The sequence below is a fragment of the Oncorhynchus keta genome, unplaced genomic scaffold, assembly GCF_023373465.1.
Source record: "Oncorhynchus keta strain PuntledgeMale-10-30-2019 unplaced genomic scaffold, Oket_V2 Un_contig_4700_pilon_pilon, whole genome shotgun sequence".
Lineage (NCBI taxonomy): Eukaryota > Metazoa > Chordata > Actinopteri > Salmoniformes > Salmonidae > Oncorhynchus > Oncorhynchus keta.
In genome coordinates, this window is record NW_026287905.1 from 215 (window position 1) to 72,303 (window position 72,089).

The 72,089-nt window shown below is 45.5% G+C and overlaps 1 protein-coding gene and 1 long non-coding RNA gene across 3 annotated transcripts in view; both read left to right on the plus strand.

Moving 5' to 3' along the window:
- Positions 1-1,120: 1,120 nt before the first annotated feature.
- Positions 1,121-37,444, plus strand: LOC127924874 (uncharacterized). 2 transcript variants are annotated; one of them, XR_008119109.1, is made up of 4 exons: positions 1,121-1,618; positions 23,687-23,744; positions 33,806-33,863; positions 37,106-37,444. It is a non-coding gene; the product is annotated as an uncharacterized LOC127924874 (long non-coding RNA). The 2 variants fall into 2 exon arrangements; XR_008119110.1 differs by lacking the exon at positions 33,806-33,863.
- A 20,346-nt stretch (positions 37,445-57,790) lies between these two features.
- Positions 57,791-72,089, plus strand: part of LOC118371946 (paired mesoderm homeobox protein 1-like) — an 18,854-nt gene continuing 4,555 nt past the window's right edge. The window contains exons 1-2 of the mRNA XM_052509549.1: positions 57,791-58,074; positions 63,519-63,688. Coding sequence (XP_052365509.1) covers positions 57,826-58,074; positions 63,519-63,688 — 419 coding nt within the window. The 5' untranslated portion in view covers positions 57,791-57,825. The remainder of the gene's footprint in view (positions 58,075-63,518; positions 63,689-72,089) is intronic.

A 72,089-nucleotide genomic window follows, 5' to 3' on the forward strand; every position in this document is an offset into this window, starting at 1 on the left:
TGCCGACCACTGATCAGAAATACACTAACCGGCTAGTTGAGGTTTAGGGTTTTCAATGTGCCGACCACTGATCAGAAATACACTAACCGGCTAGTTGAGGTTTAGGGTTTTCAATGTGCCGACCACTGATCAGAAATACACTAACCGGCTAGTTGAGGTTTAGGGTTTTCAATGTGCCGACCACTGATCAGAAATACACTAACCGGCTAGTTGAGGTTTAGGGTTTTCAATGTGCCGACCACTGATCAGAAATACACTAACCGGCTAGTTGAGGTTTAGGGTTTTCAATGTGCCGACCACTGATCAGAAATACACTAACCGGCTAGTTGAGGTTTAGGGTTTTCAATGATCAGAAATACACGACCACTGATCACTGAAATACACTAACCGGCTAGTTGAGGTTTAGGGTTTTCAATGTGCCGACCACTGATCAGAAATACACTAACCGGCTAGTTGAGGTTTAGGGTTTTCAATGTGCCGACCACTGATCAGAAATACACTAACCGGCTAGTTGAGGTTTAGGGTTTTCAATGTGCCGACCACTGATCAGAAATACACTAACCGGCTAGTTGAGGTTTAGGGTTTTCAATGTGCCGACCACTGATCAGAAATACACTAACCGGCTAGTTGAGGTTTAGGGTTTTCAATGTGCCGACCACTGATCAGAAATACACTAACCGGCTAGTTGAGGTTTAGGGTTTTCAATGTGCCGACCACTGATCAGAAATACACTAACCGGCTAGTTGAGGTTTAGGGTTTTCAATGTGCCGACCACTGATCAGAAATACACTAACCGGCTAGTTGAGGTTTAGGGTTTTCAATGTGCCGACCACTGATCAGAAATACACTAACCGGCTAGTTGAGGTTTAGGGTTTTCAATGTGCCGACCACTGATCAGAAATACACTAACCGGCTAGTTGAGGTTTAGGGTTTTCAATGTGCCGACCACTGATCAGAAATACACTAACCGGCTAGTTGAGGTTTAGGGTTTTCAATGTGCCGACCACTGATCAGAAATACACTAACCGGCTAGTTGAGGTTTAGGGTTTTCAATGTGCCGACCACTGATCAGAAATACACTAACCGGCTAGTTGAGGTTTAGGGTTTTCAATGTGCCGACCACTGATCAGAAATACACTAACCGGCTAGTTGAGGTTTAGGGTTTTCAATGTGCCGACCACTGATCAGAAATACACTAACCGGCTAGTTGAGGTTTAGGGTTTTCAATGTGCCGACCACTGATCAGAAATACACTCACCGGCTAGTTGAGGTTTAGGGTTTTCAATGTGCCGACCACTGATCAGAAATACACTAACCGGCTAGTTGAGGTTTAGGGTTTTCAATGTGCCGACCACTGATCAGAAATACACTAACCGGCTAGTTGAGGTTTAGGGTTTTCAATGTGCCGACCACTGATCAGAAATACACTAACCGGCTAGTTGAGGTTTAGGGTTTTCAATGTGCCGACCACTGATCAGAAATACACTGACCGGCTAGTTGAGGTTTAGGGTTTTCAATGTGCCGACCACTGATCAGAAATACACTAACCGGCTAGTTGAGGTTTAGGGTTTTCAATGTGCCGACCACTGATCAGAAATACACTGACCGGCTAGTTGAGGTTTAGGGTTTTTTCAATGTAACCGGCTAGTTGAGGTTTAGGGTTTTCGACCACTGATCAGAAATACACTAACCGGCTAGTTGAGGTTTAGGGTTTTCAATGTGCCGACCACTGATCAGAAATACACTAACCGGCTAGTTGAGGTTTAGGGTTTTCAATGTGCCGACCACTGATCAGAAATACACTAACCGGCTAGTTGAGGTTTAGGGTTTTCAATGTGCCGACCACTGATCAGAAATACACTAACCGGCTAGTTGAGGTTTAGGGTTTTCAATGTGCCGACCACTGATCAGAAATACACTAACCGGCTAGTTGAGGTTTAGGGTTTTCAATGTGCCGACCACTGATCAGAAATACACTAACCGGCTAGTTGAGGTTTAGGGTTTTCAATGTGCCGACCACTGATCAGAAATACACTAACCGGCTAGTTGAGGTTTAGGGTTTTCAATGTGCCGACCACTGATCAGAAATACACTAACCGGCTAGTTGAGGTTTAGGGTTTTCAATGTGCCGACCACTGATCAGAAATACACTAACCGGCTAGTTGAGGTTTAGGGTTTTCAATGTGCCGACCACTGATCAGAAATACACTAACCGGCTAGTTGAGGTTTAGGGTTTTCAATGTGCCGACCACTGATCAGAAATACACTAACCGGCTAGTTGAGGTTTAGGGTTTTCAATGTGCCGACCACTGATCAGAAATACACTAACCGGCTAGTTGAGGTTTAGGGTTTTCAATGTGCCGACCACTGATCAGAAATACACTAACCGGCTAGTTGAGGTTTAGGGTTTTCAATGTGCCGACCACTGATCAGAAATACACTAACCGGCTAGTTGAGGTTTAGGGTTTTCAATGTGCCGACCACTGATCAGAAATACACTAACCGGCTAGTTGAGGTTTAGGGTTTTCAATGTGCCGACCACTGATCAGAAATACACTAACCGGCTAGTTGAGGTTTAGGGTTTTCAATGTGCCGACCACTGATCAGAAATACACTAACCGGCTAGTTGAGGTTTAGGGTTTTCAATGTGCCGACCACTGATCAGAAATACACTAACCGGCTAGTTGAGGTTTAGGGTTTTCAATGTGCCGACCACTGATCAGAAATACACTAACCGGCTAGTTGAGGTTTAGGGTTTTCAATGTGCCGACCACTGATCAGAAATACACTAACCGGCTAGTTGAGGTTTAGGGTTTTCAATGTGCCGACCACTGATCAGAAATACACTAACCGGCTAGTTGAGGTTTAGGGTTTTCAATGTGCCGACCACTGATCAGAAATACACTAACCGGCTAGTTGAGGTTTAGGGTTTTCAATGTGCCGACCACTGATCAGAAATACACTAACCGGCTAGTTGAGGTTTAGGGTTTTCAATGTGCCGACCACTGATCAGAAATACACTAACCGGCTAGTTGAGGTTTAGGGTTTTCAATGTGCCGACCACTGATCAGAAATACACTAACCGGCTAGTTGAGGTTTAGGGTTTTCAATGTGCCGACCACTGATCAGAAATACACTAACCGGCTAGTTGAGGTTTAGGGTTTTCAATGTGCCGACCACTGATCAGAAATACACTAACCGGCTAGTTGAGGTTTAGGGTTTTCAATGTGCCGACCACTGATCAGAAATACACTAACCGGCTAGTTGAGGTTTAGGGTTTTCAATGTGCCGACCACTGATCAGAAATACACTAACCGGCTAGTTGAGGTTTAGGGTTTTCAATGTGCCGACCACTGATCAGAAATACACTAACCGGCTAGTTGAGGTTTAGGGTTTTCAATGTGCCGACCACTGATCAGAAATACACTAACCGGCTAGTTGAGGTTTAGGGTTTTCAATGTGCAATCCACTGATCAGAAATACACTAACCGGCTAGTTGAGGTTTAGGGTTTTCAATGTGCCGACCACTGATCAGAAATACACTAACCGGCTAGTTGAGGTTTAGGGTTTTCAATGTGCCGACCACTGATCAGAAATACACTAACCGGCTAGTTGAGGTTTAGGGTTTTCAATGTGCCGACCACTGATCAGAAATACACTAACCGGCTAGTTGAGGTTTAGGGTTTTCAATGTGCCGACCACTGATCAGAAATACACTAACCGGCTAGTTGAGGTTTAGGGTTTTCAATGTGCCGACCACTGATCAGAAATACACTAACCGGCTAGTTGAGGTTTAGGGTTTTCAATGTGCCGACCACTGATCAGAAATACACTAACCGGCTAGTTGAGGTTTAGGGTTTTCAATGTGCCGACCACTGATCAGAAATACACTAACCGGCTAGTTGAGGTTTAGGGTTTTCAATGTGCCGACCACTGATCAGAAATACACTAACCGGCTAGTTGAGGTTTAGGGTTTTCAATGTGCCGACCACTGATCAGAAATACACTAACCGGCTAGTTGAGGTTTAGGGTTTTCAATGTGCCGACCACTGATCAGAAATACACTAACCGGCTAGTTGAGGTTTAGGGTTTTCAATGTGCCGACCACTGATCAGAAATACACTAACCGGCTAGTTGAGGTTTAGGGTTTTCAATGTGCCGACCACTGATCAGAAATACACTAACCGGCTAGTTGAGGTTTAGGGTTTTCAATGTGCCGACCACTGATCAGAAATACACTAACCGGCTAGTTGAGGTTTAGGGTTTTCAATGTGCCGACCACTGATCAGAAATACACTAACCGGCTAGTTGAGGTTTAGGGTTTTCAATGTGCCGACCACTGATCAGAAATACACTAACCGGCTAGTTGAGGTTTAGGGTTTTCAATGTGCCGACCACTGATCAGAAATACACTAACCGGCTAGTTGAGGTTTAGGGTTTTCAATGTGCCGACCACTGATCAGAAATACACTAACCGGCTAGTTGAGGTTTAGGGTTTTCAATGTGCCGACCACTGATCAGAAATACACTAACCGGCTAGTTGAGGTTTAGGGTTTTCAATGTGCCGACCACTGATCAGAAATACACTAACCGGCTAGTTGAGGTTTAGGGTTTTCAATGTGCCGACCACTGATCAGAAATACACTAACCGGCTAGTTGAGGTTTAGGGTTTTCAATGTGCCGACCACTGATCAGAAATACACTAACCGGCTAGTTGAGGTTTAGGGTTTTCAATGTGCCGACCACTGATCAGAAATACACTAACCGGCTAGTTGAGGTTTAGGGTTTTCAATGTGCCGACCACTGATCAGAAATACACTAACCGGCTAGTTGAGGTTTAGGGTTTTCAATGTGCCGACCACTGATCAGAAATACACTAACCGGCTAGTTGAGGTTTAGGGTTTTCAATGTGCCGACCACTGATCAGAAATACACTAACCGGCTAGTTGAGGTTTAGGGTTTTCAATGTGCCGACCACTGATCAGAAATACACTAACCGGCTAGTTGAGGTTTAGGGTTTTCAATGTGCCGACCACTGATCAGAAATACACTAACCGGCTAGTTGAGGTTTAGGGTTTTCAATGTGCCGACCACTGATCAGAAATACACTAACCGGCTAGTTGAGGTTTAGGGTTTTCAATGTGCCGACCACTGATCAGAAATACACTAACCGGCTAGTTGAGGTTTAGGGTTTTCAATGTGCCGACCACTGATCAGAAATACACTAACCGGCTAGTTGAGGTTTAGGGTTTTCAATGTGCCGACCACTGATCAGAAATACACTAACCGGCTAGTTGAGGTTTAGGGTTTTCAATGTGCCGACCACTGATCAGAAATACACTAACCGGCTAGTTGAGGTTTAGGGTTTTCAATGTGCCGACCACTGATCAGAAATACACTAACCGGCTAGTTGAGGTTTAGGGTTTTCAATGTGCCGACCACTGATCAGAAATACACTAACCGGCTAGTTGAGGTTTAGGGTTTTCAATGTGCCGACCACTGATCAGAAATACACTAACCGGCTAGTTGAGGTTTAGGGTTTTCAATGTGCCGACCACTGATCAGAAATACACTAACCGGCTAGTTGAGGTTTAGGGTTTTCAATGTGCCGACCACTGATCAGAAATACACTAACCGGCTAGTTGAGGTTTAGGGTTTTCAATGTGCCGACCACTGATCAGAAATACACTAACCGGCTAGTTGAGGTTTAGGGTTTTCAATGTGCCGACCACTGATCAGAAATACACTAACCGGCTAGTTGAGGTTTAGGGTTTTCAATGTGCCGACCACTGATCAGAAATACACTAACCGGCTAGTTGAGGTTTAGGGTTTTCAATGTGCCGACCACTGATCAGAAATACACTAACCGGCTAGTTGAGGTTTAGGGTTTTCAATGTGCCGACCACTGATCAGAAATACACTAACCGGCTAGTTGAGGTTTAGGGTTTTCAATGTGCCTGACCACTGATCAGAAATACACTAACCGGCTAGTTGAGGTTTAGGGTTTTCAATGTGCCGACCACTGATCAGAAATACACTAACCGGCTAGTTGAGGTTTAGGGTTTTCAATGTGCCGACCACTGATCAGAAATACACTAACCGGCTAGTTGAGGTTTAGGGTTTTCAATGTGCCGACCACTGATCAGAAATACACTAACCGGCTAGTTGAGGTTTAGGGTTTTCAATGTGCCGACCACTGATCAGAAATACACTAACCGGCTAGTTGAGGTTTAGGGTTTTCAATGTGCCGACCACTGATCAGAAATACACTAACCGGCTAGTTGAGGTTTAGGGTTTTCAATGTGCCGACCACTGATCAGAAATACACTAACCGGCTAGTTGAGGTTTAGGGTTTTCAATGTGCCGACCACTGATCAGAAATACACTAACCGGCTAGTTGAGGTTTAGGGTTTTCAATGTGCCGACCACTGATCAGAAATACACTAACCGGCTAGTTGAGGTTTAGGGTTTTCAATGTGCCGACCACTGATCAGAAATACACTAACCGGCTAGTTGAGGTTTAGGGTTTTCAATGTGCCGACCACTGATCAGAAATACACTAACCGGCTAGTTGAGGTTTAGGGTTTTCAATGTGCCGACCACTGATCAGAAATACACTAACCGGCTAGTTGAGGTTTAGGGTTTTCAATGTGCCGACCACTGATCAGAAATACACTAACCGGCTAGTTGAGGTTTAGGGTTTTCAATGTGCCGACCACTGATCAGAAATACACTAACCGGCTAGTTGAGGTTTAGGGTTTTCAATGTGCCGACCACTGATCAGAAATACACTAACCGGCTAGTTGAGGTTTAGGGTTTTCAATGTGCCGACCACTGATCAGAAATACACTAACCGGCTAGTTGAGGTTTAGGGTTTTCAATGTGCCGACCACTGATCAGAAATACACTAACCGGCTAGTTGAGGTTTAGGGTTTTCAATGTGCCGACCACTGATCAGAAATACACTAACCGGCTAGTTGAGGTTTAGGGTTTTCAATGTGCCGACCACTGATCAGAAATACACTAACCGGCTAGTTGAGGTTTAGGGTTTTCAATGTGCCGACCACTGATCAGAAATACACTAACCGGCTAGTTGAGGTTTAGGGTTTTCAATGTGCCGACCACTGATCAGAAATACACTAACCGGCTAGTTGAGGTTTAGGGTTTTCAATGTGCCGACCACTGATCAGAAATACACTAACCGGCTAGTTGAGGTTTAGGGTTTTCAATGTGCCGACCACTGATCAGAAATACACTAACCGGCTAGTTGAGGTTTAGGGTTTTCAATGTGCCGACCACTGATCAGAAATACACTAACCGGCTAGTTGAGGTTTAGGGTTTTCAATGTGCCGACCACTGATCAGAAATACACTAACCGGCTAGTTGAGGTTTAGGGTTTTCAATGTGCCGACCACTGATCAGAAATACACTAACCGGCTAGTTGAGGTTTAGGGTTTTCAATGTGCCGACCACTGATCAGAAATACACTAACCGGCTAGTTGAGGTTTAGGGTTTTCAATGTGCCGACCACTGATCAGAAATACACTAACCGGCTAGTTGAGGTTTAGGGTGCCGACCACTTTTCGGCTAGTTGAGGTTTAGGGTTTTCAATGTGCCGACCACTGATCAGAAATACACTAACCGGCTAGTTGAGGTTTAGGGTTTTCAATGTGCCGACCACTGATCAGAAATACACTAACCGGCTAGTTGAGGTTTAGGGTTTTCAATGTGCCGACCACTGATCAGAAATACACTAACCGGCTAGTTGAGGTTTAGGGTTTTCAATGTGCCGACCACTGATCAGAAATACACTAACCGGCTAGTTGAGGTTTAGGGTTTTCAATGTGCCGACCACTGATCAGAAATACACTAACCGGCTATACACTAACCGGCTAGTTGAGGTTTAGGGTTTTCAATGTGCCGACCACTGATCAGAAATACACTAACCGGCTAGTTGAGGTTTAGGGTTTTCAATGTGCCGACCACTGATCAGAAATACACTAACCGGCTAGTTGAGGTTTAGGGTTTTCAATGTGCCGACCACTGATCAGAAATACACTAACCGGCTAGTTGAGGTTTAGGGTTTTCAATGTGCCGACCACTGATCAGAAATACACTAACCGGCTAGTTGAGGTTTAGGGTTTTCAATGTGCCGACCACTGATCAGAAATACACTAACCGGCTAGTTGAGGTTTAGGGTTTTCAATGTGCCGACCACTGATCAGAAATACACTAACCGGCTAGTTGAGGTTTAGGGTTTTCAATGTGCCGACCACTGATCAGAAATACACTAACCGGCTAGTTGAGGTTTAGGGTTTTCAATGTGCCGACCACTGATCAGAAATACACTAACCGGCTAGTTGAGGTTTAGGGTTTTCAATGTGCCGACCACTGATCAGAAATACACTAACCGGCTAGTTGAGGTTTAGGGTTTTCAATGTGCCGACCACTGATCAGAAATACACTAACCGGCTAGTTGAGGTTTAGGGTTTTCAATGTGCCGACCACTGATCAGAAATACACTAACCGGCTAGTTGAGGTTTAGGGTTTTCAATGTGCCGACCACTGATCAGAAATACACTAACCGGCTAGTTGAGGTTTAGGGTTTTCAATGTGCCGACCACTGATCAGAAATACACTAACCGGCTAGTTGAGGTTTAGGGTTTTCAATGTGCCGACCACTGATCAGAAATACACTAACCGGCTAGTTGAGGTTTAGGGTTTTCAATGTGCCGACCACTGATCAGAAATACACTAACCGGCTAGTTGAGGTTTAGGGTTTTCAATGTGCCGACCACTGATCAGAAATACACTAACCGGCTAGTTGAGGTTTAGGGTTTTCAATGTGCCGACCACTGATCAGAAATACACTAACCGGCTAGTTGAGGTTTAGGGTTAATGTGCCGACCACTGATCAGAAATACACTAACCGGCTAGTTGAGGTTTAGGGTTTTCAATGTGCCGACCACTGATCAGAAATACACTAACCGGCTAGTTGAGGTTTAGGGTTTTCAATGTGCCGACCACTGATCAGAAATACACTAACCGGCTAGTTGAGGTTTAGGGTTTTCAATGTGCCGACCACTGATCAGAAATACACTAACCGGCTAGTTGAGGTTTAGGGTTTTCAATGTGCCGACCACTGATCAGAAATACACTAACCGGCTAGTTGAGGTTTAGGGTTTTCAATGTGCCGACCACTGATCAGAAATACACTAACCGGCTAGTTGAGGTTTAGGGTTTTCAATGTGCCGACCACTGATCAGAAATACACTAACCGGCTAGTTGAGGTTTAGGGTTTTAAATTTGCCACCACTGATCAGAAATACACTAACCGGCTAGTTGAGGTTTAGGGTTTTCAATGTGCCGACCACTGATCAGAAATACACTAACCGGCTAGTTGAGGTTTAGGGTTTTCAATGTGACCACCGACCACTGATCAGAAATACACTAACCGGCTAGTTGAGGTTTAGGGTTTTCAATGTGCCGACCACTGATCAGAAATACACTAACCGGCTAGTTGAGGTTTAGGGTTTTCAATGTGCCGACCACTGATCAGAAATACACTAACCGGCTAGTTGAGGTTTAGGGTTTTCAATGTGCCGACCACTGATCAGAAATACACTAACCGGCTAGTTGAGGTTTAGGGTTTTCAATGTGCCGACCACTGATCAGAAATACACTAACCGGCTAGTTGAGGTTTAGGGTTTTCAATGTGCCGACCACTGATCAGAAATACACTAACCGGCTAGTTGAGGTTTAGGGTTTTCAATGTGCCGACCACTGATCAGAAATACACTAACCGGCTAGTTGAGGTTTAGGGTTTTCAATGTGCCGACCACTGATCAGAAATACACTAACCGGCTAGTTGAGGTTTAGGGTTTTCAATGTGCCGACCACTGATCAGAAATACACTAACCGGCTAGTTGAGGTTTAGGGTTTTCAATGTGCCGACCACTGATCAGAAATACACTAACCGGCTAGTTGAGGTTTAGGGTTTTCAATGTGCCGACCACTGATCAGAAATACACTAACCGGCTAGTTGAGGTTTAGGGTTTTCAATGTGCCGACCACTGATCAGAAATACACTAACCGGCTAGTTGAGGTTTAGGGTTTTCAATGTGCCGACCACTGATCAGAAATACACTAACCGGCTAGTTGAGGTTTAGGGTTTTCAATGTGCCGACCACTGATCAGAAATACACTAACCGGCTAGTTGAGGTTTAGGGTTTTCAATGTGCCGACCACTGATCAGAAATACACTAACCGGCTAGTTGAGGTTTAGGGTTTTCAATGTGCCGACCACTGATCAGAAATACACTAACCGGCTAGTTGAGGTTTAGGGTTTTCAATGTGCCGACCACTGATCAGAAATACACTAACCGGCTAGTTGAGGTTTAGGGTTTTCAATGTGCCGACCACTGATCAGAAATACACTAACCGGCTAGTTGAGGTTTAGGGTTTTCAATGTGCCGACCACTGATCAGAAATACACTAACCGGCTAGTTGAGGTTTAGGGTTTTCAATGTGCCGACCACTGATCAGAAATACACTAACCGGCTAGTTGAGGTTTAGGGTTTTCACCACTGATCAGAAATACACTAACCGGCTAGTTGAGGTTTAGGGTTTTCAATGTGCCGACCACTGATCAGAAATACACTAACCGGCTAGTTGAGGTTTAGGGTTTTCAATGTGCCGACCACTGATCAGAAATACACTAACCGGCTAGTTGAGGTTTAGGGTTTTCAATGTGCCGACCACTGATCAGAAATACACTAACCGGCTAGTTGAGGTTTAGGGTTTTCAATGTGCCGACCACTGATCAGAAATACACTAACCGGCTAGTTGAGGTTTAGGGTTTTCAATGTGCCGACCACTGATCAGAAATACACTAACCGGCTAGTTGAGGTTTAGGGTTTTCAATGTGCCGACCACTGATCAGAAATACACTAACCGGCTAGTTGAGGTTTAGGGTTTTCAAGGGTTTTCAATGCCGACCACTGATCAGAAATACACTAACCGGCTAGTTGAGGTTTAGGGTTTTCAATGTGCCGACCACTGATCAGAAATACACTAACCGGCTAGTTGAGGTTTAGGGTTTTCAATGTGCCGACCACTGATCAGAAATACACTAACCGGCTAGTTGAGGTTTAGGGTTTTCAATGTGCCGACCACTGATCAGAAATACACTAACCGGCTAGTTGAGGTTTAGGGTTTTCAATGTGCCGACCACTGATCAGAAATACACTAACCGGCTAGTTGAGGTTTAGGGTTTTCAATGTGCCGACCACTGATCAGAAATACACTAACCGGCTAGTTGAGGTTTAGGGTTTTCAATGTGCCGACCACTGATCAGAAATACACTAACCGGCTAGTTGAGGTTTAGGGTTTTCAATGTGCCGACCACTGATCAGAAATACACTAACCTGGCTAGTTGAGGTTTAGGGTTTTCAATGTGCCGACCACTGATCAGAAATACACTAACCGGCTAGTTGAGGTTTAGGGTTTTCAATGTGCCGACCACTGATCAGAAATACACTAACCGGCTAGTTGAGGTTTAGGGTTTTCAATGTGCCGACCACTGATCAGAAATACACTAACCGGCTAGTTGAGGTTTAGGGTTTTCAATGTGCCGACCACTGATCAGAAATACACTAACCGGCTAGTTGAGGTTTAGGGTTTTCAATGTGCCGACCACTGATCAGAAATACACTAACCGGCTAGTTGAGGTTTAGGGTTTTCAATGTGCCGACCACTGATCAGAAATACACTAACCGGCTAGTTGAGGTTTAGGGTTTTCAATGTGCCGACCACTGATCAGAAATACACTCACCGGCTAGTTGAGGTTTAGGGTTTTTTCAATGTGCCGACCACTGATCAGAAATACACTAAACGGCTAGTTGAGGTTCAGGGTTTTCAATGTGCCGACCACTGATCAGAAATACACTAACCGGCTAGTTGAGGTTTAGGGTTTTCAATGTGCCGACCACTGATCAGAAATACACTAACCGGCTAGTTGAGGTTTAGGGTTTTCAATGTGCCGACCACTGATCAGAAATACACTAACCGGCTAGTTGAGGTTTAGGGTTTTCAATGTGCCGACCACTGATCAGAAATACACTAACCGGCTAGTTGAGGTTTAGGGTTTTCAATGTGCCGACCACTGATCAGAAATACACTAACCGGCTAGTTGAGGTTTAGGGTTTTCAATGTGCCGACCACTGAAATACATCTAGTTGAGGTTTAGAAATGCCGACCACTGACTAACCGGCTAGTTGAGGTTTAGGGTTTTCAATGTGCCGACCACTGATCAGAAATACACTAACCGGCTAGTTGAGGTTTAGGGTTTTCAATGTGCCGACCACTGATCAGAAATACACTAACCGGCTAGTTGAGGTTTAGGGTTTTCAATGTGCCGACCACTGATCAGAAATACACTAACCGGCTAGTTGAGGTTTAGGGTTTTCAATGTGCCGACCACTGATCAGAAATACACTAACCGGCTAGTTGAGGTTTAGGGTTTTCAATGTGCCGACCACTGATCAGAAATACACTAACCGGCTAGTTGAGGTTTAGGGTTTTCAATGTGCCGACCACTGATCAGAAATACACTAACCGGCTAGTTGAGGTTTAGGGTTTTCAATGTGCCGACCACTGATCAGAAATACACTAACCGGCTAGTTGAGGTTTAGGGTTTTCAATGTGCCGACCACTGATCAGAAATACACTAACCGGCTAGTTGAGGTTTAGGGTTTTCAATGTGCCGACCACTGATCAGAAATACACTAACCGGCTAGTTGAGGTTTAGGGTTTTCAATGTGCCGACCACTGATCAGAAATACACTAACCGGCTAGTTGAGGTTTAGGGTTTTCAATGTGCCGACCACTGATCAGAAATACACTAACCGGCTAGTTGAGGTTTAGGGTTTTCAATGTGCCGACCACTGATCAGAAATACACTAACCGGCTAGTTGAGGTTTAGGTTTTCAATGTGCCGACCACTGATCAGAAATACACTAACCGGCTAGTTGAGGTTTAGGGTTTTCAATGTGCCGACCACTGATCAGAAATACACTAACCGGCTAGTTGAGGTTTAGGGTTTTCAATGTGCCGACCACTGATCAGAAATACACTAACCGGCTAGTTGAGGTTTAGGGTTTTCAATGTGCCGACCACTGATCAGAAATACACTAACCGGCTAGTTGAGGTTTAGGGTTTTCAATGTGCCGACCACTGATCAGAAATACACTAACCGGCTAGTTGAGGTTTAGGGTTTTCAATGTGCCGACCACTGATCAGAAATACACTAACCGGCTAGTTGAGGTTTAGGGTTTTCAATGTGCCGACCACTGATCAGAAATACACTAACCGGCTAGTTGAGGTTTAGGGTTTTCAATGTGCCGACCACTGATCAGAAATACACTAACCGGCTAGTTGAGGTTTAGGGTTTTCAATGTGCCGACCACTGATCAGAAATACACTAACCGGCTAGTTGAGGTTTAGGGTTTTCAATGTGCCGACCACTGATCAGAAATACACTAACCGGCTAGTTGAGGTTTAGGGTTTTCAATGTGCCGACCACTGATCAGAAATACACTAACCGGCTAGTTGAGGTTTAGTTGAGGTTGAGGTTTAGGGTTTTCAATGTGCCGACCACTGATCAGAAATACACTAACCGGCTAGTTGAGGTTTAGGGTTTTCAATGTGCCGACCACTGATCAGAAATACACTAACCGGCTAGTTGAGGTTTAGGGTTTTCAATGTGCCGACCACTGATCAGAAATACACTAACCGGCTAGTTGAGGTTTAGGGTTTTCAAACCACTGATCAGAAATACACTAACCGGCTAGTTGAGGTTTAGGGTTTTCAATGTGCCGACCACTGATCAGAAATACACTAACCGGCTAGTTGAGGTTTAGGGTTTTCAATGTGCCGACCACTGATCAGAAATACACTAACCGGCTAGTTGAGGTTTAGGGTTTTCAATGTGCCGACCACTGATCAGAAATACACTAACCGGCTAGTTGAGGTTTAGGGTTTTCAATGTGCCGACCACTGATCAGAAATACACTAACCGGCTAGTTGAGGTTTAGGGTTTTCAATGTGCCGACCACTGATCAGAAATACACTAACCGGCTAGTTGAGGTTTAGGGTTTTCAATGTGCCGACCACTGATCAGAAATACACTAACCGGCTAGTTGAGGTTTAGGGTTTTCAATGTGCCGACCACTGATCAGAAATACACTAACCGGCTAGTTGAGGTTTAGGGTTTTCAATGTGCCGACCACTGATCAGAAATACACTAACCGGCTAGTTGAGGTTTAGGGTTTTCAATGTGCCGACCACTGATCAGAAATACACTAACCGGCTAGTTGAGGTTTAGGGTTTTCAATGTGCCGACCACTGATCAGAAATACACTAACCGGCTAGTTGAGGTTTAGGGTTTTCAATGTGACCACCGACCACTGATCAGAAATACACTAACCGGCTAGTTGAGGTTTAGGGTTTTCAATGTGCCGACCACTGATCAGAAATACACTAACCGGCTAGTTGAGGTTTAGGGTTTTCAATGTGCCGACCACTGATCAGAAATACACTAACCGGCTAGTTGAGGTTTAGGGTTTTCAATGTGCCGACCACTGATCAGAAATACACTAACCGGCTAGTTGAGGTTTAGGGTTTTCAATGTGCCGACCACTGATCAGAAATACACTAACCGGCTAGTTGAGGTTTAGGGTTTTCAATGTGCCGACCACTGATCAGAAATACACTAACCGGCTAGTTGAGGTTTAGGGTTTTCAATGTGCCGACCACTGATCAGAAATACACTAACCGGCTAGTTGAGGTTTAGGGTTTTCAATGTGCCGACCACTGATCAGAAATACACTAACCGGCTAGTTGAGGTTTAGGGTTTTCAATGTGCCGACCACTGATCAGAAATACACTAACCGGCTAGTTGAGGTTTAGGGTTTTCAATGTGCCGACCACTGATCAGAAATACACTAACCGGCTAGTTGAGGTTTAGGGTTTTCAATGTGCCGACCACTGATCAGAAATACACTAACCGGCTAGTTGAGGTTTAGGGTTTTCAATGTGCCGACCACTGATCAGAAATACACTAACCGGCTAGTTGAGGTTTAGGGTTTTCAATGTGCCGACCACTGATCAGAAATACACTAACCGGCTAGTTGAGGTTTAGGGTTTTCAATGTGCCGACCACTGATCAGAAATACACTAACCGGCTAGTTGAGGTTTAGGGTTTTCAATGTGCCGACCACTGATCAGAAATACACTAACCGGCTAGTTGAGGTTTAGGGTTTTCAATGTGCCGACCACTGATCAGAAATACACTAACCGGCTAGTTGAGGTTTAGGGTTTTCAATGTGCCGACCACTGATCAGAAATACACTAACCGGCTAGTTGAGGTTTAGGGTTTTCAATGTGCCGACCACTGATCAGAAATACACTAACCGGCTAGTTGAGGTTTAGGGTTTTCAATGTGCCGACCACTGATCAGAAATACACTAACCGGCTAGTTGAGGTTTAGGGTTTTCAATGTGCCGACCACTGATCAGAAATACACTAACCGGCTAGTTGAGGTTTAGGGTTTTCAATGTGCCGACCACTGATCAGAAATACACTAACCGGCTAGTTGAGGTTTAGGGTTTTCAATGTGCCGACCACTGATCAGAAATACACTAACCGGCTAGTTGAGGTTTAGGGTTTTCAATGTGCCGACCACTGATCAGAAATACACTAACCGGCTAGTTGAGGTTTAGGGTTTTCAATGTGCCGACCACTGATCAGAAATACACTAACCGGCTAGTTGAGGTTTAGGGTTTTCAATGTGCCGACCACTGATCAGAAATACACTAACCGGCTAGTTGAGGTTTAGGGTTTTCAATGTGCCGACCACTGATCAGAAATACACTAACCGGCTAGTTGAGGTTTAGGGTTTTCAATGTGCCGACCACTGATCAGAAATACACTAACCGGCTAGTTGAGGTTTAGGGTTTTCAATGTGCCGACCACTGATCAGAAATACACTAACCGGCTAGTTGAGGTTTAGGGTTTTCAATGTGCCGACCACTGATCAGAAATACACTAACCGGCTAGTTGAGGTTTAGGGTTTTCAATGTGCCGACCACTGATCAGAAATACACTAACCGGCTAGTTGAGGTTTAGGGTTTTCAATGTGCCGACCACTGATCAGAAATACACTAACCGGCTAGTTGAGGTTTAGGGTTTTCAATGTGCCGACCACTGATCAGAAATACACTAACCGGCTAGTTGAGGTTTAGGGTTTTCAATGTGCCGACCACTGATCAGAAATACACTAACCGGCTAGTTGAGGTTTAGGGTTTTCAATGTGCCGACCACTGATCAGAAATACACTAACCGGCTAGTTGAGGTTTAGGGTTTTCAATGTGCCGACCACTGATCAGAAATACACTAACCGGCTAGTTGAGGTTTAGGGTTTTCAATGTGCCGACCACTGATCAGAAATACACTAACCGGCTAGTTGAGGTTTAGGGTTTTCAATGTGCCGACCACTGATCAGAAATACACTAACCGGCTAGTTGAGGTTTAGGGTTTTCAATGTGCCGACCACTGATCAGAAATACACTAACCGGCTAGTTGAGGTTTAGGGTTTTCAATGTGCCGACCACTGATCAGAAATACACTAACCGGCTAGTTGAGGTTTAGTTGGGTTTTCAATGTGCCGACCACTGATCAGAAATACACTAACCGGCTAGTTGAGGTTTAGGGTTTTCAATGTGCCGACCACTGATCAGAAATACACTAACCGGCTAGTTGAGGTTTAGGGTTTTCAATGTGCCGACCACTGATCAGAAATACACTAACCGGCTAGTTGAGGTTTAGGGTTTTCAATGTGCCGACCACTGATCAGAAATACACTAACCGGCTAGTTGAGGTTTAGGGTTTTCAATGTGCCGACCACTGATCAGAAATACACTAACCGGCTAGTTGAGGTTTAGGGTTTTCAATGTGCCGACCACTGATCAGAAATACACTAACCGGCTAGTTGAGGTTTAGGGTTTTCAATGTGCCGACCACTGATCAGAAATACACTAACCGGCTAGTTGAGGTTTAGGGTTTTCAATGTGCCGACCACTGATCAGAAATACACTAACCGGCTAGTTGAGGTTTAGGGTTTTCAATGTGCCGACCACTGATCAGAAATACACTAACCGGCTAGTTGAGGTTTAGGGTTTTCAATGTGCCGACCACTGATCAGAAATACACTAACCGGCTAGTTGAGGTTTAGGGTTTTCAATGTGCCGACCACTGATCAGAAATACACTAACCGGCTAGTTGAGGTTTAGGGTTTTCAATGTGCCGACCACTGATCAGAAATACACTAACCGGCTAGTTGAGGTTTAGGGTTTTCAATGTGCCGACCACTGATCAGAAATACACTAACCGGCTAGTTGAGGTTTAGGGTTTTCAATGTGCCGACCACTGATCAGAAATACACTAACCGGCTAGTTGAGGTTTAGGGTTTTCAATGTGCCGACCACTGATCAGAAATACACTAACCGGCTAGTTGAGGTTTAGGGTTTTCAATGTGCCGACCACTGATCAGAAATACACTAACCGGCTAGTTGAGGTTTAGGGTTTTCAATGTGCCGACCACTGATCAGAAATACACTAACCGGCTAGTTGAGGTTTAGGGTTTTCAATGTGCCGACCACTGATCAGAAATACACTAACCGGCTAGTTGAGGTTTAGGGTTTTCAATGTGCCGACCACTGATCAGAAATACACTAACCGGCTAGTTGAGGTTTAGGGTTTTCAATGTGCCGACCACTGATCAGAAATACACTAACCGGCTAGTTGAGGTTTAGGGTTTTCAATGTGCCGACCACTGATCAGAAATACACTAACCGGCTAGTTGAGGTTTAGGGTTTTCAATGTGCCGACCACTGATCAGAAATACACTAACCGGCTAGTTGAGGTTTAGGGTTTTCAATGTGCCGACCACTGATCAGAAATACACTAACCGGCTAGTTGAGGTTTAGGGTTTTCAATGTGCCGACCACTGATCAGAAATACACTAACCGGCTAGTTGAGGTTTAGGGTTTTCAATGTGCCGACCACTGATCAGAAATACACTAACCGGCTAGTTGAGGTTTAGGGTTTTCAATGTGCCGACCACTGATCAGAAATACACTAACCGGCTAGTTGAGGTTTAGGGTTTTCAATGTGCCGACCACTGATCAGAAATACACTAACCGGCGAGTTGAGGTTTAGGGTTTTCAATGTGCCGACCACTGATCAGAAATACACTAACCGGCGAGTTGAGGTTTAGGGTTTTCAATGTGCCGACCACTGATCAGAAATACACTAACCGGCGAGTTGAGGTTTAGGGTTTTCAATGTGCCGACCACTGATCAGAAATACACTAACCGGCGAGTTGAGGTTTAGGGTTTTCAATGTGCCGACCACTGATCAGAAATACACTAACCGGCTAGTTGAGGTTTTCAATGTGCCGACCACTGATTTAGGGTTTTCAATGTGCCGACCACTGATCAGAAATACACTAACCGGCTAGTTGAGGTTTAGGGTTTTCAATGTGCCGACCACTGATCAGAAATACACTAACCGGCTAGTTGAGGTTTAGGGTTTTCAATGTGCCGACCACTGATCAGAAATACACTAACCGGCTAGTTGAGGTTTAGGGTTTTCAATGTGCCGACCACTGATCAGAAATACACTAACCGGCTAGTTGAGGTTTAGGGTTTTCAATGTGCCGACCACTGATCAGAAATACACTAACCGGCTAGTTGAGGTTTAGGGTTTTCAATGTGCCGACCACTGATCAGAAATACACTAACCGGCTAGTTGAGGTTTAGGGTTTTCAATGTGCCGACCACTGATCAGAAATACACTAACCGGCTAGTTGAGGTTTAGGGTTTTCAATGTGCCGACCACTGATCAGAAATACACTAACCGGCTAGTTGAGGTTTAGGGTTTTCAATGTGCCGACCACTGATCAGAAATACACTAACCGGCTAGTTGAGGTTTAGGGTTTTCAATGTGCCGACCACTGATCAGAAATACACTAACCGGCTAGTTGAGGTTTAGGGTTTTCAATGTGCCGACCACTGATCAGAAATACACTAACCGGCTAGTTGAGGTTTAGGGTTTTCAATGTGCCGACCACTGATCAGAAATACACTAACCGGCTAGTTGAGGTTTAGGGTTTTCAATGTGCCGACCACTGATCAGAAATACACTAACCGGCTAGTTGAGGTTTAGGGTTTTCAATGTGCCGACCACTGATCAGAAATACACTAACCGGCTAGTTGAGGTTTAGGGTTTTCAATGTGCCGACCACTGATCAGAAATACACTAACCGGCTAGTTGAGGTTTAGGGTTTTCAATGTGCCGACCACTGATCAGAAATACACTAACCGGCTAGTTGAGGTTTAGGGTTTTCAATGTGCCGACCACTGATCAGAAATACACTAACCGGCTAGTTGAGGTTTAGGGTTTTCAATGTGCCGACCACTGATCAGAAATACACTAACCGGCTAGTTGAGGTTTAGGGTTTTCAATGTGCCGACCACTGATCAGAAATACACTAACCGGCTAGTTGAGGTTTAGGGTTTTCAATGTGCCGACCACTGATCAGAAATACACTAACCGGCTAGTTGAGGTTTAGGGTTTTCAATGTGCCGACCACTGATCAGAAATACACTAACCGGCTAGTTGAGGTTTAGGGTTTTCAATGTGCCGACCACTGATCGGAAATACACTAACCGGCTAGTTGAGGTTTAGGGTTTTCAATGTGCCGACCACTGATCGGAAATACACTAACCGGCTAGTTGAGGTTTAGGGTTTTCAATGTGCCGACCACTGATCGGAAATACACTAACCGGCTAGTTGAGGTTTAGGGTTTTCAATGTGCCGACCACTGATCGGAAATACACTAACCGGCTAGTTGAGGTTTAGGGTTTTCAATGTGCCGACCACTGATCAGAAATACACTAACCGGCTAGTTGAGGTTTAGGGTTTTCAATGTGCCGACCACTGATCAGAAATACACTAACCGGCTAGTTGAGGTTTAGGGTTTTCAATGTGCCGACCACTGATCAGAAATACACTAACCGGCTAGTTGAGGTTTAGGGTTTTCAATGTGCCGACCACTGATCAGAAATACACTAACCGGCTAGTTGAGGTTTAGGGTTTTCAATGTGCCGACCACTGATCAGAAATACACTAACCGGCTAGTTGAGGTTTAGGGTTTTCAATGTGCCGACCACTGATCAGAAATACACTAACCGGCTAGTTGAGGTTTAGGGTTTTCAATGTGCCGACCACTGATCAGAAATACACTAACCGGCTAGTTGAGGTTTAGGGTTTTCAATGTGCCGACCACTGATCAGAAATACACTAACCGGCTAGTTGAGGTTTAGGGTTTTCAATGTGCCGACCACTGATCAGAAATACACTAACCGGCTAGTTGAGGTTTAGGGTTTTCAATGTGCCGACCACTGATCAGAAATACACTAACCGGCTAGTTGAGGTTTAGGGTTTTCAATGTGCCGACCACTGATCAGAAATACACTAACCGGCTAGTTGAGGTTTAGGGTTTTCAATGTGCCGACCACTGATCAGAAATACACTAACCGGCTAGTTGAGGTTTAGGGTTTTCAATGTGCCGACCACTGATCAGAAATACACTAACCGGCTAGTTGAGGTTTAGGGTTTTCAATGTGCCGACCACTGATCAGAAATACACTAACCGGCTAGTTGAGGTTTAGGGTTTTCAATGTGCCGACCACTGATCAGAAATACACTAACCGGCTAGTTGAGGTTTAGGGTTTTCAATGTGCCGACCACTGATCAGAAATACACTAACCGGCTAGTTGAGGTTTAGGGTTTTCAATGTGCCGACCACTGATCAGAAATACACTAACCGGCTAGTTGAGGTTTAGGGTTTTCAATGTGCCGACCACTGATCAGAAATACACTAACCGGCTAGTTGAGGTTTAGGGTTTTCAATGTGCCGACCACTGATCAGAAATACACTAACCGGCTAGTTGAGGTTTAGGGTTTTCAATGTGCCGACCACTGATCAGAAATACACTAACCGGCTAGTTGAGGTTTAGGGTTTTCAATGTGCCGACCACTGATCAGAAATACACTAACCGGCTAGTTGAGGTTTAGGGTTTTCAATGTGCCGACCACTGATCAGAAATACACTAACCGGCTAGTTGAGGTTTAGGGTTTTCAATGTGCCGACCACTGATCAGAAATACACTAACCGGCTAGTTGAGGTTTAGGGTTTTCAATGTGCCGACCACTGATCAGAAATACACTAACCGGCTAGTTGAGGTTTAGGGTTTTCAATGTGCCGACCACTGATCAGAAATACACTAACCGGCTAGTTGAGGTTTAGGGTTTTCAATGTGCCGACCACTGATCAGAAATACACTAACCGGCTAGTTGAGGTTTAGGGTTTTCAATGTGCCGACCACTGATCAGAAATACACTAACCGGCTAGTTGAGGTTTAGGGTTTTCAATGTGCCGACCACTGATCAGAAATACACTAACCGGCTAGTTGAGGTTTAGGGTTTTCAATGTGCCGACCACTGATCAGAAATACACTAACCGGCTAGTTGAGGTTTAGGGTTTTCAATGTGCCGACCACTGATCAGAAATACACTAACCGGCTAGTTGAGGTTTAGGGTTTTCAATGTGCCGACCACTGATCAGAAATACACTAACCGGCTAGTTGAGGTTTAGGGTTTTCAATGTGCCGACCACTGATCAGAAATACACTAACCGGCTAGTTGAGGTTTAGGGTTTTCAATGTGCCGACCACTGATCAGAAATACACTAACCGGCTAGTTGAGGTTTAGGGTTTTCAATGTGCCGACCACTGATCAGAAATACACTAACCGGCTAGTTGAGGTTTAGGGTTTTCAATGTGCCGACCACTGATCAGAAATACACTAACCGGCTAGTTGAGGTTTAGGGTTTTCAATGTGCCGACCACTGATCAGAAATACACTAACCGGCTAGTTGAGGTTTAGGGTTTTCAATGTGCCGACCACTGATCAGAAATACACTAACCGGCTAGTTGAGGTTTAGGGTTTTCAATGTGCCGACCACTGATCGGAAATACACTAACCGGCTAGTTGAGGTTTAGGGTTTTCAATGTGCCGACCACTGATCGGAAATACACTAACCGGCTAGTTGAGGTTTAGGGTTTTCAATGTGCCGACCACTGATCGGAAATACACTAACCGGCTAGTTGAGGTTTAGGGTTTTCAATGTGCCGACCACTGATCGGAAATACACTAACCGGCTAGTTGAGGTTTAGGGTTTTCAATGTGCCGACCACTGATCGGAAATACACTAACCGGCTAGTTGAGGTTTAGGGTTTTCAATGTGCCGACCACTGATCGGAAATACACTAACCGGCTAGTTGAGGTTTAGGGTTTTCAATGTGCCGACCACTGATCAGAAATACACTAACCGGCTAGTTGAGGTTTAGGGTTTTCAATGTGCCGACCACTGATCAGAAATACACTAACCGGCTAGTTGAGGTTTAGGGTTTTCAATGTGCCGACCACTGATCAGAAATACACTAACCGGCTAGTTGAGGTTTAGGGTTTTCAATGTGCCGACCACTGATCAGAAATACACTAACCGGCTAGTTGAGGTTTAGGGTTTTCAATGTGCCGACCACTGATCAGAAATACACTAACCGGCTAGTTGAGGTTTAGGGTTTTCAATGTGCCGACCACTGATCAGAAATACACTAACCGGCTAGTTGAGGTTTAGGGTTTTCAATGTGCCGACCACTGATCAGAAATACACTAACCGGCTAGTTGAGGTTTAGGGTTTTCAATGTGCCGACCACTGATCAGAAATACACTAACCGGCTAGTTGAGGTTTAGGGTTTTCAATGTGCCGACCACTGATCAGAAATACACTAACCGGCTAGTTGAGGTTTAGGGTTTTCAATGTGCCGACCACTGATCAGAAATACACTAACCGGCTAGTTGAGGTTTAGGGTTTTCAATGTGCCGACCACTGATCAGAAATACACTAACCGGCTAGTTGAGGTTTAGGGTTTTCAATGTGCCGACCACTGATCAGAAATACACTAACCGGCTAGTTGAGGTTTAGGGTTTTCAATGTGCCGACCACTGATCAGAAATACACTAACCGGCTAGTTGAGGTTTAGGGTTTTCAATGTGCCGACCACTGATCAGAAATACACTAACCGGCTAGTTGAGGTTTAGGGTTTTCAATGTGCCGACCACTGATCGGAAATACACTAACCGGCTAGTTGAGGTTTAGGGTTTTCAATGTGCCGACCACTGATCGGAAATACACTAACCGGCTAGTTGAGGTTTAGGGTTTTCAATGTGCCGACCACTGATCGGAAATACACTAACCGGCTAGTTGAGGTTTAGGGTTTTCAATGTGCCGACCACTGATCGGAAATACACTAACCGGCTAGTTGAGGTTTAGGGTTTTCAATGTGCCGACCACTGATCGGAAATACACTAACCGGCTAGTTGAGGTTTAGGGTTTTCAATGTGCCGACCACTGATCGGAAATACACTAACCGGCTAGTTGAGGTTTAGGGTTTTCAATGTGCCGACCACCGATCAGAAATACACTGACCGGCTAGTTGAGGTTTAGGGTTTTCAATGTGCCGACCACTGATCAGAAATACACTGACCGGCTAGTTGAGGTTTAGGGTTTTCAATGTGCCGACCACTGATCAGAAATACACTAACCGGCTAGTTGAGGTTTAGGGTTTTCAATGTGCCGACCACTGATCGGAAATACACTAACCGGCTAGTTGAGGTTTAGGGTTTTCAATGTGCCGACCACTGATCGGAAATACACTAACCGGCTAGTTGAGGTTTAGGGTTTTCAATGTGCCGACCACTGATCGGAAATACACTAACCGGCTAGTTGAGGTTTAGGGTTTTCAATGTGCCGACCACTGATCGGAAATACACTAACCGGCTAGTTGAGGTTTAGGGTTTTCAATGTGCCGACCACTGATCGGAAATACACTAACCGGCTAGTTGAGGTTTAGGGTTTTCAATGTGCCGACCACTGATCGGAAATACACTAACCGGCTAGTTGAGGTTTAGGGTTTTCAATGTGCCGACCACTGATCGGAAATACACTAACCGGCTAGTTGAGGTTTAGGGTTTTCAATGTGCCGACCACTGATCGGAAATACACTAACCGGCTAGTTGAGGTTTAGGGTTTTCAATGTGCCGACCACTGATCAGAAATACACTAACCGGCTAGTTGAGGTTTAGGGTTTTCAATGTGCCGACCACTGATCAGAAATACACTAACCGGCTAGTTGAGGTTTAGGGTTTTCAATGTGCCGACCACTGATCAGAAATACACTAACCGGCTAGTTGAGGTTTAGGGTTTTCAATGTGCCGACCACTGATCAGAAATACACTAACCGGCTAGTTGAGGTTTAGGGTTTTCAATGTGCCGACCACTGATCAGAAATACACTAACCGGCTAGTTGAGGTTTAGGGTTTTCAATGTGCCGACCACTGATCGGAAATACACTAACCGGCTAGTTGAGGTTTAGGGTTTTCAATGTGCCGACCACTGATCGGAAATACACTAACCGGCTAGTTGAGGTTTAGGGTTTTCAATGTGCCGACCACTGATCGGAAATACACTAACCGGCTAGTTGAGGTTTAGGGTTTTCAATGTGCCGACCACTGATCGGAAATACACTAACCGGCTAGTTGAGGTTTAGGGTTTTCAATGTGCCGACCACTGATCGGAAATACACTAACCGGCTAGTTGAGGTTTAGGGTTTTCAATGTGCCGACCACTGATCGGAAATACACTAACCGGCTAGTTGAGGTTTAGGGTTTTCAATGTGCCGACCACTGATCGGAAATACACTAACCGGCTAGTTGAGGTTTAGGGTTTTCAATGTGCCGACCACTGATCGGAAATACACTAACCGGCTAGTTGAGGTTTAGGGTTTTCAATGTGCCGACCACTGATCGGAAATACACTAACCGGCTAGTTGAGGTTTAGGGTTTTCAATGTGCCGACCACTGATCAGAAATACACTAACCGGCTAGTTGAGGTTTAGGGTTTTCAATGTGCCGACCACTGATCAGAAATACACTAACCGGCTAGTTGAGGTTTAGGGTTTTCAATGTGCCGACCACTGATCAGAAATACACTAACCGGCTAGTTGAGGTTTAGGGTTTTCAATGTGCCGACCACTGATCAGAAATACACTAACCGGCTAGTTGAGGTTTAGGGTTTTCAATGTGCCGACCACTGATCAGAAATACACTAACCGGCTAGTTGAGGTTTAGGGTTTTCAATGTGCCGACCACTGATCAGAAATACACTAACCGGCTAGTTGAGGTTTAGGGTTTTCAATGTGCCGACCACTGATCAGAAATACACTAACCGGCTAGTTGAGGTTTAGGGTTTTCAATGTGCCGACCACTGATCAGAAATACACTAACTAACCGGCTAGTTGAGGTTTAGGGTTTTCAATGTGCCGACCACTGATCAGAAATACACTAACCGGCTAGTTGAGGTTTAGGGTTTTCAATGTGCCGACCACTGATCAGAAATACACTAACCGGCTAGTTGAGGTTTAGGGTTTTCAATGTGCCGACCACTGATCAGAAATACACTAACCGGCTAGTTGAGGTTTAGGGTTTTCAATGTGCCGACCACTGATCAGAAATACACTAACCGGCTAGTTGAGGTTTAGGGTTTTCAATGTGCCGACCACTGATCAGAAATACACTAACCGGCTAGTTGAGGTTTAGGGTTTTCAATGTGCCGACCACTGATCAGAAATACACTAACCGGCTAGTTGAGGTTTAGGGTTTTCAATGTGCCGACCACTGATCAGAAATACACTAACCGGCTAGTTGAGGTTTAGGGTTTTCAATGTGCCGACCACTGATCAGAAATACACTAACCGGCTAGTTGAGGTTTAGGGTTTTCAATGTGCCGACCACTGATCAGAAATACACTAACCGGCTAGTTGAGGTTTAGGGTTTTCAATGTGCCGACCACTGATCAGAAATACACTAACCGGCTAGTTGAGGTTTAGGGTTTTCAATGTGCCGACCACTGATCAGAAATACACTAACCGGCTAGTTGAGGTTTAGGGTTTTCAATGTGCCGACCACTGATCAGAAATACACTAACCGGCTAGTTGAGGTTTAGGGTTTTCAATGTGCCGACCACTGATCAGAAATACACTAACCGGCTAGTTGAGGTTTAGGGTTTTCAATGTGCCGACCACTGATCAGAAATACACTAACCGGCTAGTTGAGGTTTAGGGTTTTCAATGTGCCGACCACTGATCAGAAATACACTAACCGGCTAGTTGAGGTTTAGGGTTTTCAATGTGCCGACCACTGATCAGAAATACACTAACCGGCTAGTTGAGGTTTAGGGTTTTCAATGTGCCGACCACTGATCTGAAATACACTAACCGGCTAGTTGAGGTTTAGGGTTTTCAATGTGCCGACCACTGATCAGAAATACACTAACCGGCTAGTTGAGGTTTAGGGTTTTCAATGTGCCGACCACTGATCAGAAATACACTAACCGGCTAGTTGAGGTTTAGGGTTTTCAATGTGCCGACCACTGATGAAATACACTAACCGGCTAGTTGAGGTTTAGGGTTTTCAATGTGCCGACCACTGATCGGAAATACACTAACCGGCTAGTTGAGGTTTAGGGTTTTCAATGTGCCGACCACTGATCGGAAATACACTAACCGGCTAGTTGAGGTTTAGGGTTTTCAATGTGCCGACCACTGATCGGAAATACACTAACCGGCTAGTTGAGGTTTAGGGTTTTCAATGTGCCGACCACTGATCGGAAATACACTAACCGGCTAGTTGAGGTTTAGGGTTTTCAATGTGCCGACCACTGATCGGAAATACACTAACCGGCTAGTTGAGGTTTAGGGTTTTCAATGTGCCGACCACTGAAGAAATACACTAACCGGCTAGTTGAGGTTTAGGGTTTTCAATGTGCCGACCACTGATCGGAAATACACTAACCGGCTAGTTGAGGTTTAGGGTTTTCAATGTGCCGACCACTGATCGGAAATACACTAACCGGCTAGTTGAGGTTTAGGGTTTTCAATGTGCCGACCACTGATCGGAAATACACTAACCGGCTAGTTGAGGTTTAGGGTTTTCAATGTGCCGACCACTGATCGGAAATACACTAACCGGCTAGTTGAGGTTTAGGGTTTTCAATGTGCCGACCACTGATCGGAAATACACTAACCGGCTAGTTGAGGTTTAGGGTTTTCAATGTGCCGACCACTGATCGGAAATACACTAACCGGCTAGTTGAGGTTTAGGGTTTTCAATGTGCCGACCACTGATCGGAAATACACTAACCGGCTAGTTGAGGTTTAGGGTTTTCAATGTGCCGACCACTGATCAGAAATACACTAACCGGCTAGTTGAGGTTTAGGGTTTTCAATGTGCCGACCACTGATCAGAAATACACTAACCGGCTAGTTGAGGTTTAGGGTTTTCAATGTGCCGACCACTGATCAGAAATACACTAACCGGCTAGTTGAGGTTTAGGGTTTTCAATGTGCCGACCACTGATCAGAAATACACTAACCGGCTAGTTGAGGTTTAGGGTTTTCAATGTGCCGACCACTGATCAGAAATACACTAACCGGCTAGTTGAGGTTTAGGGTTTTCAATGTGCCGACCACTGATCAGAAATACACTAACCGGCTAGTTGAGGTTTAGGGTTTTCAATGTGCCGACCACTGATCAGAAATACACTAACCGGCTAGTTGAGGTTTAGGGTTTTCAATGTGCCGACCACTGATCAGAAATACACTAACCGGCTAGTTGAGGTTTAGGGTTTTCAATGTGCCGACCACTGATCAGAAATACACTAACCGGCTAGTTGAGGTTTAGGGTTTTCAATGTGCCGACCACTGATCGGAAATACACTAACCGGCTAGTTGAGGTTTAGGGTTTTCAATGTGCCGACCACTGATCGGAAATACACTAACCGGCTAGTTGAGGTTTAGGGTTTTCAATGTGCCGACCACTGATCGGAAATACACTAACCGGCTAGTTGAGGTTTAGGGTTTTCAATGTGCCGACCACTGATCGGAAATACACTAACCGGCTAGTTGAGGTTTAGGGTTTTCAATGTGCCGACCACTGATCGGAAATACACTAACCGGCTAGTTGAGGTTTAGGGTTTTCAATGTGCCGACCACTGATCGGAAATACACTAACCGGCTAGTTGAGGTTTAGGGTTTTCAATGTGCCGACCACTGATCGGAAATACACTAACCGGCTAGTTGAGGTTTAGGGTTTTCAATGTGCCGACCACTGATCGGAAATACACTAACCGGCTAGTTGAGGTTTAGGGTTTTCACTGTGCCGACCACTGATCGGAAATACACTAACCGGCTAGTTGAGGTTTAGGGTTTTCACTGTGCCGACCACTGATCGGAAATACACTAACCGGCTAGTTGAGGTTTAGGGTTTTCACTGTGCCGACCACTGATCGGAAATACACTAACCGGCTAGTTGAGGTTTAGGGTTTTCACTGTGCCGACCACTGATCAGAAATACACTAACCGGCTAGTTGAGGTTTAGGGTTTTCAATGTGCCGACCACTGATCGGAAATACACTAACCGGCTAGTTGAGGTTTAGGGTTTTCAATGTGCCGACCACTGATCGGAAATACACTAACCGGCTAGTTGAGGTTTAGGGTTTTCAATGTGCCGACCACTGATCGGAAATACACTAACCGGCTAGTTGAGGTTTAGGGTTTTCACTGTGCCGACCACTGATCGGAAATACACTAACCGGCTAGTTGAGGTTTAGGGTTTTCAATGTGCCGACCACTGATCGGAAATACACTAACCGGCTAGTTGAGGTTTAGGGTTTTCAATGTGCCGACCACTGATCGGAAATACACTAACCGGCTAGTTGAGGTTTAGGTTTAGGGTTTTCAATGTGCCGACCACTGATCGGAAATACACTAACCGGCTAGTTGAGGTTTAGGGTTTTCAATGTGCCGACCACTGATCGGAAATACACTAACCGGCTAGTTGAGGTTTAGGGTTTTCAATGTGCCGACCACTGAGGAAATACACTAACCGGCTAGTTGAGGTTTAGGGTTTTCAATGTGCCGACCACTGATCAGAAATACACTAACCGGCTAGTTGAGGTTTAGGGTTTTCAATGTGCCGACCACTGATCAGAAATACACTAACCGGCTAGTTGAGGTTTAGGGTTTTCAATGTGCCGACCACTGATCAGAAATACACTAACCGGCTAGTTGAGGTTTAGGGTTTTCAATGTGCCGACCACTGATCGGAAATACACTAACCGGCTAGTTGAGGTTTAGGGTTTTCAATGTGCCGACCACTGATCGGAAATACACTAACCGGCTAGTTGAGGTTTAGGGTTTTCAATGTGCCGACCACTGATCGGAAATACACTAACCGGCTAGTTGAGGTTTAGGGTTTTCAATGTGCCGACCACTGATCGGAAATACACTAACCGGCTAGTTGAGGTTTAGGGTTTTCAATGTGCCGACCACTGATCGGAAATACACTAACCGGCTAGTTGAGGTTTAGGGTTTTCAATGTGCCGACCACTGATCGGAAATACACTAACCGGCTAGTTGAGGTTTAGGGTTTTCAATGTGCCGACCACTGATCGGAAATACACTAACCGGCTAGTTGAGGTTTAGGGTTTTCAATGTGCCGACCACTGATCAGAAATACACTAACCGGCTAGTTGAGGTTTAGGGTTTTCAATGTGCCGACCACTGATCAGAAATACACTAACCGGCTAGTTGAGGTTTAGGGTTTTCAATGTGCCGACCACTGATCAGAAATACACTAACCGGCTAGTTGAGGTTTAGGGTTTTCAATGTGCCGACCACTGATCGGAAATACACTAACCGGCTAGTTGAGGTTTAGGGTTTTCAATGTGCCGACCACTGATCGGAAATACACTAACCGGCTAGTTGAGGTTTAGGGTTTTCAATGTGCCGACCACTGATCGGAAATACACTAACCGGCTAGTTGAGGTTTAGGGTTTTCAATGTGCCGACCACTGATCGGAAATACACTAACCGGCTAGTTGAGGTTTAGGGTTTTCAATGTGCCGACCACTGATGAAATACACTAACCGGCTAGTTGAGGTTTAGGGTTTTCAATGTGCCGACCACTGATCGGAAATACACTAACCGGCTAGTTGAGGTTTAGGGTTTTCAATGTGCCGACCACTGATCGGAAATACACTAACCGGCTAGTTGAGGTTTAGGGTTTTCAATGTGCCGACCACTGATCGGAAATACACTAACCGGCTAGTTGAGGTTTAGGGTTTTCAATGTGCCGACCACTGATCGGAAATACACTAACCGGCTAGTTGAGGTTTAGGGTTTTCAATGTGCCGACCACTGATCGGAAATACACTAACCGGCTAGTTGAGGTTTAGGGTTTTCAATGTGCCGACCACTGATCGGAAATACACTAACCGGCTAGTTGAGGTTTAGGGTTTTCAATGTGCCGACCACTGATCGGAAATACACTAACCGGCTAGTTGAGGTTTAGGGTTTTCAATGTGCCGACCACTGATCGGAAATACACTAACCGGCTAGTTGAGGTTTAGGGTTTTCAATGTGCCGACCACTGATCGGAAATACACTAACCGGCTAGTTGAGGTTTAGGGTTTTCAATGTGCCGACCACTGATCGGAAATACACTAACCGGCTAGTTGAGGTTTAGGGTTTTCAATGTGCCGACCACTGATCGGAAATACACTAACCGGCTAGTTGAGGTTTAGGGTTTTCAATGTGCCGACCACTGATCGGAAATACACTAACCGGCTAGTTGAGGTTTAGGGTTTTCAATGTGCCGACCACTGATCGGAAATACACTAACCGGCTAGTTGAGGTTTAGGGTTTTCAATGTGCCGACCACTGATCGGAAATACACTGACCGGCTAGTTGAGGTTTAGGGTTTTCAATGTGCCGACCACTGATCAGAAATACACTAACCGGCTAGTTGAGGTTTAGGGTTTTCAATGTGCCGACCACTGATCAGAAATACACTAACCGGCTAGTTGAGGTTTAGGGTTTTCAATGTGCCGACCACTGATCAGAAATACACTAACCGGCTAGTTGAGGTTTAGGGTTTTCAATGTGCCGACCACTGATCAGAAATACACTAACCGGCTAGTTGAGGTTTAGGGTTTTCAATGTGCCGACCACTGATCAGAAATACACTAACCGGCTAGTTGAGGTTTAGGGTTTTCAATGTGCCGACCACTGATCGGAAATACACTAACCGGCTAGTTGAGGTTTAGGGTTTTCACTGTGCCGACCACTGATCGGAAATACACTAACCGGCTAGTTGAGGTTTAGGGTTTTCAATGTGCCGACCACTGATCAGAAATACACTAACCGGCTAGTTGAGGTTTAGGGTTTTCAATGTGCCGACCACTGATCAGAAATACACTAACCGGCTAGTTGAGGTTTAGGGTTTTCAATGTGCCGACCACTGATCAGAAATACACTAACCGGCTAGTTGAGGTTTAGGGTTTTCAATGTGCCGACCACTGATCAGAAATACACTAACCGGCTAGTTGAGGTTTAGGGTTTTCAATGTGCCGACCACTGATCAGAAATACACTAACCGGCTAGTTGAGGTTTAGGGTTTTCAATGTGCCGACCACTGATCAGAAATACACTAACCGGCTAGTTGAGGTTTAGGGTTTTCAATGTGCCGACCACTGATCAGAAATACACTAACCGGCTAGTTGAGGTTTAGGGTTTTCAATGTGCCGACCACTGATCAGAAATACACTAACCGGCTAGTTGAGGTTTAGGGTTTTCAATGTGCCGACCACTGATCAGAAATACACTAACCGGCTAGTTGAGGTTTAGGGTTTTCAATGTGCCGACCACTGATCAGAAATACATACTAACCGGCTAGTTGAGGTTTAGGGTTTTCAATGTGCCGACCACTGATCAGAAATACACTAACCGGCTAGTTGAGGTTTAGGGTTTTCAATGTGCCGACCACTGATCAGAAATACACTAACCGGCTAGTTGAGGTTTAGGGTTTTCAATGTGCCGACCACTGATCAGAAATACACTAACCGGCTAGTTGAGGTTTAGGGTTTTCAATGTGCCGACCACTGATCAGAAATACACTAACCGGCTAGTTGAGGTTTAGGGTTTTCAATGTGCCGACCACTGATCAGAAATACACTAACCGGCTAGTTGAGGTTTAGGGTTTTCAATGTGCCGACCACTGATCAGAAATACACTAACCGGCTAGTTGAGGTTTAGGGTTTTCAATGTGCCGACCACTGATCAGAAATACACTAACCGGCTAGTTGAGGTTTAGGGTTTTCAATGTGCCGACCACTGATCAGAAATACACTAACCGGCTAGTTGAGGTTTAGGGTTTTCAATGTGCCGACCACTGATCGGAAATACACTAACCGGCTAGTTGAGGTTTAGGGTTTTCAATGTGCCGACCACTGATCGGAAATACACTAACCGGCTAGTTGAGGTTTAGGGTTTTCAATGTGCCGACCACTGATCGGAAATACACTAACCGGCTAGTTGAGGTTTAGGGTTTTCAATGTGCCGACCACTGATCGGAAATACACTAACCGGCTAGTTGAGGTTTAGGGTTTTCAATGTGCCGACCACTGATCGGAAATACACTAACCGGCTAGTTGAGGTTTAGGGTTTTCAATGTGCCGACCACTGATCGGAAATACACTAACCGGCTAGTTGAGGTTTAGGGTTTTCAATGTGACCACTGACCACTGATCAATGTGCCGACCACTGATCGGAAATACACTAACCGGCTAGTTGAGGTTTAGGGTTTTCAATGTGCCGACCACTGATCGGAAATACACTAACCGGCTAGTTGAGGTTTAGGGTTTTCAATGTGCCGACCACTGATCGGAAATACACTAACCGGCTAGTTGAGGTTTAGGGTTTTCAATGTGCCGACCACTGATCGGAAATACACTAACCGGCTAGTTGAGGTTTAGGGTTTTCAATGTGCCGACCACTGATCAGAAATACACTAACCGGCTAGTTGAGGTTTAGGGTTTTCAATGTGCCGACCACTGATCAGAAATACACTAACCGGCTAGTTGAGGTTTAGGGTTTTCAATGTGCCGACCACTGATCAGAAATACACTAACCGGCTAGTTGAGGTTTAGGGTTTTCAATGTGCCGACCACTGATCAGAAATACACTAACCGGCTAGTTGAGGTTTAGGGTTTTCAATGTGCCGACCACTGATCAGAAATACACTAACCGGCTAGTTGAGGTTTAGGGTTTTCAATGTGCCGACCACTGATCAGAAATACACTAACCGGCTAGTTGAGGTTTAGGGTTTTCAATGTGCCGACCACTGATCAGAAATACACTAACCGGCTAGTTGAGGTTTAGGGTTTTCAATGTGCCGACCACTGATCAGAAATACACTAACCGGCTAGTTGAGGTTTAGGGTTTTCAATGTGCCGACCACTGATCAGAAATACACTAACCGGCTAGTTGAGGTTTAGGGTTTTCAATGTGCCGACCACTGATCAGAAATACACTAACCGGCTAGTTGAGGTTTAGGGTTTTCAATGTGCCGACCACTGATCAGAAATACACTAACCGGCTAGTTGAGGTTTAGGGTTTTCAATGTGCCGACCACTGATCAGAAATACACTAACCGGCTAGTTGAGGTTTAGGGTTTTCAATGTGCCGACCACTGATCAGAAATACACTGACCGGCTAGTTGAGGTTTAGGGTTTTCAATGTGCCGACCACTGATCGGAAATACACTAACCGGCTAGTTGAGGTTTAGGGTTTTCAATGTGCCGACCACTGATCGGAAATACACTAACCGGCTAGTTGAGGTTTAGGGTTTTCAATGTGCCGACCACCGATCGGAAATACACTGACCGGCTAGTTGAGGTTTAGGGTTTTCAATGTGCCGACCACCGATCGGAAATACACTGACCGGCTAGTTGAGGTTTAGGGTTTTCAATGTGCCGACCACCGATCGGAAATACACTAACCGGCTAGTTGAGGTTTAGGGTTTTCAATGTGCCGACCACCGATCGGAAATACACTGACCGGCTAGTTGAGGTTTAGGGTTTTCAATGTGACCACTGATCGGAAATACACTAACCGGCTAGTTGAGGTTTAGGGTTTTCAATGTGCCGACCACTGATCGGAAATACACTAACCGGCTAGTTGAGGTTTAGGGTTTTCAATGTGCCGACCACTGATCGGAAATACACTAACCGGCTAGTTGAGGTTTAGGGTTTTCAATGTGCCGACCACTGATCGGAAATACACTAACCGGCTAGTTGAGGTTTAGGGTTTTCAATGTGCCGACCACTGATCGGAAATACACTAACCGGCTAGTTGAGGTTTAGGGTTTTCAATGTGCCGACCACTGATCGGAAATACACTAACCGGCTAGTTGAGGTTTAGGGTTTTCAATGTGCCGACCACTGATCGGAAATACACTAACCGGCTAGTTGAGGTTTAGGGTTTTCAATGTGCCGACCACTGATCGGAAATACACTAACCGGCTAGTTGAGGTTTAGGGTTTTCAATGTGCCGACCACTGATCAGAAATACACTAACCGGCTAGTTGAGGTTTAGGGTTTTCAATGTGCCGACCACTGATCAGAAATACACTAACGGCTAGTTGAGGTTTAGGGTTTTCAATGTGCCGACCACTGATCAGAAATACACTAACCGGCTAGTTGAGGTTTAGGGTTTTCAATGTGCCGACCACTGATCAGAAATACACTAACCGGCTAGTTGAGGTTTAGGGTTTTCAATGTGCCGACCACTGATCAGAAATACACTAACCGGCTAGTTGAGGTTTAGGGTTTTCAATGTGCCGACCACTGATCAGAAATACACTAACCGGCTAGTTGAGGTTTAGGGTTTTCAATGTGCCGACCACTGATCAGAAATACACTAACCGGCTAGTTGGGGTTTAGGGTTTTCAATGTGCCGACCACTGATCAGAAATACACTAACCGGCTAGTTGAGGTTTAGGGTTTTCAATGTGCCGACCACTGATCAGAAATACACTAACCGGCTAGTTGAGGTTTAGGGTTTTCAATGTGCCGACCACTGATCAGAAATACACTAACCGGCTAGTTGAGGTTTAGGGTTTTCAATGTGCCGACCACTGATCAGAAATACACTAACCGGCTAGTTGAGGTTTAGGGTTTTCAATGTGCCGACCACTGATCGGAAATACACTAACCGGCTAGTTGAGGTTTAGGGTTTTCAATGTGCCGACCACTGATCGGAAATACACTAACCGGCTAGTTGAGGTTTAGGGTTTTCAATGTGCCGACCACTGATCGGAAATACACTAACCGGCTAGTTGAGGTTTAGGGTTTTCAATGTGCCGACCACTGATCGGAAATACACTAACCGGCTAGTTGAGGTTTAGGGTTTTCAATGTGCCGACCACTGATCGGAAATACACTAACCGGCTAGTTGAGGTTTAGGGTTTTCAATGTGCCGACCACTGATCGGAAATACACTAACCGGCTAGTTGAGGTTTAGGGTTTTCAATGTGCCGACCACTGATCGGAAATACACTAACCGGCTAGTTGAGGTTTAGGGTTTTCAATGTGCCGACCACTGATCGGAAATACACTAACCGGCTAGTTGAGGTTTAGGGTTTTCAATGTGCCGACCACTGATCGGAAATACACTAACCGGCTAGTTGAGGTTTAGGGTTTTCAATGTGCCGACCACTGATCGGAAATACACTAACCGGCTAGTTGAGGTTTAGGGTTTTCAATGTGCCGACCACTGATCGGAAATACACTAACCGGCTAGTTGAGGTTTAGGGTTTTCAATGTGCCGACCACTGATCGGAAATACACTAACCGGCTAGTTGAGGTTTAGGGTTTTCAATGTGCCGACCACTGATCAGAAATACACTAACCGGCTAGTTGAGGTTTAGGGTTTTCAATGTGCCGACCACTGATCGGAAATACACTAACCGGCTAGTTGAGGTTTAGGGTTTTCAATGTGCCGACCACTGATCAGAAATACACTAACCGGCTAGTTGAGGTTTAGGGTTTTCAATGTGCCGACCACTGATCAGAAATACACTAACCGGCTAGTTGAGGTTTAGGGTTTTCAATGTGCCGACCACTGATCAGAAATACACTAACCGGCTAGTTGAGGTTTAGGGTTTTCAATGTGCCGACCACTGATCAGAAATACACTAACCGGCTAGTTGAGGTTTAGGGTTTTCAATGTGCCGACCACTGATCAGAAATACACTAACCGGCTAGTTGAGGTTTAGGGTTTTCAATGTGCCGACCACTGATCAGAAATACACTAACCGGCTAGTTGAGGTTTAGGGTTTTCAATGTGCCGACCACTGATCAGAAATACACTAACCGGCTAGTTGAGGTTTAGGGTTTTCAATGTGCCGACCACTGATCAGAAATACACTAACCGGCTAGTTGAGGTTTAGGGTTTTCAATGTGCCGACCACTGATCAGAAATTCGGCTAGTTGAGGTTTAGGGTTTTCAATGTGCCGACCACTGATCAGAAATACACTAACCGGCTAGTTGAGGTTTAGGGTTTTCAATGTGCCGACCACTGATCAGAAATACACTAACCGGCTAGTTGAGGTTTAGGGTTTTCAATGTGCCGACCACTGATCAGAAATACACTAACCGGCTAGTTGAGGTTTAGGGTTTTCAATGTGCCGACCACTGATCAGAAATACACTAACCGGCTAGTTGAGGTTTAGGGTTTTCAATGTGCCGACCACTGATCGAAATACAATCAATGTGCCGACCACTGATCGGAAATACACTAACCGGCTAGTTGAGGTTTAGGGTTTTCAATGTGCCGACCACTGATCAGAAATACACTAACCGGCTAGTTGAGGTTTAGGGTTTTCAATGTGCCGACCACTGATCAGAAATACACTAACCGGCTAGTTGAGGTTTAGGGGTTTTACACTAACCGGCTAGTTGAGGTTTAGGGTTTTCAATGTGCCGACCACTGATCAGAAATACACTGACCGGCTAGTTGAGGTTTAGGGTTTTCAATGTGCCGACCACTGATCAGAAATACACTGACCGGCTAGTTGAGGTTTAGGGTTTTCAATGTGCCGACCACTGATCAGAAATACACTGACCGGCTAGTTGAGGTTTAGGGTTTTCAATGTGCCGACCACTGATCAGAAATACACTGACCGGCTAGTTGAGGTTTAGGGTTTTCAATGTGCCGACCACTGATCAGAAATACACTGACCGGCTAGTTGAGGTTTAGGGTTTTCAATGTGCCGACCACTGATCAGAAATACACTAACCGGCTAGTTGAGGTTTAGGGTTTTCAATGTGATCAGAAATACACTAACCGGCTAGTTGAGGTTTAGGGTTTTCAATGTGCGCGACCACTGATCAGAAATACACTAACCGGCTAGTTGAGGTTTAGGGTTTTCAATTGCCGACCACTGATCAGAAATACACTAACCGGCTAGTTGAGGTTTAGGGTTTTCAATGTGCCGACCACTGATCAGAAATACACTAACCGGCTAGTTGAGGTTTAGGGTTTTCAATGTGCCGACCACTGATCAGAAATACACTAACCGGCTAGTTGAGGTTTAGGGTTTTCAATGTGCCGACCACTGATCAGAAATACACTAACCGGCTAGTTGAGGTTTAGGGTTTTCAATGTGCCGACCACTGATCAGAAATACACTAACCGGCTAGTTGAGGTTTAGGGTTTTCAATGTGCCGACCACTGATCAGAAATACACTAACCGGCTAGTTGAGGTTTAGGGTTTTCAATGTGCCGACCACTGATCAGAAATACACTAACCGGCTAGTTGAGGTTTAGGGTTTTCAATGTGCCGACCACTGATCGGAAATACACTAACCGGCTAGTTGAGGTTTAGGGTTTTCAATGTGCCGACCACTGATCGGAAATACACTAACCGGCTAGTTGAGGTTTAGGGTTTTCAATGTGCCGACCACTGATCGGAAATACACTAACCGGCTAGTTGAGGTTTAGGGTTTTCAATGTGCCGACCACTGATCGGAAATACACTAACCGGCTAGTTGAGGTTTAGGGTTTTCAATGTGCCGACCACTGATCGGAAATACACTAACCGGCTAGTTGAGGTTTAGGGTTTTCAATGTGCCGACCACTGATCGGAAATACACTAACCGGCTAGTTGAGGTTTAGGGTTTTCAATGTGCCGACCACTGATCGGAAATACACTAACCGGCTAGTTGAGGTTTAGGGTTTTCAATGTGCCGACCACTGATCGGAAATACACTAACCGGCTAGTTGAGGTTTAGGGTTTTCAATGTGCCGACCACTGATCGGAAATACACTAACCGGCTAGTTGAGGTTTAGGGTTTTCAATGTGCCGACCACTGATCGGAAATACACTAACCGGCTAGTTGAGGTTTAGGGTTTTCAATGTGCCGACCACTGATCGGAAATACACTAACCGGCTAGTTGAGGTTTAGGGTTTTCAATGTGCCGACCACTGATCAGAAATACACTAACCGGCTAGTTGAGGTTTAGGGTTTTCAATGTGCCGACCACTGATCAGAAATACACTAACCGGCTAGTTGAGGTTTAGGGTTTTCAATGTGCCGACCACTGATCAGAAATACACTAACCGGCTAGTTGAGGTTTAGGGTTTTCAATGTGCCGACCACTGATCAGAAATACACTAACCGGCTAGTTGAGGTTTAGGGTTTTCAATGTGCCGACCACTGATCAGAAATACACTAACCGGCTAGTTGAGGTTTAGGGTTTTCAATGTGCCGACCACTGATCAGAAATACACTAACCGGCTAGTTGAGGTTTAGGGTTTTCAATGTGCCGACCACTGATCAGAAATACACTAACCGGCTAGTTGAGGTTTAGGGTTTTCAATGTGCCGACCACTGATCAGAAATACACTAACCGGCTAGTTGAGGTTTAGGGTTTTCAATGTGCCGACCACTGATCAGAAATACACTAACCGGCTAGTTGAGGTTTAGGGTTTTCAATGTGCCGACCACTGATCAGAAATACACTAACCGGCTAGTTGAGGTTTAGGGTTTTCAATGTGCCGACCACTGATCAGAAATACACTAACCGGCTAGTTGAGGTTTAGGGTTTTCAATGTGCCGACCACTGATCAGAAATACACTAACCGGCTAGTTGAGGTTTAGGGTTTTCAATGTGCCGACCACTGATCAGAAATACACTAACCGGCTAGTTGAGGTTTAGGGTTTTCAATGTGCCGACCACTGATCAGAAATACACTAACCGGCTAGTTGAGGTTTAGGGTTTTCAATGTGCCGACCACTGATCAGAAATACACTAACCGGCTAGTTGAGGTTTAGGGTTTTCAATGTGCCGACCACTGATCAGAAATACACTAACCGGCTAGTTGAGGTTTAGGGTTTTCAATGTGCCGACCACTGATCAGAAATACACTAACCGGCTAGTTGAGGTTTAGGGTTTTCAATGTGCCGACCACTGATCAGAAATACACTAACCGGCTAGTTGAGGTTTAGGGTTTTCAATGTGCCGACCACTGATCAGAAATACACTAACCGGCTAGTTGAGGTTTAGGGTTTTCAATGTGCCGACCACTGATCGGAAATACACTAACCGGCTAGTTGAGGTTTAGGGTTTTCAATGTGCCGACCACCGATCGGAAATACACTGACCGGCTAGTTGAGGTTTAGGGTTTTCAATGTGCCGACCACTGATCGGAAATACACTAACCGGCTAGTTGAGGTTTAGGGTTTTCAATGTGCCGACCACTGATCGGAAATACACTAACCGGCTAGTTGAGGTTTAGGGTTTTCAATGTGCCGACCACTGGAAATACACTAACCGGCTAGTTGAGGTTTAGGGTTTTCAATGTGCCGACCACTGATCAGAAATACACTAACCGGCTAGTTGAGGTTTAGGGTTTTCAATGTGCCGACCACTGATCGGAAATACACTAACCGGCTAGTTGAGGTTTAGGGTTTTCAATGTGCCGACCACTGATCGGAAATACACTAACCGGCTAGTTGAGGTTTAGGGTTTTCAATGTGCCGACCACTGATCGGAAATACACTAACCGGCTAGTTGAGGTTTAGGGTTTTCAATGTGCCGACCACTGATCGGAAATACACTAACCGGCTAGTTGAGGTTTAGGGTTTTCAATGTGCCGACCACTGATCGGAAATACACTAACCGGCTAGTTGAGGTTTAGGGTTTTCAATGTGCCGACCACTGATCGGAAATACACTAACCGGCTAGTTGAGGTTTAGGGTTTTCAATGTGCCGACCACTGATCGGAAATACACTAACGGCTAGTTGAGGTTTAGGGTTTTCAATGTGCCGACCACTGATCGGAAATACACTAACCGGCTAGTTGAGGTTTAGGGTTTTCAATGTGCCGACCACTGATCGGAAATACACTAACCGGCTAGTTGAGGTTTAGGGTTTTCAATGTGCCGACCACTGATCGGAAATACACTAACCGGCTAGTTGAGGTTTAGGGTTTTCAATGTGCCGACCACTGATCGGAAATACACTAACCGGCTAGTTGAGGTTTAGGGTTTTCAATGTGCCGACCACTGATCGGAAATACAGCTAGTTGAGGTTTAGGGTTTTCAATGTGCCGACCACTGATCGGAAATACACTAACCGGCTAGTTGAGGTTTAGGGTTTTCAATGTGCCGACCACTGATCGGAAATACACTAACCGGCTAGTTGAGGTTTAGGGTTTTCAATGTGCCGACCACTGATCGGAAATACACTAACCGGCTAGTTGAGGTTTAGGGTTTTCAATGTGCCGACCACTGATCGGAAATACACTAACCGGCTAGTTGAGGTTTAGGGTTTTCAATGTGCCGACCACTGATCGGAAATACACTAACCGGCTAGTTGAGGTTTAGGGTTTTCAATGTGCCGACCACTGATCGGAAATACACTAACCGGCTAGTTGAGGTTTAGGGTTTTCAATGTGCCGACCACTGATCAGAAATACACTAACCGGCTAGTTGAGGTTTAGGGTTTTCAATGTGCCGACCACTGATCAGAAATACACTAACCGGCTAGTTGAGGTTTAGGGTTTTCAATGTGCCGACCACTGATCAGAAATACACTAACCGGCTAGTTGAGGTTTAGGGTTTTCAATGTGCCGACCACTGATCAGAAATACACTAACCGGCTAGTTGAGGTTTAGGGTTTTCAATGTGCCGACCACTGATCAGAAATACACTAACCGGCTAGTTGAGGTTTAGGGTTTTCAATGTGCCGACCACTGATCAGAAATACACTAACCGGCTAGTTGAGGTTTAGGGTTTTCAATGTGCCGACCACTGATCAGAAATACACTAACCGGCTAGTTGAGGTTTAGGGTTTTCAATGTGCCGACCACTGATCAGAAATACACTAACCGGCTAGTTGAGGTTTAGGGTTTTCAATGTGCCGACCACTGATGACTAACCGGCTAGTTGAGGTTTAGGGTTTTCAATGTGCCGACCACTGATCAGAAATACACTAACCGGCTAGTTGAGGTTTAGGGTTTTCAATGTGCCGACCACTGATCAGAAATACACTAACCGGCTAGTTGAGGTTTAGGGTTTTCAATGTGCCGACCACTGATCAGAAATACACTAACCGGCTAGTTGAGGTTTAGGGTTTTCAATGTGCCGACCACTGATCAGAAATACACTAACCGGCTAGTTGAGGTTTAGGGTTTTCAATGTGCCGACCACTGATCAGAAATACACTAACCGGCTAGTTGAGGTTTAGGGTTTTCAATGTGCCGACCACTGATCAGAAATACACTAACCGGCTAGTTGAGGTTTAGGGTTTTCAATGTGCCGACCACTGATCAGAAATACACTAACCGGCTAGTTGAGGTTTAGGGTTTTCAATGTGCCGACCACTGATCAGAAATACACTAACCGGCTAGTTGAGGTTTAGGGTTTTCAATGTGCCGACGACTGATCAGAAAAATACACTACCGGCTAGTTGAGGTTTAGGGTTTTCAATGTGCCGACCACTGATCAGAAATACACTAACCGGCTAGTTGAGGTTTAGGGTTTTCAATGTGCCGACCACTGATCAGAAATACACTAACCGGCTAGTTGAGGTTTAGGGTTTTCAATGTGCCGACCACTGATCAGAAATACACTAACCGGCTAGTTGAGGTTTAGGGTTTTCAATGTGCCGACCACTGATCAGAAATACACTAACCGGCTAGTTGAGGTTTAGGGTTTTCAATGTGCCGACCACTGATCAGAAATACACTAACCGGCTAGTTGAGGTTTAGGGTTTTCAATGTGCCGACCACTGATCAGAAATACACTAACCGGCTAGTTGAGGTTTAGGGTTTTCAATGTGCCGACCACTGATCAGAAATACACTAACCCGGCTAGTTGAGGTTTAGGGTTTTCAATGTGCCGACCACTGATCAGAAATACACTAACCGGCTAGTTGAGGTTTAGGGTTTTCAATGTGCCGACCACCGATCGGAAATACACTGACCGGCTAGTTGAGGTTTAGGGTTTTCAATGTGCCGACCACCGATCGGAAATACACTAACCGGCTAGTTGAGGTTTAGGGTTTTCAATGTGCCGACCACCGATCGGAAATACACTAACCGGCTAGTTGAGGTTTAGGGTTTTCAATGTGCCGACCACCGATCGGAAATACACTAACCGGCTAGTTGAGGTTTAGGGTTTTCAATGTGCCGACCACTGATCGGAAATACACTAACCGGCTAGTTGAGGTTTAGGGTTTTCAATGTGCCGACCACTGATCGGAAATACACTAACCGGCTAGTTGAGGTTTAGGGTTTTCAATGTGCCGACCACTGATCGGAAATACACTAACCGGCTAGTTGAGGTTTAGGGTTTTCAATGTGCCGACCACTGATCGGAAATACACTAACCGGCTAGTTGAGGTTTAGGGTTTTCAATGTGCCGACCACTGATCGGAAATACACTAACCGGCTAGTTGAGGTTTAGGGTTTTCAATGTGCCGACCACTGATCAGAAATACACTAACCGGCTAGTTGAGGTTTAGGGTTTTCAATGTGCCGACCACTGATCAGAAATACACTAACCGGCTAGTTGAGGTTTAGGGTTTTCAATGTGCCGACCACTGATCAGAAATACACTAACGGGCTAGTTGAGGTTTAGGGTTTTCAATGTGCCGACCACTGATCAGAAATACACTAACCGGCTAGTTGAGGTTTAGGGTTTTCAATGTGCCGACCACTGATCAGAAATACACTAACCGGCTAGTTGAGGTTTAGGGTTTTCAATGTGCCGACCACTGATCAGAAATACACTAACCGGCTAGTTGAGGTTTAGGGTTTTCAATGTGCCGACCACTGATCAGAAATACACTAACCGGCTAGTTGAGGTTTAGGGTTTTCAATGTGCCGACCACTGATCAGAAATACACTAACCGGCTAGTTGAGGTTTAGGGTTTTCAATGTGCCGACCACTGATCAGAAATACACTAACCGGCTAGTTGAGGTTTAGGGTTTTCAATGTGCCGACCACTGATCAGAAATACACTAACCGGCTAGTTGAGGTTTAGGGTTTTCAATGTGCCGACCACTGATCAGAAATACACTAACCGGCTAGTTGAGGTTTAGGGTTTTCAATGTGCCGACCACTGATCAGAAATACACTAACCCGCTAGTTGAGGTTTAGGGTTTTCAATGTGCCGACCACTGATCAGAAATACACTAACCGGCTAGTTGAGGTTTAGGGTTTTCAATGTGCCGACCACTGATCAGAAATACACTAACCGGCTAGTTGAGGTTTAGGGTTTTCAATGTGCCGACCACTGATCAGAAATACACTAACCGGCTAGTTGAGGTTTAGGGTTTTCAATGTGCCGACCACTGATCGGAAATACACTAACCGGCTAGTTGAGGTTTAGGGTTTTCAATGTGCCGACCACCGATCGGAAATACACTGACCGGCTAGTTGAGGTTTAGGGTTTTCAATGTGCCGACCACTGATCGGAAATACACTAACGGCTAGTTGAGGTTTAGGGTTTTCAATGTGCCGACCACTGATCGGAAATACACTAACCGGCTAGTTGAGGTTTAGGGTTTTCAATGTGCCGACCACTGATCGGAAATACACTAACCGGCTAGTTGAGGTTTAGGGTTTTCAATGTGCCGACCACTGATCGGAAATACACTAACCGGCTAGTTGAGGTTTAGGGTTTTCAATGTGCCGACCACTGATCGGAAATACACTAACCGGCTAGTTGAGGTTTAGGGTTTTCAATGTGCCGACCACTGATCGGAAATACACTAACCGGCTAGTTGAGGTTTAGGGTTTTCAATGTGCCGACCACTGATCGGAAATACACTAACCGGCTAGTTGAGGTTTAGGGTTTTCAATGTGCCGACCACTGATCAGAAATACACTAACCGGCTAGTTGAGGTTTAGGGTTTTCAATGTGCCGACCACTGATCAGAAATACACTAACCGGCTAGTTGAGGTTTAGGGTTTTCAATGTGCCGACCACTGATCAGAAATACACTAACCGGCTAGTTGAGGTTTAGGGTTTTCAATGTGCCGACCACTGATCAGAAATACACTAACGGGCTAGTTGAGGTTTAGGGTTTTCAATGTGCCGACCACTGATCAGAAATACACTAACCGGCTAGTTGAGGTTTAGGGTTTTCAATGTGCCGACCACTGATCAGAAATACACTAACCGGCTAGTTGAGGTTTAGGGTTTTCAATGTGCCGACCACTGATCAGAAATACACTAACCGGCTAGTTGAGGTTTAGGGTTTTCAATGTGCCGACCACTGATCAGAAATACACTAACCGGCTAGTTGAGGTTTAGGGTTTTCAATGTGCCGACCACTGATCAGAAATACACTAACCGGCTAGTTGAGGTTTAGGGTTTTCAATGTGCCGACCACTGATCAGAAATACACTAACCGGCTAGTTGAGGTTTAGGGTTTTCAATGTGCCGACCACTGATCAGAAATACACTAACCGGCTAGTTGAGGTTTAGGGTTTTCAATGTGCCGACCACTGATCAGAAATACACTAACCGGCTAGTTGAGGTTTAGGGTTTTCAATGTGCCGACCACTGATCAGAAATACACTAACCGGCTAGTTGAGGTTTAGGTTTTCAATGTGCCGACCACTGATCAGAAATACACTAACCGGCTAGTTGAGGTTTAGGGTTTTCAATGTGCCGACCACTGATCAGAAATACACTAACCGGCTAGTTGAGGTTTAGGGTTTTCAATGTGCCGACCACTGATCAGAAATACACTAACCGGCTAGTTGAGGTTTAGGGTTTTCAATGTGCCGACCACTGATCGGAAATACACTAACCGGCTAGTTGAGGTTTAGGGTTTTCAATGTGCCGACCACTGATCAGAAATACACTAACCGGCTAGTTGAGGTTTAGGGTTTTCAATGTGCCGACCACTGATCAGAAATACACTAACCGGCTAGTTGAGGTTTAGGGTTTTCAATGTGCCGACCACTGATCAGAAATACACTAACCGGCTAGTTGAGGTTTAGGGTTTTCAATGTGCCGACCACTGATCAGAAATACACTAACCGGCTAGTTGAGGTTTAGGGTTTTCAATGTGCCGACCACTGATCAGAAATACACTAACCGGCTAGTTGAGGTTTAGGGTTTTCAATGTGCCGACCACTGATCAGAAATACACTAACGGGCTAGTTGAGGTTTAGGGTTTTCAATGTGCCGACCACTGATCAGAAATACACTAACCGGCTAGTTGAGGTTTAGGGTTTTCAATGTGCCGACCACTGATCAGAAATACACTAACCGGCTAGTTGAGGTTTAGGGTTTTCAATGTGCCGACCACTGATCAGAAATACACTAACCGGCTAGTTGAGGTTTAGGGTTTTCAATGTGCCGACCACTGATCAGAAATACACTAACCGGCTAGTTGAGGTTTAGGGTTTTCAATGTGCCGACCACTGATCAGAAATACACTAACGGGCTAGTTGAGGTTTAGGGTTTTTTTCAATGTGCCGACCACTGATCAGAAATACACTAACGGGCTAGTTGAGGTTTAGGGTTTTCAATGTGCCGACCACTGATCAGAAATACACTAACCGGCTAGTTGAGGTTTAGGGTTTTCAATGTGCCGACCACTGATCAGAAATACACTAACCGGCTAGTTGAGGTTTAGGGTTTTCAATGTGCCGACCACTGATCAGAAATACACTAACCGGCTAGTTGAGGTTTAGGTTTTCAATGTGCCGACCACTGATCAGAAATACACTAACCGGCTAGTTGAGGTTTAGGGTTTGCAATGTGCCGACCACTGATCAGAAATACACTAACCCGCTAGTTGAGGTTTAGGGTTTTCAATGTGCCGACCACTGATCAGAAATACACTAACCCGCTAGTTGAGGTTTAGGGTTTTCAATGTGCCGACCACTGATCGGAAATACACTAACCCGCTAGTTGAGGTTTAGGGTTTTCAATGTGCCGACCACTGATCGGAAATACACTAACCGGCTAGTTGAGGTTTAGGGTTTTCAATGTGCCGACCACTGATCGGAAATACACTAACCCGCTAGTTGAGGTTTAGGGTTTTCAATGTGCCGACCACTGATCGGAAATACACTAACCGGCTAGTTGAGGTTTAGGGTTTTCAATGTGCCGACCACTGATCGGAAATACACTAACGGGCTAGTTGAGGTTTAGGGTTTTCAATGTGCCGACCACTGATCGGAAATACACTAACCGGCTAGTTGAGGTTTAGGGTTTTCAATGTGCCGACCACTGATCGGAAATACACTAACCGGCTAGTTGAGGTTTAGGGTTTTCAATGTGCCGACCACTGATCGGAAATACACTAACCGGCTAGTTGAGGTTTAGGGTTTTCAATGTGCCGACCACTGATCGGAAATACACTAACCGGCTAGTTGAGGTTTAGGGTTTTCAATGTGCCGACCACTGATCGGAAATACACTAACCGGCTAGTTGAGGTTTAGGGTTTTCAATGTGCCGACCACTGATCGGAAATACACTAACCGGCTAGTTGAGGTTTAGGGTTTTCAATGTGCCGACCACTGATGAAATACACTAACGGGCTAGTTGAGGTTTAGGGTTTTCAATACCACTCAGAAAACACTAACCGGCTAGTTGAGGTTTAGGGTTTTCAATGTGCCGACCACTGATCAGAAATACACTAACCGGCTAGTTGAGGTTTAGGGTTTTCAATGTGCCGACCACTGATCAGAAATACACTAACCGGCTAGTTGAGGTTTAGGGTTTTCAATGTGCCGACCACTGATCAGAAATACACTAACCGGCTAGTTGAGGTTTAGGGTTTTCAATGTGCCGACCACTGATCAGAAATACACTAACCGGCTAGTTGAGGTTTAGGGTTTTCAATGTGCCGACCACTGATCAGAAATACACTAACCGGCTAGTTGAGGTTTAGGGTTTTCAATGTGCCGACCACTGATCAGAAATACACTAACCGGCTAGTTGAGGTTTAGGGTTTTCAATGTGCCGACCACTGATCAGAAATACACTAACCGGCTAGTTGAGGTTTAGGGTTTTCAATGTGCCGACCACTGATCAGAAATACACTAACCGGCTAGTTGAGGTTTAGGGTTTTCAATGTGCCGACCACTGATCAGAAATACACTAACCGGCTAGTTGAGGTTTAGGGTTTTCAATGTGCCGACCACTGATCGGAAATACACTAACCCGCTAGTTGAGGTTTAGGGTTTTCAATGTGCCGACCACTGATCGGAAATACACTAACCGGCTAGTTGAGGTTTAGGGTTTTCAATGTGCCGACCACTGATCGGAAATACACTAACGTGCTAGTTGAGGTTTAGGGTTTTCAATGTGCCGACCACTGATCGGAAATACACTAACCGGCTAGTTGAGGTTTAGGGTTTTCAATGTGCCGACCACTGATCGGAAATACACTAACCCGCTAGTTGAGGTTTAGGGTTTTCAATGTGCCGACCACTGATCGGAAATACACTAACGGGCTAGTTGAGGTTTAGGGTTTTCAATGTGCCGACCACTGATCGGAAATACACTAACCGGCTAGTTGAGGTTTAGGGTTTTCAATGTGCCGACCACTGATCGGAAATACACTAACCGGCTAGTTGAGGTTTAGGGTTTTCAATGTGCCGACCACTGATCAGAAATACACTAACCGGCTAGTTGAGGTTTAGGGTTTTCAATGTGCCGACCACTGATCAGAAATACACTAACCGGCTAGTTGAGGTTTAGGGTTTTCAATGTGCCGACCACTGATCAGAAATACACTAACCGGCTAGTTGAGGTTTAGGGTTTTCAATGTGCCGACCACTGATCAGAAATACACTAACCGGCTAGTTGAGGTTTAGGGTTTTCAATGTGCCGACCACTGATCAGAAATACACTAACCGGCTAGTTGAGGTTTAGGGTTTTCAATGTGCCGACCACTGATCAGAAATACACTAACCGGCTAGTTGAGGTTTAGGGTTTTCAATGTGCCGACCACTGATCAGAAATACACTAACCGGCTAGTTGAGGTTTAGGGTTTTCAATGTGCCGACCACTGATCAGAAATACACTAACCGGCTAGTTGAGGTTTAGGGTTTTCAATGTGCCGACCACTGATCAGAAATACACTAACCGGCTAGTTGAGGTTTAGGGTTTTCAATGTGCCGACCACTGATCAGAAATACACTAACCGGCTAGTTGAGGTTTAGGGTTTTCAATGTGCCGACCACTGATCAGAAATACACTAACCGGCTAGTTGAGGTTTAGGGTTTTCAATGTGCCGACCACTGATCAGAAATACACTAACCGGCTAGTTGAGGTTTAGGGTTTTCAATGTGCCGACCACTGATCAGAAATACACTAACCGGCTAGTTGAGGTTTAGGGTTTTCAATGTGCCGACCACTGATCAGAAATACACTAACCGGCTAGTTGAGGTTTAGGGTTTTCAATGTGCCGACCACTGATCAGAAATACACTAACCGGCTAGTTGAGGTTTAGGGTTTTCAATGTGCCGACCACTGATCAGAAATACACTAACCGGCTAGTTGAGGTTTAGGGTTTTCAATGTGCCGACCACTGATCAGAAATACACTAACCGGCTAGTTGAGGTTTAGGGTTTTCAATGTGCCGACCACTGATCGGAAATACACTAACCGGCTAGTTGAGGTTTAGGGTTTTCAATGTGCCGACCACTGATCAGAAATACACTAACCGGCTAGTTGAGGTTTAGGGTTTTCAATGTGCCGACCACTGATCAGAAATACACTAACCGGCTAGTTGAGGTTTAGGGTTTTCAATGTGCCGACCACTGATCAGAAATACACTAACCGGCTAGTTGAGGTTTAGGGTTTTCAATGTGCCGACCACTGATCAGAAATACACTAACCGGCTAGTTGAGGTTTAGGGTTTTCAATGTGCCGACCACTGATCAGAAATACACTAACCGGCTAGTTGAGGTTTAGGGTTTTCAATGTGCCGACCACTGATCAGAAATACACTAACCGGCTAGTTGAGGTTTAGGGTTTTCAATGTGCCGACCACTGATCAGAAATACACTAACCGGCTAGTTGAGGTTTAGGGTTTTCAATGTGCCGACCACTGATCAGAAATACACTAACCGGCTAGTTGAGGTTTAGGGTTTTCAATGTGCCGACCACTGATCAGAAATACACTAACCGGCTAGTTGAGGTTTAGGGTTTTCAATGTGCCGACCACTGATCAGAAATACACTAACCGGCTAGTTGAGGTTTAGGGTTTTCAATGTGCCGACCACTGATCAGAAATACACTAACCGGCTAGTTGAGGTTTAGGGTTTTCAATGTGCCGACCACTGATCAGAAATACACTAACCGGCTAGTTGAGGTTTAGGGTTTTCAATGTGCCGACCACTGATCAGAAATACACTAACCGGCTAGTTGAGGTTTAGGGTTTTCAATGTGCCGACCACTGATCAGAAATACACTAACCGGCTAGTTGAGGTTTAGGGTTTTCAATGTGCCGACCACTGATCAGAAATACACTAACCGGCTAGTTGAGGTTTAGGGTTTTCAATGTGCCGACCACTGATCAGAAATACACTAACCCGCTAGTTGAGGTTTAGGGTTTTCAATGTGCCGACCACTGATCAGAAATACACTAACCCGCTAGTTGAGGTTTAGGGTTTTCAATGTGCCGACCACTGATCAGAAATACACTAACCGGCTAGTTTTAGGTTTAGGGTTTTCAATGTGCCGACCACTGATCGGAAATACACTAACCCGCTAGTTGAGGTTTAGGGTTTTCAATGTGCCGACCACTGATCGGAAATACACTAACCGGCTAGTTGAGGTTTAGGGTTTTCAATGTGCCGACCACTGATCGGAAATACACTAACCGGCTAGTTGAGGTTTAGGGTTTTCAATGTGCCGACCACTGATCGGAAATACACTAACCGGCTAGTTGAGGTTTAGGGTTTTCAATGTGCCGACCACTGATCGGAAATACACTAACCGGCTAGTTGAGGTTTAGGGTTTTCAATGTGCCGACCACTGATCGGAAATACACTAACCGGCTAGTTGAGGTTTAGGGTTTTCAATGTGCCGACCACTGATCGGAAATACACTAACCGGCTAGTTGAGGTTTAGGGTTTTCAATGTGCCGACCACTGATCGGAAATACACTAACGGGCTAGTTGAGGTTTAGGGTTTTCAATGTGCCGACCACTGATCGGAAATACACTAACCGGCTAGTTGAGGTTTAGGGTTTTCAATGTGCCGACCACTGATCGGAAATACACTAACCGGCTAGTTGAGGTTTAGGGTTTTCAATGTGCCGACCACTGATCGGAAATACACTAACCCGCTAGTTGAGGTTTAGGGTTTTCAATGTGCCGACCACTGATCAGAAATACACTAACCCGCTAGTTGAGGTTTAGGGTTTTCAATGTGCCGACCACTGATCAGAAATACACTAACCGGCTAGTTGAGGTTTAGGGTTTTCAATGTGCCGACCACTGATCAGAAATACACTAACCGGCTAGTTGAGGTTTAGGGTTTTCAATGTGCCGACCACTGATCAGAAATACACTAACCGGCTAGTTGAGGTTTAGGGTTTTCAATGTGCCGACCACTGATCAGAAATACACTAACCGGCTAGTTGAGGTTTAGGGTTTTCAATGTGCCGACCACTGATCAGAAATACACTAACCGGCTAGTTGAGGTTTAGGGTTTTCAATGTGCCGACCACTGATCGGAAATACACTAACCCGCTAGTTGAGGTTTAGGGTTTTCAATGTGCCGACCACTGATCGGAAATACACTAACCGGCTAGTTGAGGTTTAGGGTTTTCAATGTGCCGACCACTGATCAGAAATACACTAACCGGCTAGTTGAGGTTTAGGGTTTTCAATGTGCCGACCACTGATCAGAAATACACTAACGGGCTAGTTGAGGTTTAGGGTTTTCAATGTGCCGACCACTGATCAGAAATACACTAACGGGCTAGTTGAGGTTTAGGGTTTTCAATGTGCCGACCACTGATCAGAAATACACTAACGGCTAGTTGAGGTTTAGGGTTTTCAATGTGCCGACCACTGATCAGAAATACACTAACCGGCTAGTTGAGGTTTAGGGTTTTCAATGTGCCGACCACTGATCAGAAATACACTAACCGGCTAGTTGAGGTTTAGGGTTTTCAATGTGCCGACCACTGATCAGAAATACACTAACCGGCTAGTTGAGGTTTAGGGTTTTCAATGTGCCGACCACTGATCAGAAATACACTAACCGGCTAGTTGAGGTTTAGGGTTTTCAATGTGCCGACCACTGATCAGAAATACACTAACCGGCTAGTTGAGGTTTAGGGTTTTCAATGTGCCGACCACTGATCAGAAATACACTAACCGGCTAGTTGAGGTTTAGGGTTTTCAATGTGCCGACCACTGATCAGAAATACACTAACGGGCTAGTTGAGGTTTAGGGTTTTCAATGTGCCGACCACTGATCAGAAATACACTAACCGGCTAGTTGAGGTTTAGGGTTTTCAATGTGCCGACCACTGATCAGAAATACACTAACGGCTAGTTGAGGTTTAGGGTTTTCAATGTGCCGACCACTGATCAGAAATACACTAACGGGCTAGTTGAGGTTTAGGGTTTTCAATGTGCCGACCACTGATCAGAAATACACTAACCCGGCTAGTTGAGGTTTAGGGTTTTCAATGTGCCGACCACTGATCAGAAATACACTAACCCGCTAGTTGAGGTTTAGGGTTTTCAATGTGCCGACCACTGATCAGAAATACACTAACCCGCTAGTTGAGGTTTAGGGTTTTCAATGTGCCGACCACTGATCGGAAATACACTAACCCGCTTGAGGTTTAGGGTTTTTCAAGTTGAGGTTTAGGGTTTTCAATGTGCCGACCACTGATCGGAAATACACTAACCCGCTAGTTGAGGTTTAGGGTTTTCAATGTGCCGACCACTGATCGGAAATACACTAACCCGCTAGTTGAGGTTTAGGGTTTTCAATGTGCCGACCACTGATCGGAAATACACTAACCCGCTAGTTGAGGTTTAGGGTTTTCAATGTGCCGACCACTGATCGGAAATACACTAACCGGCTAGTTGAGGTTTAGGGTTTTCAATGTGCCGACCACTGATCGGAAATACACTAACCGGCTAGTTGAGGTTTAGGGTTTTCAATGTGCCGACCACTGATCGGAAATACACTAACCGGCTAGTTGAGGTTTAGGGTTTTCAATGTGCCGACCACTGATCGGAAATACACTAACCGGCTAGTTGAGGTTTAGGGTTTTCAATGTGCCGGCCACTGATCGGAAATACACTAACCGGCTAGTTGAGGTTTAGGGTTTTCAATGTGCCGGCCACTGATCGGAAATACACTAACCGGCTAGTTGAGGTTTAGGGTTTTCAATGTGCCGACCACTGATCAGAAATACACTAACCGGCTAGTTGAGGTTTAGGGTTTTCAATGTGCCGACCACTGATCAGAAATACACTAACGGGCTAGTTGAGGTTTAGGGTTTTCAATGTGCCGACCACTGATCAGAAATACACTAACCGGCTAGTTGAGGTTTAGGGTTTTCAATGTGCCGACCACTGATCAGAAATACACTAACCGGCTAGTTGAGGTTTAGGGTTTTCAATGTGCCGACCACTGATCAGAAATACACTAACCGGCTAGTTGAGGTTTAGGGTTTTCAATGTGCCGACCACTGATCAGAAATACACTAACCGGCTAGTTGAGGTTTAGGGTTTTCAATGTGCCGACCACTGATCAGAAATACACTAACCGGCTAGTTGAGGTTTAGGGTTTTCAATGTGCCGACCACTGATCAGAAATACACTAACCGGCTAGTTGAGGTTTAGGGTTTTCAATGTGCCGACCACTGATCAGAAATACACTAACGGGCTAGTTGAGGTTTAGGGTTTTCAATGTGCCGACCACTGATCAGAAATACACTAACCGGCTAGTTGAGGTTTAGGGTTTTCAATGTGCCGACCACTGATCAGAAATACACTAACGGGCTAGTTGAGGTTTAGGGTTTTCAATGTGCCGACCACTGATCAGAAATACACTAACCGGCTAGTTGAGGTTTAGGGTTTTCAATGTGCCGACCACTGATCAGAAATACACTAACCGGCTAGTTGAGGTTTAGGGTTTTCAATGTGCCGACCACTGATCAGAAATACACTAACCGGCTAGTTGAGGTTTAGGGTTTTCAATGTGCCGACCACTGATCAGAAATACACTAACGGGCTAGTTGAGGTTTAGGGTTTTCAATGTGCCGACCACTGATCAGAAATACACTAACCGGCTAGTTGAGGTTTAGGGTTTTCAATGTGCCGACCACTGATCAGAAATACACTAACCGGCTAGTTGAGGTTTAGGGTTTTCAATGTGCCGACCACTGATCAGAAATACACTAACCGGCTAGTTGAGGTTTAGGGTTTTCAATGTGCCGACCACTGATCAGAAATACACTAACCGGCTAGTTGAGGTTTAGGGTTTTCAATGTGCCGACCACTGATCAGAAATACACTAACCGGCTAGTTGAGGTTTAGGGTTTTCAATGTGCCGACCACTGATCGGAAATACACTAACCCGCTAGTTGAGGTTTAGGGTTTTCAATGTGCCGACCACTGATCGGAAATACACTAACCCGGCTAGTTGAGGTTTAGGGTTTTCAATGTGCCGACCACTGAGAAATACACTAACCGGCTAGTTGAGGTTTAGGGTTTTCAATGTGCCGACCACCGATCGGAAATACACTGACCGGCTAGTTGAGGTTTAGGGTTTTCAATGTGCCGACCACCGATCGGAAATACACTGACCGGCTAGTTGAGGTTTAGGGTTTTCAATGTGCCGACCACCGATCGGAAATACACTGACCGGCTAGTTGAGGTTTAGGGTTTTCAATGTGCCGACCACCGATCGGAAATACACTGACCGGCTAGTTGAGGTTTAGGGTTTTCAATGTGCCGACCACTGATCGGAAATACACTAACCGGCTAGTTGAGGTTTAGGGTTTTCAATGTGCCGACCACTGATCGGAAATACACTAACCGGCTAGTTGAGGTTTAGGGTTTTCAATGTGCCGACCACTGATCGGAAATACACTAACCGGCTAGTTGAGGTTTAGGGTTTTCAATGTGCCGACCACTGATCAGAAATACACTAACGGGCTAGTTGAGGTTTAGGGTTTTCAATGTGCCGACCACTGATCAGAAATACACTAACGGGCTAGTTGAGGTTTAGGGTTTTCAATGTGCCGACCACTGATCAGAAATACACTAACGGGCTAGTTGAGGTTTAGGGTTTTCAATGTGCCGACCACTGATCAGAAATACACTAACGGGCTAGTTGAGGTTTAGGGTTTTCAATGTGCCGACCACTGATCAGAAATACACTAACCGGCTAGTTGAGGTTTAGGGTTTTCAATGTGCCGACCACTGATCAGAAATACACTAACGGCTAGTTGAGGTTTAGGGTTTTCAATGTGCCGACCACTGATCAGAAATACACTAACCCGCTAGTTGAGGTTTAGGGTTTTCAATGTGCCGACCACTGATCAGAAATACACTAACCGGCTAGTTGAGGTTTAGGGTTTTCAATGTGCCGACCACTGATCGGAAATACACTAACCCGCTAGTTGAGGTTTAGGGTTTTCAATGTGCCGACCACTGATCGGAAATACACTAACCCGCTAGTTGAGGTTTAGGGTTTTCAATGTGCCGACCACTGATCGGAAATACACTAACCCGCTAGTTGAGGTTTAGGGTTTTCAATGTGCCGACCACTGATCGGAAATACACTAACCCGCTAGTTGAGGTTTAGGGTTTTCAATGTGCCGACCACTGATCGGAAATACACTAACCCGCTAGTTGAGGTTTAGGGTTTTCAATGTGCCGACCACTGATCGGAAATACACTAACCCGCTAGTTGAGGTTTAGGGTTTTCAATGTGCCGACCACTGATCGGAAATACACTAACCCGCTAGTTGAGGTTTAGGGTTTTCAATGTGCCGACCACTGATCGGAAATACACTAACGGGCTAGTTGAGGTTTAGGGTTTTCAATGTGCCGACCACTGATCGGAAATACACTAACCGGCTAGTTGAGGTTTAGGGTTTTCAATGTGCCGACCACTGATCGGAAATACACTAACCGGCTAGTTGAGGTTTAGGGTTTTCAATGTGCCGACCACTGATCGGAAATACACTAACCGGCTAGTTGAGGTTTAGGGTTTTCAATGTGCCGACCACTGATCGGAAATACACTAACCGGCTAGTTGAGGTTTAGGGTTTTCAATGTGCCGACCACTGATCGGAAATACACTAACCGGCTAGTTGAGGTTTAGGGTTTTCAATGTGCCGACCACTGATCGGAAATACACTAACCGGCTAGTTGAGGTTTAGGGTTTTCAATGTGCCGACCACTGATCAGAAATACACTAGTTGAGGTTTAGGGTTTTCAATGTGCCGACCACTGATCAGAAATACACTAACCGGCTAGTTGAGGTTTAGGGTTTTCAATGTGCCGACCACTGATCAGAAATACACTAACCGGCTAGTTGAGGTTTAGGGTTTTCAATGTGCCGACCACTGATCAGAAATACACTAACCGGGCTAGTTGGGGTTTAGGGTTTTCAATGTGCCGACCACTGATCAGAAATACACTAACCGGCTAGTTGAGGTTTAGGGTTTTCAATGTGCCGACCACTGATCAGAAATACACTAACCGGCTAGTTGAGGTTTAGGGTTTTCAATGTGCCGACCACTGATCAGAAATACACTAACCGGCTAGTTGAGGTTTAGGGTTTTCAATGTGCCGACCACTGATCAGAAATACACTAACCGGCTAGTTGAGGTTTAGGGTTTTCAATGTGCCGACCACTGATCAGAAATACACTAACCGGCTAGTTGAGGTTTAGGGTTTTCAATGTGCCGACCACTGATCAGAAGGGTTTTCAATGTGCCGACCACTGATCAGAAATACACTAACCGGCTAGTTGAGGTTTAGGGTTTTCAATGTGCCGACCACTGATCAGAAATACACTAACCGGCTAGTTGAGGTTTAGGGTTTTCAATGTGCCGACCACTGATCAGAAATACACTAACGGGCTAGTTGAGGTTTAGGGTTTTCAATGTGCCGACCACTGATCAGAAATACACTAACGGGCTAGTTGAGGTTTAGGGTTTTCAATGTGCCGACCACTGATCAGAAATACACTAACGGGCTAGTTGAGGTTTAGGGTTTTCAATGTGCCGACCACTGATCAGAAATACACTAACCGGCTAGTTGAGGTTTAGGGTTTTCAATGTGCCGACCACTGATCAGAAATACACTAACCGGCTAGTTGAGGTTTAGGGTTTTCAATGTGCCGACCACTGATCAGAAATACACTAACCGGCTAACGGGCTAGTTGAGGTTTAGGGTTTTCAATGTGCCGACCACTGATCAGAAATACACTAACGGGCTAGTTGAGGTTTAGGGTTTTCAATGTGCCGACCACTGATCAGAAATACACTAACCGGCTAGTTGAGGTTTAGGGTTTTCAATGTGCCGACCACTGATCAGAAATACACTAACGGGCTAGTTGAGGTTTAGGGTTTTCAATGTGCCGACCACTGATCAGAAATACACTAACCGGCTAGTTGAGGTTTAGGGTTTTCAATGTGCCGACCACTGATCAGAAATACACTAACGGGCTAGTTGAGGTTTAGGGTTTTCAATGTGCCGACCACTGATCAGAAATACACTAACGGGCTAGTTGAGGTTTAGGGTTTTCAATGTGCCGACCACTGATCAGAAATACACTAACGGGCTAGTTGAGGTTTAGGGTTTTCAATGTGCCGACCACTGATCAGAAATACACTAACTGGCTAGTTGAGGTTTAGGGTTTTCAATGGTCAAATAACATGTTTCACACGTTCCATTATTTATTTTATTTATTTTTATTTCACCTAACAATAGATGTGTTATAATCTTGAATGTTTTTTTCTCGTGGATGATTAAGGTTCAGGATCTGAAAGCAGAAATTATAATAATATCAAAACTAAATAAAACACAATTGAAGCGAAAGTCAATCCAAAAGTCTAGAACAAAAACACAATCCACAGTCAACATTTGGTTATATGTAGCAGGGCTGTAATCATGATGTATTTGAATCTTTACTGTACTGCTCTCAATGTGTATAGGGCTACATTTCCATATAGCTGTTGGTGTGTTTGTCAGTGTTCATATTGACGTGTGTTTCTCTCTAGATGAGCATGTGAGTTCTGAGGAGAAGAAGAGGAAGCATCGTCGTAACAGAACAACCTTCAACAGCAGTCAGCTGCAGGCACTAGAGAGAGTGTTTGAGAGGACACACTACCCTGACGCCTTCGTACGGGAGGACCTGGCACGCAGGGTTAACCTCATTGAGACACGGGTACAGGTGAGAGTCAGGGTTAACCTCATTGAGGTATGGGGTACAGGTGAGAGTCAGGGTTAACCTCATTGAGACATGGGTACAGGTGAGAGTCAGGGCTAACCTCATTGAGACACGGGTACAGGTGAGAGTCAGGGTTAACCTCATTGAGACACGGGTACAGGTGAGAGTCAGGGTTAACCTCATTGAGGTATGAGGTACAGGTGAGTCAGGGTTAACCTCATTGAGACACGGGTACAGGTGAGAGTCAGGGTTAACCTCACTGAGGGAGGTATGGGGTACAGGTGAGAGTCAGGGTTAACCTCACTGAGGTATGGGGTACAGGTGAGTCAGGGTTAACCTCATTGAGACACGGGTACAGGTGAGAGTCAGGGTTAACCTCACTGAGGGAGGTATGGGGTACAGGTGAGAGTCAGGGTTAACCTCACTGAGGTATGGGGTACAGGTGAGTCAGGGTTAACCTCATTGAGACACGGGTACAGGTGAGAGTCAGGGTTAACCTCACTGAGGGAGGTATGGGGTACAGGTGAGAGTCAGGGTTAACCTCATTGAGACACGGGTACAGGTGAGAGTCAGGGTTAACCTCACTGAGGTATGGGGTACAGGTGAGAATCAGGGTTAACCTCATTGAGGTACGGGTACAGGTGAGAGTCAGGGTTAACCTCATTGAGACACGGGTACAGGTGAGAGTCAGGGTTAACCTCACTGAGGTATGGGGTACAGGTGAGTCAGGGTTAACCTCATTGAGACATGGGTACAGGTGAGAGTCAGGGTTAACCTCACTGAGGGACAGGTGAGAGTCAGGGTTAACCTCACTGAGGGACAGGTGAGAGTCAGGGCTAACCTTACTGAGGTATGGGGTACAGATGAGAGTCAGGGTTAACCTCTCGGGTACAGGTGAGAGTCAGGGTTAACCTCATTGAGACATGGATACAGGTGAGAGTCAGGGTTAACCTCATTGAGACATGGGTACAGGTGAGAGTCAGGGTTAACCTCACTGAGGGACAGGTGAGAGTCAGGGTTAACCTCACTGAGGTATGGGGTACAGATGAGAGTCAGGGTTAACCTCATTGAGGTGCGGGTACAGGTGAGAGTCAGGGTTAACCTCACTGAGGGACAGGTGAGAGTCAGGGCTAACCTCACTGAGGGACAGGTGACAGTCAGGGTTAACCTCACTGAGGGACAGGTGAGAGTCAGGGTTAACCTCACTGAGGGACAGGTGAGAGTCAGGGCTAACCTCACTGAGGTATGGGGTACAGGTGAGAATCAGGGTTAACCTCATTGAGGTACGGGTACAGGTGAGAGTCAGCCTAGATTGACTATGTGCATCGACTCGGTTCCACTGAAATCCTTCAAAGCGAATGTAGAATAGAATAGAAAATAGGAGAATAGAATGTTCTTCTCTGACCTCACCTACGATCTTTATCTTGATAGCAACAGAATGCAAATAGTATAATCTGATTTACACCACCAGTACCTGTCTTCTCTCTCTCTAACGGTGTTTACCTGTCTTCTCTCTCTCTAACGATGTTCACCTAACGTCTCTCTCTCTAACGGTGTTTACCTGTCTTCTCTCTCTAACGATGTTTACCTGTCCTCTCTCTCTAACGATGTTTACCTGTCCTCTCTCTCTAACGGTGTTTACCTGTCTTCTCTCTCTCTAACGGTGTTTACCTGTCTTCTCTCTCTCTAACGATGTTTACCTGTCTTCTCTCTCTCTAACGATGTTCACCTGTCCTCTCTCTCTAACGATGTTTACCTGTCCTCTCTCTAACGGTGTTTACCTGTCTTCTCTCTCTCTAACGATGTTTACCTGTCCTCTCTCTCTAACGATGTTTACCTGTCCTCTCTCTCTAACGGTGTTTACCTGTCTTCTCTCTCTCTAACGGTGTTTACCTGTCCTCTCTCTCTAACGATGTTTACCTGTCCTCTCTCTCTAACGGTGTTTACCTGTCTTCTCTCTCTCTCTAACGGTGTTTACCTGTCTTCTCTATCTCTAACGGTGTTTACCTGTCTTCTCTCTCTCTAACGGTGTTTACCTGTCTTCTCTCTCTCTAACGGTGTTTACCTGTCTTTTCTCTCTCTAACGGTGTTCACCTGTCTTCTCTCTCTCTAACGGTGTTTACCTGTCTTCTCTCTCTCTAACGGTGTTTACCTGTCTTCTCTCTCTCTAACGATGTTCACCTAACGTCTCTCTCTCTAACAGTGTTTACCTGTCTTCTCTCTCTCTAACGATGTTCACCTGTCTCTCTCTCTAACGATGTTTACCTGTCCTCTCTCTAACGGTGTTTACCTGTCTTCTCTCTCTCTAACGATGTTCACCTGTCCTCTCTCTCTAACGATGTTTACCTGTCCTCTCTCTAACAGTGTTTACCTGTCTTCTCTCTCTCTAACGATGTTTACCTGTCCTCTCTCTAACGGTGTTTACCTGTCTTCTCTCTCTCTAACGGTGTTTACCTGTCTTCTCTCTCTCTCTAACGATGTTCACCTGTCTTCTCTCTCTAACGATGTTCACCTAACGTCTCTCTCTCTAACGATGTTCACCTGCTCTCTCTCTCTCTAACGATGTTCACCTGTCTTCTCTCTCTCTAACGATGTTGACCTGTCCTCTCTCTCTCTCTAACAATGTTCTTCTGTCCTCTCTCTCTCTCTAACAATGTTCTTCTGTCCTCTCTCTCTCTCTAATGATGTTCTCCTGTCCTCGATCTCTCTCTAATGATGTTCTCCTGTCCTCTCTCTCTCTCTAACGATGTTCACCTGTCTTCTCTCTCTCTCTAACAATGTTCTCCTGTCTTCTCTCTCTCTAACGGTGTTTACCTGTCTTCTCTCTCTCCCAAACGGTGTTTACCTGTCTTCTCTCTCTCTAACGGTGTTTACCTGTCCTCTCTCTAACGGTGTTTACCTGTCTTCTCTCTCTCTAACGGTGTTTACCTGTCTTCTCTCTCTCTCTCTAACGATGTTCACCTAATGTCTCTCTCTCTAACGGTGTTCACCTGTCCTCTCTCTCTAACGATGTTTACCTGTCCTCTCTCTCTCTCTAATGATGTTCACCTGCCCTCTCTCTCTCTAACGGTGTTTACCTGTCTTCTCTCTCTCTAACGGTGTTTACCTGTCCTCTCTCTCTCTAACGGTGTTTACCTGTCTTCTCTCTCTCTAACGGTGTTTACCTGTCCTCTCTCTCTCTAACGGTGTTTACCTGTCTTCTCTCTCTCTAACGGTGTTTACCTGTCTTCTCTCTCTCTAACGGTGTTTACCTGTCTTCTCTCTCTCTAACGGTGTTTACCTGTCTTCTCTCTCTCTAACGGTGTTTACCTGTCTTCTCTCTCTCTAACGATGTTTACCTGTCTTCTCTCTCTCTAACGATGTTCACCTGCTCTCTCTCTCTCTAATGATGTTCACCTGCCCTCTCTCTCTCTAACGGTGTTTACCTGTCCTCTCTCTCTCTAACGGTGTTTACCTGCTCTCTCTCTCTCTAACGATTTTCACCTGTCCTCTCTCAATTCAATTCAATTCAAGGGGCTTTATTGGCATGGGAAACATGTGTTAACATTGCCAAAGCAAGTGGGGTAGATAATATATAAAGTGAATGTATAAAGTGAAATAAAAATAAAAATTAACAGTAAACATTACACATACAGAAGTTTCAAAACAATAAAGACAATCCAAATGTCATATTATATATATACAGTGTTTTAACAATGTACAAATGGTTAAAGGACACAAGATAAAATAAATAAGCATAAATATGGGTTGTATTTACAATGGTGTTTGTTCTTCACTGGTTGCCCTTTTCTCGTGGCAACAGGTCACAAATCTTTCTGCTGTGATGTCACACTGTGGAATTTCACCCAGTAGATATGGGAGTTTATCAAATCGGGTTTGTTTTTGAATTCTTTGTGGATCTGTGTGATCTGAGGGAAATATGTCTCTGTAATATGGTCATACATTTGGCAGGAGGTTAGGAAGTGCAGCTCAGTTCCCACCTCATTTTGTGGGCAGTGAGGACAAAGCCTGTCTTCTCTTGAGAACCAGGTCTGACTTCTTTCCAATGTGTCAAGTAATTATCTTTTTGTTTTCTCATGATTTGGTTCGGTCTAATTGTGCTGCTGTCCTGGGGCTCTGTAGGGTGTGTTTGTGTTTGTGAACAGAGCCCCAGGACCAGCTTGCTTAGGGGACTCTTCTCCAGGTTCATCTGTCTGTAGGTGATGGCTTTGTTATGGAAGGTTTGGGAATCGTTTCCTTTTAGGTGGTTATAGAATTTAACGGCTCTTTTCTGGATTTTGATCATTTGTGGGTATCGGCCTAATTCTGCTCTGCATGCATTATTTGGTGTTCTACGTTGTACACGGAGGATATTTTTGCAGAATTCTGCATGCAGAGTCTCAATTTGGTGTTTGTCCCATTTTGTGAAGTCTTGGTTGGTGAGCGGACCCCAGACCTCACAACCATAAAGGGCAATGGGCTCTATGGCTGATTCAAGTATCTTTAGCCAAATCCTAATTGGTATGTTGAAATTTATGTTCCTTTTGATGGCATAGAATGCCCTTCTTGCCAGATCGTTCACAGCTTTGTGGAAGTTACCTGTGGCGCTGATGTTTAGGCCAAGGTATGTATAGTTTTTTGAGTGCTCTAGGGCAACAGTGTCTAGATGGAATTTGTATTTGTGTTCCTGGTGACTGGACCTTTTTTGGAACACCATTATTTTGGTCTTACTGAGATTTACTGTCAGGGCCCAGGTCTGACAGAATCTGTGCATAAGATCTAGGTGCTGCTGTAGGCCCTCCTTGGTTGGTGACAGAAGCACCAGATCATCAGCAAACAGCAGACATTTGACTTCGGATTCTAGTAGGGTGAGGCCGGGTGCTGCAGACTTTTCTAGTGCCCGCGCCAATTCGTTGATATATATGTTGAAAAGGTTGGGGCTTAAGCTGCATCCCTGTCTCACCCCACGACCCTGTGTGAAGAAATGTGTGTGTTTTTTGCCAATTTTAACCGCACACTTGTTGTTTGTAAACATGGATTTTATAATGTTGTATGTTTTACCCCCAACACCACTTTCCATCAGTTTGTATAGCAGACCCTCATGCCACATTGAGTCGAAGGCTTTTTTTAAATCAACAAAGCATGAGAAGACTTTGCCTTTGTTTTGGTTTGTTTGGTTGTCAATTAGGGTGTGCAGGGTGAATACATGGTCTGTTGTACGGTAATTTGGTAAAAAGCCAATTTGACATTTGCTCAGTACATTGTTTTCATTGAGGAAATGTACGAGTCTGCTGTTAATGATAATGCAGAGGATTTTCCCAAGGTTACTGTCTCTTTCTCTCTAACAATTTTTCACCTGTTCTGCTCTCTCTCACTAACGATGTTCACCTGTCCTCTCTCTCTCTCTAATGATGTTCACCTGTTCTCTCTCTCTTTCTAACGATGTTCTCCTGTCCTCTCTCTCCCAGGTGTGGTTTCAGAACAGGAGGGCTAAGTTCCGTCGTAACGAGCGTGCTATGCTAGCCAGTAAAAATTCCTCCATGATGAAGTCCTACTCTCGTGACCTCACGTCAGTGGAGCAGCCAATCGCACCTCGACCCAACGACTACCTGTCCTGGGGCTCCTCTTCACCCTACAGGTAAGGACAGGTAACTGTCTCAGCTCTTTTGATTTGGGTTTTAAACCATACTGTATGTCAGATACAGGCTGGGATTTAATAAAAAAATGCAGTACTTTGTTGAAGCACCTTTGGCAGCGATTACAGCCTAGAGTCTTCTTGGGTACGACGCTACAAGTTTGGCACATCTGTATTTGGGGAGTTTCTCCCATTCTTCTCTGCAGATCCTCTCAAGCTCTGTCAGGTTGGATGGGGAGGGTCTCTGCACAGCTATTTTCAGCTCTCCAGAGAGATTTGATTGGGTTCAAGTCCGGGCTCTGGCTGGGCTACTCAAAGACGTTAATCTTTTCCTCGATCCTGACTAGTCTCCCAGTCCCTGCTTCTGAAAAACATCCCCACAGCATGATGCTGCCATCACCATGATTCCCTCTAGGGATGGTGCCAGGTTTCCTCCAGATGTGACGTTTGGCATTCAGGCCAAAGAGTTCAATCTTGGTTTCATCAGACCAGAGAATCTTGTTTCTCATTGTCTGAGAGTCCTTTAGGTGCCTTTTGGCAAACCCCAAGCAGGCTTTCATGTGCCTTTTACTGAGGAATGGCTTCCATCTGTCCACTCTACCATAAAGGCCTGATTGGTGGAGGGCTGCAGAGATGGTTGTCCTTCTGGAAGGTTCTCCCATCTCCACAGAGGAACTCTGGAGCTCTGTCAGAGTGACCATTGGGTTCTTGGTCACCTCCCTGACCAAGGCCCTTCTCCCCCGATTGCTCAGTTTGGCCGGGCGGCCAGCTCTAGGAAGAGTCTTGGTGGTTCTAAACTTCTTCCATTTAAGAATGATGTAGGCCACTGTGTTCTTGGGGACCTTCAATGCTGCAGACATTTTTGGTACCCTTCCCGCAGATCTGTGCCTCGACACAATCCTGTCTCTGAGCTCTACGGCCAATTCCTTCGACCTCATGGCTTGGTTTTTACCCTGACATGCACTGTCAACTGTGGGACCTTATAAAGACATGTGTGTGCCTTTCCAAATCATGTCCAATCAATTGAATTTACCACAGGTGGACTCCAATCAAGCTGTAGCCACATCTCAATGATGATCAATGGAAACAGGATGCACCTGAGCTCAATTTCAAGTCTCATAGCAAAGGGTCTGAATACTTATGTAATAAAGGTGTTTTTTGTTTTTTGATATTTAATACATTCGCAAAAATGTATTTCCTCAATGTCATTATGGGGTAGTGTATGTAGATTGTTGATTCATTTTTTTAAATCCATTTTAGAATAAGGCTGTAGAGTAAAAAAATGTGAAAAAAGTCAAGTGGTCTGGATACCTTCCGAAGGCGCTGTATACTGAGTTCACAGTCCCTATACTGAGTTCACAGTCCCTATACTGAGTTCACAGTCCCTATACTGAGTTCACAGTCCCTATGCCGAGTTCACAGTCCCTATACTGAGTTCACAGTCCCTATACTGAGTTCACAGTCCCTATACTGAGTTCACAGTCCCTATACTGAGTTCACAGTCCCTATGCTGAGTTCACAGTCCCTATACTGAGTTCACAGTCCCTATACTGAGTTCACAGTCCCTATACTGAGTTCACAGTCCCTATACTGAGTTCACAGTCCCTATACTGAGTTCACAGTCCCTATGCCGAGTTCACAGTCCCTATACTGAGTTCACAGTCCCTATACTGAGTTCACAGTCCCTATGCTGAGTTCACAGTCCCTATACTGAGTTCACAGTCCCTATGCCGAGTTCACAGTCCCTATGCCGAGTTCACAGTCCCTATGCCGAGTTCACAGTCCCTATGCCGAGTTCACAGTCCCTATGCCGAGTTCACAGTCCCTATGCCGAGTTCACAGTCCCTATACTGAGTTCACAGTCCCTATGCCGAGTTCACAGTCCCTATACTGAGTTCACAGTCCCTATACTGAGTTCACAGTCCCTATGCCGAGTTCACAGTCCCTATACTGAGTTCACAGTCCCTATACTGAGTTCACAGTCCCTATGCCGAGTTCACAGTCCCTATGCCGAGTTCACAGTCCCTATGCCGAGTTCACAGTCCCTATGCCGAGTTCACAGTCCCTATGCCGAGTTCACAGTCCCTATACCGAGTTCACAGTCCCTATACCGAGTTCACAGTCCCTATACTGAGTTCACAGTCCCTATGCTGAGTTCACAGTCCCTATACTGAGTTCACAGTCCCTATGCCGAGTTCACAGTCCCTATGCCGAGTTCACAGTCCCTATACTGAGTTCACAGTCCCTATACTGAGTTCACAGTCCCTATACTGAGTTCACAGTCCCTATGCCGAGTTCACAGTCCCTATGCCGAGTTCACAGTCCCTATGCCGAGTTCACAGTCCCTATACTGAGTTCACAGTCCCTATACTGAGTTCACAGTCCCTATACTGAGTTCACAGTCCCTATACTGAGTTCACAGTCCCTATACTGAGTGCACAGTCCCTATGCCGAGTTCACAGTCCCTATGCCGAGTTCACAGTCCCTATACCGAGTTCACAGTCCCTATACTGAGTTCACAGTCCCTATGCTGAGTTCACAGTCCCTATACTGAGTTCACAGTCCCTATGCCGAGTTCACAGTCCCTATGCCGAGTTCACAGTCCCTATGCCGAGTTCACAGTCCCTATGCCGAGTTCACAGTCCCTATGCCGAGTTCACAGTCCCTATACCGAGTTCACAGTCCCTATACCGAGTTCACAGTCCCTATACTGAGTTCACAGTCCCTATGCTGAGTTCACAGTCCCTATACTGAGTTCACAGTCCCTATACTGAGTTCACAGTCCCTATACTGAGTTCACAGTCCCTATGCTGAGTTCACAGTCCCTATGCTGAGTTCACAGTCCCTATGCCGAGTTCACAGTCCCTATGCCGAGTTCACAGTCCCTATGCCGAGTTCACAGTCCCTATGCCGAGTTCACAGTCCCTATGCCGAGTTCACAGTCCCTATACCGAGTTCACAGTCCCTATGCTGAGTTCACAGTCCCTATACTGAGTTCACAGTCCCTATGCTGAGTTCACAGTCCCTATGCTGAGTTCACAGTCCCTATGCTGAGTTCACAGTCCCTATGCCGGTTCACAGTCCCTATGCCGAGTTCACAGTCCCTATACTGAGTTCACAGTCCCTATACTGAGTTCACAGTCCCTATACTGAGTTCACAGTCCCTATGCTGAGTTCACAGTCCCTATACTGAGTTCACAGTCCCTATGCTGAGTTCACAGTCCCTATACTGAGTTCACAGTCCCTATACTGAGTTCACAGTCCCTATACTGAGTTCACAGTCCCTATACTGAGTTCACAGTCCCTATACTGAGTTCACAGTCCCTATACTGAGTTCACAGTCCCTATACTGAGTTCACAGTCCCTATACTGAGTTCACAGTCCCTATGCCGAGTTCACAGTCCCTATGCCGAGTTCACAGTCCCTATACTGAGTTCACAGTCCCTATGCTGAGTTCACAGTCCCTATGCTGAGTTCACAGTCACAGGTTATGGTTAGGGGTTAGGGGTTTAGAGTTAGGGTTAGGGTTTAGAGTTAGTGTTTAGGTTCGGGGTTGAAGGGTTGAAGGGTTAGGGTTATGGTTAGGGGTTAGGGGTTTAGAGTTAGGGTTAGGGTTTAGAGTTAGTGTTTAGGTTCGGGGTTGAAGGGTTAGGGTTATGGTTAGGGGTTAAGGTTGCATGGTTAGAGTTTGGGTTGAAGGGTTATGGTTAGGATTATGGTTCGGGTTGAAGGGTTAGGGTTGGGGTTAGGGTTGAATGGTTAAGAGTTAGGGTTGAAGGGTTATGGTTAGGATTATGGTTTGGGTTGAAGGGTTAGGGTTGGGGGTTAGGGGTTAGGGGTTAGGGTTGAATGGTTAAGAGTTAGGGTTGAAGGGTTATGGTTAGGATTATGGTTCGGGTTGAAGGTTTAGGGTTGGGGGTTAGGGGTTAGGGGTTAGGGTTGAATGGTTAAGAGTTAGGGTTGAAGGGTTATGGTTAGGGTTTAGAGTTAGTGTTTAGGTTTAGGTTCGGGGTTGAAGGGTTAGGGTTATGGTTAGGGGTTAAGGTTGAATGGTTAGAGTTAGGGTTGAAGGGTTATGGTTAGGATTATGGTTCGGGTTGAAGGGTTAGGGTTGGGGGTTAGGGGTTAGGGGCTATGGGTTAGGGGTTAGGGTTAGGGTTGAAGGGTTAGGGATTAGGGTTAGGGTTTAGGGCTAGAGTTAGGGGTTGGGGTTAGGGGTTATGGTTAGGGTTGAAGGGTTAGGGATTAGGGTTAGGGTTTAGGGCTAGAGTTAGGGGTTAGGGTTAGGGTTGGGGTTAGGGGTTAGGGTTAGGGTTTAGAGTTTAGGGTTTAGAGTTAGTGGTTAGTGGTTAGGGTTAGGGTTAGGGTTAGTGGTTAGGGTTAGGGTTGGGGTTAGTGGTTAGGGTTTAGAGTTAGTGGTTAGGGTTTAGAGTTAGTGGTTAGAGTTTAGGGTTAGTGGTTAGGGTTAGTGGTTAGGGTTAGGGTTAGGGTTAGTGGTTAGGGTTGGGGTTAGTGGTTAGGGTTAGGGTTGTGGTTAGGGTTAGTGGTTAGTGGTTAGGGTTAGGGTTAGTGGTTAGGATTAGGGTTAGTGGGTTAGGGTTAGGATTAGTGGTTAGGGTTAGGGTTAGTGGGTTAGGGTTAGGGTTAGTGGTTAGGGTTAGTGGTTAGGGGTTAGTGGTTAGGGTTAATAGATAGTTGAATAATTACTCTATTTTTTCGTTAGAGTTAGTGGTTAAGGTTTAGGGGTTAGTGGTTAGGGTTTAGGGTTAATAGATAGTTAGGGTTAGGGTTAGGGTTAGGGTTAGGGTTGGGGTTAGTGGTTAGGGTTAGGGTTAGGGTTAGTGGTTAGGGGTTAGGGTTAGGGTTAGGGTTAGTGGTTAGTGGTTAGGGTTAGGGTTAGGGGTTAGTGGTTAGTGGTTAGGGTTAGTGGTTAGTGGTTAGGGTTAGGGTTAGTGGTTAGTGGTTAGGGGTTAGGGTTAGGGTTTAGGGGTTAGTGGTTAGGGTTAGGGTTAGTGGTTAGGGTTAGGGGTTAGGGGTTAGTGGTTAGGGTTAGGGTTAGTGGTTAGAGGTTAGTGTTAGGGTTAGTGGTTAGGGTTAGGGGTTAGTGGTTAGGGTTGGGGTTAGTGGTTAGTGGTTAGTGTTAGGGTTAGTGGTTAGGGTTAGGGGTTAGGGTTAGTGGTTGGGGTTAGGGGTTAGTGGTTAGGGTTAGGGTTAGTGGTTAGGGTTAGGGTTAGTGGTTAGGGTTAGGGTTAGTGGTTAGGGTTAGTGGTTAGGGTTAGGGGTTAGGGGTTAGGGGTTAGTGGTTAGGGTTAGGGTTAGGGTTAGTGGTTAGGGTTGGGGTTAGTGGTTAGGGGTTAGGGGTTAGTGGTTAGTGGTTAGTGGTTAGAGTTAGGGTTGGGGTTAGTGGTTAGGGTTAGTGGTTAGGGTTAGGGTTAGTGGTTAGGGTTAGGGTTAGGGTTAGGGGTTAGGGGTTAGTGGTTAGGGTTAGGGTTAGGGTTAGTGGTTAGGGTTGGGGTTAGTGGTTAGGGGTTAGTGGTTAGTGGTTAGGGTTGGGGTTGGGGTTAGGGGTTAGGGTTAGGGGTTAGGGTTGGGGTTAGTGGTTAGGGGTTAGGGTTAGGGTTAGGGTTAGTGGTTAGGGTTAGGGTTAGGGTTAGTGGTTAGGGTTGGGGTTAGTGGTTAGGGGTTAGGGGTTAGGGGTTAGTGGTTAGAGTTAGGGTTGGGGTTAGTGGTTAGGGTTAGTGGTTAGGGTTAGGGTTAGTGGTTAGTGGTTAGGGTTAGGGTTAGGGTTAGGGGTTAGGGGTTAGTGGTTAGGGTTAGGGTTAGTGGTTAGGGTTGGGGTTAGTGGTTAGGGGTTAGTGGTTAGTGGTTAGTGGTTAGTGGTTAGTGGTTGGGGTTGGGGTTGGGGTTGGGGTTAGGGTTAGGGGTTAGGGTTGGGGTTAGTGGTTAGGGTTAGGGTTAGGGTTAGGGTTAGGGTTAGTGGTTAGGGTTAGGGTTAGGGTTAGGGTTAGGGTTAGTGGTTAGGGTTAGGGTTAGTGGTTAGGGTTAGTGGTTAGGGTTGGGGTTAGTGGTTAGGGGTTAGGGGTTAGTGGTTAGTGGTTAGTGGTTAGAGTTAGGGTTGGGGTTAGTGGTTAGGGTTAGTGGTTAGGGTTAGGGTTAGTGGTTAGGGTTAGTGGTTAGGGTTAGGGTTAGGGGTTAGGGGTTAGTGGTTAGTGGTTAGTGGTTAGGGTTGGGGTTAGGGTTAGGGTTAGGGGTTAGGGTTGGGGTTAGTGGTTAGGGGTTAGGGGTTAGTGGTTAGTGGTTAGTGGTTAGTGGTTGGGGTTGGGGTTAGGGTTAGGGTTAGGGTTAGGGGTTAGGGTTGGGGTTAGGGTTAGTGTTAGGGGTTAGGGGTTAGGGTTAGGGTTAGGGGTTAGGGTTGGGGTTAGGGTTAATAGATATTTTAATAATTACTCTATTTTCTCCCTAACTCTCTAGTGCCATGGCAGCGTGCCCGGGTTAGGAGGTTAGGGTTAGGGTTGGGGTTAGTGTTTAGGGTTAGGGTTAGTGGTTAGGGTTAGTGGTTGGGGTTGGGGTTAGTGGTTAGGGTTAGTGGTTAGGGTTAGTGGTTGGGTTAGTGGTTAGGGTTAGGGTTGGGGTTAGTGGTTAGGGTTAGGGTTAGTGGTTAGGGTTAGTGGTTGGGGTTAGGGTTAGGGGTTAGGGTTAGGGTTAGGGTTAGTGGTTAGTGGTTAGGGTTAGGGTTAGGGGTTAGGGGTTAGTGGTTAGGGTTAGGGTTAGTGGTTAGGGTTGGGGTTAGTGGTTAGTGGTTAGGGGTTAGTGGTTAGTGGTTAGGGTTGGGGTTAGGGTTAGGGTTAGGGGTTAGGGGTTAGGGTTGGGGTTAGGGTTAGGGTTAGTGTTAGGGGTTAGGGTTAGGGTTAGGGGGTTAGGGTTGGGGTTAGGGTTAATAGATATTTTAATAATTACTCTATTTTCTCCCTAACTCTCTAGTGCCATGGCAGCGTGCCGGGTTAGGGTTAGGGTTGGGGTTAGTGTTTAGGGTTAGGGTTAGTGGTTAGAGTTAGGGTTGGGGTTAGTGGTTAGGGTTAGGGTTAGTGGTTAGGGTTAGGGTTGGGGTTAGTGGTTTGGGGTTAGGGGTTAGTGGTTAGGGTTAGGGTTGGGGTTGGGGTTGGGGTTAGTGGTTAGGGGTTAGGGGTTAGGGGTTAGTGGTTAGGGTTAGGGGTTAGGGTTAGTGGTTAGAGTTAGGGTTGGGGTTAGTGGTTAGGGTTAGGGTTAGTGGTTAGAGTTAGGGTTGGGGTTAGTGGTTAGGGTTAGGGTTAGTGGTTAGGGTTAGGGTTGGGGTTAGTGGTTAGGGTTGGGGTTAGTGGTTAGGGGTAAGGGGTTAGGGGTTAGTGGTTAGGGGTTAGGGGTTAGGGGTTAGGGTTAGTGGTTAGGGGTTAGGGGTTAGGGTTAGTGGTTAGAGTTAGGGTTGGGGTTGGGGTTAGTGGTTAGGGTTAGGGTTAGGGTTAGGGGTTAGGTTTTAGGGTTAATAGATAGTTAATATAGAATTACTCTATTTTCTCCCTAACTCTCTAGTGCCATGGCAGCGTACCGGGTTAGGGTTAGGGTTAGGGTTGGGGTTAGTGGTTAGGGTTAGGGTTAGTGGTTAGAGTTAGTGGTTAAGGTTTAGGGGTTAGTGGTTAGGGTTAGGGGTTAGGGTTAGAGTTAGTGGTTAAGGTTTAGGGGTTAGGGTTTAGGGTTAATAGATAGTTAATATAGAATTACTCTATTTTCTCCCTAACTCTCTAGTGCCATGGCAGCGTACCGGGTTAGGGTTAGGGTTGGGGTTAGTGGTTAGGGTTAGGGTTAGTGGTTAGAGTTAGTGGTTAAGGTTTAGGGGTTAGTGGTTAGGGTTAGGGTTAGTGGTTAGAGTTAGTGGTTAAGGTTAGGGTTAGGGTTAATAGATAGTTAATATAGAATTACTCTATTTTCTACCTAACTCTCTAGTGCCATGGCAGCGCACCGGGTTAGGGTTAGGGTTAGGGTTGGGGTTAGTGGTTAGGGTTAGGGTTAGTGGTTAGGGTTAGTGGTTAGGGTTAGGGTTAGGGGTTAGGGTTAGGGGTTAGGGTTAGGGTTAGTGGTTAGGGTTAGGGTTAGTGGTTAGAGTTAGTGGTTAAGGTTTAGGGGTTAGGGTTAATAGATAGTTAATATAGAATTACTCTATTTTCTCCCTAACTCTCTAGTGCCATGGCAGCGCATGCCGGGTTAGGGTTAGGGTTGGGGTTAGTGGTTAGGGTTAGGGTTAGTGGTTAGAGTTAGTGGTTAAGGTTTAGGGGTTAGTGGTTAGGGTTTAGGGTTAATAGATAGTTAATATAGAATTACTCTATTTTCTCCCTAACTCTCTAGTGCCATGGCAGCGTACCCCGGGTTAGGG